Below are 68,874 nucleotides of genomic sequence, written 5' to 3' on the forward strand. Positions count from 1 at the left end.
CACTCTTCCCAAATCCATGGCCAATTCCCTGTGGGACACCAGGGCCATTTCCTACACAGGGTGTGCTTCTCAAGTCTTTCTGTTTGTCTTTTTAGCTTCAGCAGAGTATTTTCTCCTCACTGTCATGTCCTCTGACCGCTACGTTGCCATCCGGAAACCCCTGCACTACGGGACCCTCCTGGGCAGCAGAGCTTGTGTCCACACGGCAGCAGCTGCCTGGGCCACTGGGTTTCTCCATGCTCTGCTGCACACGGACAGTTCATTTTCACCTCCACTGTGCACGGGCAATGCCCTGGGCCAGTTCTTCTGTGAAATCCCCCAGATCCTCAAGCTCTCCTGCTCAGACACCCACCGCAGGGAAGTCTGGCTTCTTGTGATTAGTGCCTTTTTGTTCTTTGGCTGTTTCGTGTGGTGTCCTATGTGCAGATCTTGAGGGCCGTGCTGAGGATCCCCTCTGAGCAGGGACGGCACAAAGCCTTTTCCACGTGCCTCCCTCACTTGGCCGTGGCCTCCCTGGTTTTGATCACTGCCATGTTTGCCAATCTGAAGCCCCCCTCGTTCTCCATCCCATCCCTGCACCTGGGGATGACAGTTCTCTACTCATTGGGGCCTCATCTACAGCATGAGGAACCGGGAGCTCAAGGATGCAGTGACTTTCCGACTGAGTGGCTGTGTAAATGAGGAGCTGGGCTCTATGTGTGTTGAAACAAATGACAAGGTCTTGCAGCAGGTATTTTGTCCTGAGAACCTTCCTCCAAGGCCTGTTGGGAGATGCAGGGACAGTTCCTGTGTGCATGGCTGGAGGGAATAGAGTCCAGCATGGCAGAACTTTCAGGGAACACCAGTTCTTGTTCTTCCAGAGCTGTTCTCATTCCACTCCACACTCTCCTTCTCATCCCCTGTGTTGGTGCAAGGCCTGAGTGCTCTGGCAGCTTGGTCCCCGTCCTGCTGCGTGTCAGTGCTGTGAGTGCAGGCAGGGACGGGCAGTGGGCACTGCTGTGACAGAGCTGGCCTCACAACAGCCTTTCTGTAAAGAAGGTTGGTCTCCTCAGGGCAGTGCTTGGAGGCTTAGGTCTTTTTTCAAATTTTTTCTTAAGAAAATGCCCACTTAAATGGCCCAGAGTTGCAAACAGCAGGGTACAGTTAAGCAGTGCGGGTGTGCAGGCGGGGGCACACAGCAGTGTCCTCTCACAGCCAGGCCTTCTGCAAGAGACCTGCAGGACCAGCAGAGCAGGGTCTGGGCTGTGCACGTGTGTGCTGGACGCCCTGGGAAATCTGCCTCAGGGCATCGTCATGGACCAGTCCCTCACAGACACCATTTTTAACACCAGCCTCTCACCCCAGCTCCGAGAGGTCCCTTGTCCTTCCATGGAGGGACGCTGAATGAGTAGGTCAGAAGTCCGTGTTTGCATTGTGCAGATGAGATGTGAGCATGCACTTCTGTTGTGGTTTAACCCGAGCTGGCGATACCACCGTGGTAGCCGCTCTCTGAGGTTTACATCACTTTGCTTTACATCAGGCTTCTCCACTCAAGTTTGCACCTGACTGGTAGAGCTTCTTTGCAGGAATTCCTACCTATTTTCCTTGAAGAACTCAACGTAAACAGGCACAGACGGTTTTTGGTTTTAATTGGGTGGTTTGACCACAGGGTGTTCCACATCCAGTGGACCAGACCCTATGGCCACAGCAGTGGCCCCAGCCCCCCCGGTGCTGCCAATGTCCAGCCCCAGCCCCCCCGGTGCTGCAGCATCCAAGCTCTCCCTTCCATCCCGTGCGACAGCTCGACCTCGCCTGCCCTGCCCAGCCCTCCTGCCCAGCCCGGACCCTCCTGCCCAGCATCGCAGTTGACAGCACTCCCAGCACCCACCACCCCTGTGCCCCGGCGCATACGGCACTGGGCAGAACCAGGGGCTGTCGGTGATGGGCGCCAGCTCGGGGGTGCCCATGAAAGCCTCCCCCGTCCCAGCACGGCTCCCTCTCCCCTACACAGGGCTGCAGAGAGCACCATGCGGCTGCTGGTTTGACCCCTGGGTGTTCCACATCCAGTGGACCATCCCCTACGGCCACCAGGGCACAGCGGTGGCCCCAGCTCCACCGGTGCTGCCAACGTCCATCCCCGGCTACCCGCACATCCAGGGGCAATGGGCACCGATCAGCGTTGCCAGCACGGCCACCGCCGCGGGGGTACCTGGGGGCAGGAACATCCCCCGGAGCAGCCCCTCTGCTGCCCTGCTCAATGAAGCCCCTGAGAACCCCACCGATGGCTCTGACGTATCTGAGGAGATGCTCCTGCTAGAGGCCCATCGGCTGTTTGGTGTCACACCAGCTACAGTGCGGGTCACTGAGGATGGTCCTGGAAGCAGCCCCACGCCTGGGGACCTGGGTGACAGCGGCACAGAGGGGAGTGCGGTGGCCCCATCACCTCTGGAGCTGCCAATGGCCATCGATGGGCAGCGGGCATCGCTGAACATCCCAGGCACTTCAGCCACCGTGGGGGCATCTCCGGGCAGCACCAGCCCCTCTGTTAGATGTGATCTAGGTAGTGACTATATAAGCAAATCCTATAGGAATAGGACTGAAATAGATTTTCCTGGTCCTTGGGGCATTTCCTTAACGTTATGCAATTCTTCTAATAAACTTCCCAGATTTCCATTTTAAATTATTATAGAGTAAATAGCTTCTATTTTTGACTGAAAGGATATTTGCAGAATATCCGACTCGGTGCAAGTGACGTGTATCAAACTTGCCTTCCAGCTGGAAAACGCCAAACTGTCCTCTGACCAAAACGACAAAGCGGCCGGTGCGGCGCGAGAGGAGCTGAAAGAGGCTCGAATGAGAATAGAAGCTCTCAGCTACCAGCTCTCTGGCCTTCAGAAACAGGTAAAGGCACTACATTTGCTCTCATAGCTAATCCAGATCACTGTGGTGTTTGCATGGATTGACATTTCCGTCCCTTTGTGTTCCCTGAATTTTGCAGAGAGAAATCTTGACATTCATTTGGGAGGGAGATGGATTTTTGAACGTTTTTACTGTACCACATAGATGCCAACTCAGTTTTTCGCAGGCCAGCACCGCGGAAGATCGCATTGGCGAGCTGGAGGACATGATGGCTGGCGAGCGGGAGAAGTTCAGGAAGATGCTGGATGCAAAGGAGAGGGAGATGACAGACATGAGGGACCAGATGCAGCAGCAACCGACCGAGTACCAGGAGCTGCTCGACGTTACATTAGCACTCAGCGCTTATGGAAAACTCCTGAAAGGAGAAGAGGGCGACAGTAGAAGCTGCTGCTCAGCCTTCCAATGCGCACCTCGCCCTGCGTGGGGGACTCAGAACTTGGCAGATTTGCCAGAGCTCGATGCTCCTCTCTGGGAGCTCCCAGCACTGCAAACACACTCCTTCTCCTCCCTTGTTTCAGTGAAGAAGTTGACTTTCCTGCCAGCCTCGCGCAGTAGTGTTGTCGGAAAAAGGACAAGAGTGATGAGTCTTGAAGTGGATCGTGCGGTGTCCAAAAGGCTGGAGCGCCTTCTGGCCTCTTTCTGAGCCCCTGGTGTGGGCAGAGGTGCGCGCTCTGCCGGGGAGGAGCCCCTGCCCCGCGGCTGGTGCCTGGGGAGGCCCCGCAGCCGCAGCTGCGGGAGGTGCCGGGCGGTGCCAGCCCCATTGTTGCGCGGCCCCGCACGGCCCCGTGTCACAAAGGGGGTCCCAGGGCCGGGTGCTCATAAGGGGCGTCCCCCGGCAGCTCCTGCTGTGCTCTCGCACTGAGCTGGCGGCTGTGCTGGCGAGCGTGAGCGCGGGCTGAGCTCGACGGCGGAGCCACTCAGCTCCTCGCTGTCTGCGATTCCTTCTATATTCTTCTTTTCTTCTGGAAATTACGTCCTTTTTTTTCTCCCTCCCCTTCCTGACAATTCCAGTTTGTGGAAAAGGTAATGCTTCGTTTCCCTTGAGACAGGGGATGGCGTAGAGAGAGAGAGGGTAGAAGTGTGGGTTGGCCTGTACCTTCCTCGGTGTCCACTGGGCTCTCCCGTTGGGGTTTGGGTAGATGCAGGCTGTCAGCGTAATTCCTGTTTCCTAGTTATCTTTTCTGTAGCACACCCAAAGAGGGCCAAGTCTAGGCTCACCACTCGAGGGCTTTCCTTATCCAAACAAGGAGATCTCCTTTAAAATCTGATTTCCTTGCAGGCACCGGTGTCAGAATGGCTCTGCCAGAAAGGGACCTGTACCCTCCGCAGAAGATTTGCGCGGCCTGGCAGCAAACACGCAGGGTTGGAGGAGGCCTCTACAACCTGAACAATACCTGCTTCCTCAATTCCGTCCTGCAGTGTTTGACGTACACCCCACCGCTGGCCAACTACTTGCTGTCTCGCCAGCACAGCCAGTCCTGTGAGTCCTTGCTACGCGTTCTTTTACACCTCTTGGGCAGCTCTAAATGATGAAGAAACCAGAGCGACTCTGGGAAAACAGCTCTGAGGACGAGATGTAGAGGATGGAGAAGGGAGAGCGGACTCGTACCTGTAACCTGGGGGGTGGTTTGGTGTTTTTCTTCCTTGAAGATTTTTCCCAGCCGTGCGTATTTCACTTGGACTGCTTCCTTCTTTCCCTCCCCTCTTAGGTGCAAACGAAGGCTTCTGCATGATGTGTACGATGGAAGTGCACGTGGAGAAGGTCCTGTCTTGCTCGGGCAGTGCCGTGGCACCTGTGGATGTTGTCAGCGAGCTGCCACGTGAGTCATTTCAGACGGTTTCATGTGGAGGTATTTTTCATTGCTGAAGAACCCCGTGTGTAACTGTTTTTTCCGGGTTCCAGTTAAGGAGGAGAGCTTTTAGAAGGGTCAGTTTTCTTTCCTTTTTTGGTGAGATTAATGTGAAAACCTTCTTCTTCCTCCTCAGAAATAGGAGATTTCCGGTTTGGCGCCCAGGAAGACGCGCACGAATTCTTCGGCTGTGCCGTGGGCGCCATGCAGACAGCTTGTTTGAGCAGCAGCAACGAGTAAGCCTGAGCACATGACCATGGAAATGTTCTCTCGCCCTCTCGACTCCTTCCTTTAAATCGCCAGTGAAACCCGCTCTCCGGGGCTCTCCTAACAAGGAAAACTCTTGCAAGAGCGAGCTCTCTGCCTTCCACCTTCTGAGCCGCGATTACCGTTGCTTTCCAGCTGGGACACATCTCAAGGCAGCACAGTCATTGACCAGGTCTTTGGAGGACTTCTAAGATCCAGAGGTAATTTTAAAAAACATCCCTGTCCTTAGAACGGTCTGTGGCTCCTCCTCTCTTTGTGTTAAACTGCTTTTTGCAGGCAGCAGCATGTCCAGGCTGCACTGGTCAATTACATGGGCAGAGTCAGTGTCCGTCCCAACCTGAGAACCTTTTCTCCTTGCCTTCCAGTAACATGCTGGAGCTGCAAAGCTGTTTCAGACACCTATGAGGCATTCCTTGATATTCCTTTGGATATCAAGGTAAGATGTTTGGAAATGGTGGTGCAAAATGTTTCAAGGTCCCTGCAGAGGCCTCGTTTATCTCCAGAAAACTCCGTTGCCTTCAAACTGCGGGTTGTTACCACGCAAGATGGTGGTGGATGGGAAGGGAACTGGACTTGTGTGCTCCTTCCGTAGAAGCCCTGTAAATGGTCTCCCTGCGCTGGGTGCCAGCTGGGCAAAGAGCAAGGATGCTGTCGACAGCCATGACGACGCTGTCCTACCGCCCTGCTTTGGACTCCTCAGTACGCACGTGATTGCTGGACGGGTGGCTTTTGTGGCTTTTGCTGGTTTTGACCAGGCAGAGCACAGGACACGCTGGTGCTGCCCAGGAGCAGCTGTTTATTGGGTTGACGCTGGCACCACATGGGGAGCTATTTCTTGGGATTTTGAGTTTCCAGGAGCTCAGTGCTCTCCTTTCTTTCTCATCCAGGCAGCCTCATCTGTCACCGGAGCTCTGGAGGACTTTGTCAGACCCGAGCATCTGGATGGCGAAAACAGCTATAAATGTAGCAAGTAAGATCTTTACTAATGACACCTTCATAGTAGATACTGGGTTACGGTTTTGCACGTCTGGAAGCAGTCGTTAGGTTTGGACATCACTGAGAAACCCAGTCGTGACACAGCTTGGGGCTTTTTCTGTTTGTTTGGTTTTCTTCGCCGTACAACTAAACCTCCTGAATCATCCACAACTTGGAATAAAATGCATTTGTTTCTAAGATGGGTACATTTTTCTTCCCTTCTGCCTGAACTGGGCAAAACAAGCCTTAACTCAACCCTACGTGGATGGGGGGTGGAGTGTGGGCAAGACAGGTTGCAACCGTTGGGTCTGTGTTTTCAAGGTGTGAACAGCGGGTCAGTGCATCCAAGAGGCTTACGATCCATCAGTCCTCCAATGTCCTGACCGTGTGCTTGAAGAGATTCGATCCTCTCTCTGCCAGAAAGATTAGCAAGGTATGTAAGCAACACACGGCCACGTTGTCTGCTTGGAAGGAGTCCTTTCCCAAAGGAGAATGCTTGTTTTGGAAGTTGTTTGTGTCTGCACACGATGGCTATGGAGTGCAGCTGTCTGAGAAAAAGAATTGCAACAGCTCTGCCCTGCTCTTCCCTTGTGGCCAGAGGAAAGTTCCAGGGTGAAGATGAGCACCTGGGCGCTCATAAAGAGCTGGTTTGGCCGAGAACAGTTTTCTGCCACTTTGGTGATGACACGGCAACACCTGTTTCTGATGAAATGAGAAGATCCTTTGACAGGATTTTCTCAGGCTGCTTCCCAAAGACTCTCAGGACAATTTGGGAATCCTCTTGGTCTCTCCTTAGGTCGTGCGGTACCCAGAATATTTGGACCTTGGCAAATACACATCTGAAGCAGATGGAGGACCACTCCTCTACTCCTTGTATGCCGTCCTGGTCCATGAAGGCCGCAGCTGTCAGCAAGGACACTATTACTGCTTTGTAAAGGTAAAAGTGTGGTTTGCATTGGTCTATCGTGTCCTTCAGTGATGTACTGCCTGTGTTTTTGTTTTAAAAAGCCTGCCGTTCATCTGAAGACAGAATTGCTTTGCTTTGCAGGCCAGCGATGGACGGTGGTACAAGATGGACGATGCGTCTGTGGTTCCGTGTGACATCCAGACGGTTCTCGGCCAGCGCGCATATTTACTCTTCTATGTCAGGTAAGAACAAGCGTGAAAGGGTGTTCAGAATACACTCCCTCTCCTGCTACTGATCTTGTCGTTGCTGTTCTTCTCCGGCGGGTTTTGCTTTCTGTCCTAAGAGAGAAAGACTGAGCTGAGTTCTGTCTGCTCTGCAGTTGGCCCCATCCTTTCTTCTTCTTCCTTGTTTGGCACTAATCTGTTGTGCTTGCGTAAATTGCTATCTGTCTGCTCTCTGGGCCTGGCTGGCTGTGAAAAGAGGTGAAACGGGGGTCCGAGCGGGTGGAAAGATGAATTCCTGCTCTGACTGGCAGAGCACCATCTAATTTCCAGCTTCCAGTCCGGGTTCAGTCTTCTGCGTGTCATATCAAGTGCTGCCAGAAGATGCCAGGATGAGAGTGAAGCCACGTGGAGGCTGCCAGAACAACCCTAGACTAAGATCCCTGTTGTTTCTCCAGGCATCACGATTTGACCCCTGGAGCGGGCGCTGAACGCCAAGAGACTCAGAGCACTGGGTTGGCAAAGTCGGTTCAAGAGCCGAAGAGTCCGTTTTCTGAAGGCTTCGTGGCACCGAGAAAGCCGGAAGATGAAGCAAATACGCAGAGGACCCACAGGAACGGAAGCCCACGGGACTGGGCAGCGCCTCGCCCTCAGCGCTGCCCCACGAAGAGAGGGCACTCTGCCACTGAGGAGGGGGAGAAGCTGGACGGGAGCCACCCAGACTGTCCGCCTGCCAAGCGCAGGTGCGCCGGCCCTGTGCAAACGCAGAAGCGCGCTCCCCGTCAGCTGCGGCGTGGCCGTGGGATCCTGCGCCGCTCTTCCCACAGGGACAGGAACAGCTCTGCTTATGGCAGAAGATCCATTTGGGAAAGGCTGTACGGCTCGAGCGGCCGCCGAGCAGACGGGCACCCTGGGTCGCGACGGGAGCAGCAGCCTGGGAAAGACTCCCTTGAAAAACAACGTGTGCTCCCCCCAGTGCCCGTTCGCCCAGAGGCTGCAATCGAAAAACCACCGTGCAGAAAGAGAAAACTCTCCTGCGCAGAGGAGGGTGAAAGTGCGCCCGAGAGAAAGCGGCGAAGGACAGAAATGAGCCCTCTGGTGATCCAGCCTTGAAAGGGAAATGCCAGAAAGGGAAGAAGATCACGAAATCCAAAGAGAGCACTGGAGAGGAGGACTGCAAAGGAGGCTGCGTTTGCAGCCTCACCTGGCAATGTTGCCAGCCCCTCTGCCAGGTGTTCCAGTGCACGGCTTATGGACAGAAGCGTTCAGTACTCGTGACTGAAATTACCATCGAAACTGGCAAGAGACCGTCAGAAGCCACAGACAAACATTCTCAAGAGGATGCTGACCACAATAAAATTGCCATCATAGCCAAACCCGGTCCTAAGTGGCACATCTGATTTCCCTAGAGAGTTTGACGACTCAAGAAAGAATGGAGGAGCTTGATTTGGGTTTTGTTTGGTTGTTTACTTATTTAAGTTTTTTAAATTTCAGACTTCATCGATGCAAGCAGCCTTGTGAGCTAGAAGGGCAGAAGCTTTCTACAGCTGCTGAGCATATTAAGTTAGCATGTAGAGTTCTCAGTGCAAATGTGCCGAAGCACAGAGCATCTCCAGAGCTGCTCGATTAGAGACTCAGGTGCTTGCGTTCTCCTGGCAAACATGGACAGTAGTGCTGGGGAAAAAAGACAACAGTGATGAGTCTTGAGGATGATATTGGAGCGTCCTACAGGTTCAAGCAGCTTCTGGCCCTCTCCTGACTGCTGCAGTCTGTTGTTCTATTTGTTGTTTTCCCCCTTTTCTTAAACACACCATCACAGAGGTGCCACCGCTGATTGGCTCAGCCTTGGCCAGGTCTGTCTTGGAGCCGGCTGCACTGGGCTCTATGGGACACAGTAGAACCACCACACAGAGGCCACCCCTGTCACCCTTTTGTAGCTTTTGTAGCCTTTTCATCACAATTTGTAATTATTATCAATATTTCACTTTGATTATTCAAGGCTTTTGATCTCAACCCACAATTTTTCTCAGTTTTATTCTGATTCTCCTGGGGTCATGGGCACCAAACCCAGCTTGGGTGGGAACCACCGGTTTCCCCTTGTGTTCAGGGCCCAAAGCGCCATCTGTAGCATCTGCCCGTCCTTTTGAGTGCCCAGAGCCTCCTTCGTAGAGCCCAAACCCTCACTTTTAGGGTCCTGGCATGTCTTCCATCACCCACGGCCTTTGCTTAGAGCTCACAGCTTCATTTTTAAGTGGACCTCGTTGCCTGGCAACAACCACCCAGAAGCCGGTGTGGGAGTCAGGACAGCCAATGGCATTTGAGGAGGTGGGGAGAAGGTCCGTGATTGATATGTAACCAACCAATAAACTTTGAGGCTGTAGGGGAGGGGGCAAGGGTTGAAAGGCTGGGCACTGTGAAGGGCAGGCCATGCTGGCTCCACCAATCATACCTGGAAGGAGAGTGGCACATGGATGATTGACAGGCTTTCTGACCAATCTTTTGATGGGAGAAGCAAGGGTTCAGTCCCAGGCAGCCGCCCAGAGGAAAGGCCAAGCAGCCCCGGCCCCAGGCCCAGGGCCTCTGTCCCCCCTCCCTCGCCTCCCCCTCGGCCACCCCCATGTTCTAGAGCCCCCGTCTCCAGGTCTCCACTGCATGTGGAACACCCTGGGACCAAAGCAGCAGCCGCACGGTGCTCTCTGCACTCCCCCTGTGTGGGGGAGCGGGAGCCGTGCTGGGCCGGGGGGACCCTCCATGGGCACCCCCTGCGCCAACCCCCATCGCCAACAGCCCCCGGCTCTGCCCAGGCACATGGGCATCCCCATGGGGTGAGCTGCTGAGCAAGGAACGGGGCTGCAAAGGGTGAGGAGACTCACTTCTGGGAGAGGAAACGGGAGAGATGGCCCCAGGGACGGGGGAAATTCTCTGGAAATGGGATTTTCTGGGCACGCATCAGCCGGGCCAGGGCAGGGGTGGTGGGTGCTGGGAGTGCCCAGGGTTCGGGATGGCGAACGGGCCGAAGGTGCCGGGGTGTCCGAGCAGCCAGGGGTGCCGTACCTGCTGGTGGGGCCTGGGGGGCCGGTGGTGCCCAGGCTGCGGGGAAGGGCTGCTCCTGCCCGGGCAGTGGGCACAGGGGGGCTGAGCCTGCAAGAGAGGCAGGAGCCATGGCCGGCGCTCACCTCCGCTCTTGCCCCCAGGAGCGTCCCGGGCTGCAGGGGTCGGGGTGGGTCCCTACCTGGGGCGCAGAAGCTCTGGGGGACCACAAACGGCTGCAAGAGCTGCAGAACCGGGGGGGCCCGGGGGCCGCGCACTGGGAGCCGCAGTGGTGGCTGCGCCACGGTCCTTCCGGCCATTGGTATCTAAGGACTCTTTGGGGCAGCAGGGAATGTTGGGGCTCCCCGTGTTCCACCCCAGCCCAAGAGCCTCCCCAGCTCCTCCTGGGCAGGGAAAGGGTTCAGGGGGGCTGGGCTTCCCCCGGCCCCCATGGGCGACTCCCAGGGGCTGGGGTGCAAGTGCCTTTGGCTGGAAGCCTTGGGCCGTTCCCAGAGCTGAGACATCCTTGGCATGGGGGGACTTGGTGGGACGAGTCCCACGCCTGCAGTGCTGGGCAGGAGGGGTGGGCAGGGCAGGCGAGGTGGAGCTGTCACAGGGGATGGAAGGGAGAGCTTGGATGCTGCAGCCCTTCCAGTCAGACCTGAGGGGGCTCAGAGCCTCTGGGGGACAGCTTCCTCCCGGAAGGAGCTGGAAGAACATTTTTTAAATAAGTACCAAGGCCTCATATTTGTTCTGAAACTGTTTGTTTTATTTTCAGGGAATACTGTTTAATTTAATTGTCTTAGCTGTCGGGCATCAGAACAGGCTGCCCAGGGCAGTGGTGGAGTCGTATTATTCAGGATCATTCCGTGATCGTTTCTGTGTGCAGTTTGATTTCCCAGCCGGGCTGGGTGTGCAGGATCTTTGGTTCCCACACGAGGGCTCTGTCCGTATTGGCAAAGGCCACACGTCGGGTTTTCCAGCAGAGCCCATCCCGACCCAGCCCGGCCCAGGGAGATCATGGCCAAACTGAGCCCCAGGCCCGGGCAGAGCTCGGTTGGTGCGGGGGTGGTTGGGGGTGACTGGACCCATCGCTGCCCGGGCCGGGGCTGGTGGTGCCGGGGCTGTGGGCGCTGCCGAGGCCGCGGCTCCACTCGGGCCGCAGGGACTGGGGTCAGACCCGTTATTTCTGCTGGTGGGTGGCGATTCTGGTCAATACGCTGCAGCTGGTGGGGCTGTCGCGTCTGGGCCGATGTCAGAGCTTTGGCTCGTTGTCTCCCCAGGCAGCTCCAGCCCTGGGACGTCTCTTTCCATAGATCCCTGCACACAACCCGGGATCCGCGGGTTTGGTTTGTGGGCACCGATGGCAGCAGATCGAGGGATCCACCAGCTGCTCAATGGCCACCAGGCCACCACGTATCCAGGTTCTGATGATCTGCCAGACTTTGGAAGCGCTTGTTCTAAATGAATGATCTCTCGGGGAATCCTCAGATCTTAATTCAGCCCGTTTCTCTGCGAAAGAGCAGAACCCATCTAGAATGTGGCTGCACGCTGCTTTTTCAGGTCAAAGATGAGTAGGGGCAAGTTTTTATAAACTTCTTACTCGCCCTTAAGAGAAATAGGGGAGAAACACCAGCACAGAGCGTTTGATGTGATGCTGAGGGTCCCTGCAATCAGTTGCCTGTGTACACTCAGAAATTGCTTTGGGCTGCACATACAATATATAATCAATTTTGTGGTTTGCGTTGAGGTTTTTTGTTTGTTTTCTTGGGATTTTGTGTTTGTTGTTGTTTTTTTTTTTCAGGTTCCTTTTGCAGAGGCCAGCAAGAACTTGATGACATGAACCCAGACATTTGGACTCAATGGCGCACTTTTGTCCTGTGCTAGAAATACATGGCATGGGAAAGGAAAAGAAAGACAGGAAGAAGAAAGAATGACAAAGCAAGATAAGATGAAAAGAGCAAGGGGGAGACGAGAGGGGGTGATGTATCCCCCTGTAAGCAGCTGAAGCAGGGGATCAACCATGAGATTCAACACTTAATGAGCCAAATCCCACCCTGAAAATAAAATGTATGTTATACCTCTTCCTTTATTTTTGCGCGGGGAACATCTCTGCTTTTTTTTGTCACCTCTTTTTCCAGAGAGGAGTTTTAATGCTGCATTTTGAGCATTTGCAGGAGCATGAAACCATGTGGATTCTCTGCAAATTTGCCCCTAGAAAGACCAAACAAGCCAATTGTCATTTTTATGGCTGGATGCAACAGGTTTGACGTTTCCCGCATCAGCAGCTCTGCTTCTCTCACCTCTGGGAGCAGCGCCAAGACCCAAAGAGCTGCTCAAAATAAAACAAACCCAAAATCAACCAGCACCTTGCAAATTGCAAATGAGTCCCATCCTTGCTCTCTGCTGTTGGTTAGAAGCAAGTAGGAAATAAATAAATAAATATCTCTATATACATATATTTATATTACTATGTGCCAGCACCAGCATGTCTCTGGCACCAGGAGGAGGAACCTGCTTTCCCCAATAGGTAAAGACCTTCAGACACCTCCCTTTCTCCCCCCAGGTCACTTGAACATCTGGAAAGCAGCAGCTGTGCGTTGGGAAGCAGCTCTTGGGGCCGGTGCAGCCAGCGGAAGAGCAGAGCACGAAGCGGGGGCCGTGACAGCCAGGGCACGACAACGGGTGTGGGGTTTGAGCTGTGACTCCAGCCACAGGAACCACCGCTGCTGCAGGTCCCTGAGCTCGCTTTTGCTCCGTGGGGGACAAAAGGAACCTCTAGGTCTCAATCCTGATGGCACGAGGGCAGGGACCGGCCGTGGCGCTGAGCACCGTCTACGCCAGCCCAGAGGTGCCGCCGCGCTCGGCCCCCGGCGCCTGCGCGAAGCTTCCCGGTGAGTGAACGTGTTGGTGCTGTTGCTCCGCTCATCCCGGCCCCGTGGGATTGGTGATGGGTGGGCGCTGGAGGAGCGGGTGTCCCGATGCTGCCAGACCCCTGCCCTGCAGGGAAGCACAGGGACAATGGATTTTCTGGGCCTTTTCCAGCGCTTTCCTGAGCCGACGGTGGCCAAAACCCAATGGGTTCGTTACCCAGCTCCAGCCCAGCACAGAGCGATAGCACATGCAGATTTCTTTCCCATAGCTCAATTTTCTTGAAAAGGCAGCAAAACTACAGCCAACCCCCAAGGACAACCCTACCCCTTCACGCAGGACTTCATGTCCTGGTCCTTTTTAGCAGCTCAGCAAGGCTGAGCAGGACCCACGCAGCGACCTGCACCCTCTCCCCATCTCTTCAAGCATCCCAAGGGCGTTGCTTTGGGTCCTTCCCATCCCCGGAGCCCCCCAGGTGCAGCACAAGGAGGAGAGCAGCCCAGCTCCCAGTCTGAGGCTTTGCAGCTTCGCTCGCTGCAGCCTCCCCGGTCAAGCAAGCAAAGCAGCTTGTGGGTTTTCTCAGCCCCATGGCTCCTACAGACACTCGCAAGGTTTTCTCACTAACTCTCCTGAAACAAAGGGCATCGAGGACAGGGCAAAGAGCCCAGAAAAGCTGCGTCCTCCCTCACTCCCAGTTCTGGTCCCTGTTGCAGGTCCTTGGTACTGGGCGCTGCTGCGCGCCGGATGGGTCGGGACCGCGGTCCTGACGGGCATCGTGCTGTGGCTGCTGCAGCGACAGGGTGAGTGGCAGAGTCTGTCACCCCAGAACGGTGACAATCTCCCCCAAACCATCACAGCCCAGCCCCTGCCCAAGCTGGAGCGGATTCCTCCTGTATTTCTAGCAGGGAGCAGCTCCTGGGCCCCCTCTGCGCAGCGATCCCCACGGGGCAGGAGGGGAAACGCTGCCAGCACGTCCTTCACGGGCTGATCTGTCTGTTTTTGAAGCCTGTCCTGATAGAATTCCCTTTCTCCACCCTGATGGTGGTTGCAGAGACCCCAGGGGTCCCCCCGCAGAGTCCCGTCCCCAGGCAGCACCTTTCTGCGTCCCCAAGAGCTGCTTTGCACAAGGGGTCACCCCAGCGGCTGCGTCCTCCGGTCCCAACACAGCAGCACGATGTGCGGGTCAAACCCGTCCTCATTTCAGGTGGAAACGGCCCCATCCTGAGCCAGGGCATGGAGACCCCGGCCAGCAAATGCTCCTGGGAAACCTGCCTGGTCACCACCAGCCGACAGGACATCCCGGAGTTCAAATGGTCCTTGAGGTGCTTCCAGCTGCAGCTGAAAGAATACTATAATAGCTTGTTTTTCCCTTGCCTCCCCATGACATATGTTCTTCTGTTCTGCTGCAGACCCACACGTCTGCTCATGAAAGCGAAAAATTCCCTGTTAGAGTCTCCACCACCAGAGCTGCCGGGGCCCCCCGGGGGAGGCTTCCCCAGAAGACAGGGCACAAGCTGCTCTTTCTTCGGGTCGCCCTGCATGGGGTCCAGGGGCTGTCAGGGAGCCTGGTCTCGAAAAAAAGCCTTCCCAGCTGGACTTGCGTATTCAGGCTGAAAAGCCACGATTTGGGAAGCTTGCTGCTGACAGAGAGCTGACAGTGCCCAGGAGGAACATGATCTCTGTCCACACTGCTCAACACTGCCGGCAGCGCTTCCCCAGAGGAAGAGCTCCAGGAGCACCTTCCAAAAGAGAAGGAAAACAATCCATAAAGAGCAAATGAAGACACTTGTCAGCAGCCCTGTGGTGTGGACCCCGCTCTGTCTTTGGCTGAGAAAGCAGGTTTGTTCTCGTGTAGAGTCGTAGAATAGTTTGGGCTGAAGGAACATTGAAGGCTCATCCAGTCCCACCCCTGCCATGAGGGGCGAGGGACACCTTCACCCAGAGCAGGTTGCTCAGAGCCCCCTCCAGCCTGGCCTGGGACGGCTCCACCACCTCTCTGGGTACCTGGGCCAGGCTCTCACCACCTGGGCTCTGGGCCCAGGACCATTGTGGGGGTCACAGGCCCCAGTTGGGGGGTGCAGAGGCCTAGGTGTGACCCTCAGTAGTGGAAAACTTTGAATCAGGAAAAACAAAATCTGAGGGCAGTGATAGAAAGTAAAAAGGCTGCTGAATTGTTATTGTCCTTGAAAAGTGAGCAACTGCAGAAAGAGCTACAAGAAGAAAGGCGGGGGGAAAGAAAATTAGAGGAAAAAATTGACATGATACTTATGCAGGCTCCTCATCCCCTTGATATTCTACAGATTAAGAAACTAATTGTGTTCCCTGAAGAACGGAGGGAAATGGTCGGGGTGAACCTGATGACAGTGATCTAAGGGAGGATGATTCCTCGTCTTTTTTGCATTCCCCTGAATATGAAGCCATTCCTGTTGTTAAACAGAAACGTCTGCTGAGTCCAACAGTGGTGCGCAGCGACCTCATGTGCGAGTTACTCCCTGGGATCCGGTGCAACTGGAAAATTTACAGGAAAAGTACAGCAGAAAACCAGGTGAAACTGAGACAGAGTATTTGCGGTGAGTCTGTCTAACTGGCAGTGACCGAATAACTCTTAATGGAGCTGAATCTAACGGCTTCTGGGGCCCGGGAGTTTTCCTGAATATGGGACCTGACCCGCTCAATGGGGGCCGCTCTGTTACCAGCCGAGTAGCTTATTGGGCGGGTGGAACAGATGTTACGGAATGAGGTGAACCCTCTATGATCCTCAGAAAACCTGTTGATGACATGCAGACAGCTATTACAAAAGCTGCCTGCACACAAGCAATGTATGAAGGAGGGTAGGATGGCCACACAGAGGGATCTGGACCAGTTGGATCAATGGGCTGAGGCCAATTGTCTGAGGTTCAACAAGGCCAAGTGCTGGGTCCTGCACTTGGTTCATAACAACCCCAGGTAGTATTGCAGGCTCAGGGAAGAGCAGCTGGAAAGCTGCTTGGCAGAGAGGGATCTCGGGCTGTTGATGGACAGCGGCTGAACATGACCCAGTGTGTGCCCAGGTGGCCAAAAAGGCCACCAGCATCCTGGCTTATATCAGGAACAGTGTGGCCAGCAGGACTGGAGAAGCGATTGTGCCACTGTACTGGGCAGTGGGGAGGCCAAACCTTGAATCCTGTGTTCAGTTTTGGGCCCCTCATCATAAGAAGGACATGGAGGGACTAGAGAGTGAAGAGAAGGGAACGGAGCTGGTGAGGGGCTGGAGCACAAGTGTGATGGGAGCGGCTGAGGGACCTGGGGGGTTCAGCTGGAGAACAGGAGCTGAGGGGAGACCTTCTGATCTCTGAACTGCCTGAAAGGAGCTTGGAGCCAGGGGGGTCGGGCTCTGCTCCCCAGGAACAAGCGTCAGGAGCAGAGGAAACGGCCTCAAGTTGTGCCAGGGGAGGTTGGGGTTGGATCTGGGGAACAATTTCTTCCCCAAAGGGCTGTGGGGCATTGGAACAGGCTGCCCAGGGCAGTGCTGGAGTCACCATCCCTGCAAGGGGTTAAAAGGCGTTCAGACAAGGTTCTTAGGGACATGGGTTAGTGCCAGAGTTAGGTTAGGTTATGGTTGGACTCGATGATCCCGACGGTCTCTTCCAACCAAAATGATTCTATAAATCTATGACTACTTAGCAACAACTAAAATGTGTATTATCAACATTATTCTCATTCTAAATCCAAAACAGAGCACTGTACCAGCAACTAGGAGGAAGATTAACTCTAGCCCAGCCCACTGCTCCTCCTCCTGTTTCCCCCTGTTCTGTTTTTGCCTCCTCTTCCTCCTCCTCCTCCTCCTTCTCCCCCTCTTCTTCCCGCTTCTCCTCCTCCTTTAACCTCCTGTTGCTTGCTCTTGCCTGCTCCTCATCTTTCTCTTGCAGCCCCCTGGCACCCCCTTACCTTCTTCCTCCTCCTGTTCTTCCTTCTCCTCACCGTGTGGCCTCTTTCCTCCTCCTCTGCTCCCTCCTTCTGTTGCATCCTCTGTCCTGTTGTCTCCTCCTCCTGTTTCTTCCTGGTACCAGTTTTTCATCATTCTTTTTCTTCCTGCTGCTGTCTGTTGCCTCCTTCTCTTCCTCTTCCTGAGGGCCACTAAAGCTTTTAGTCCTGGCCACCTGTGTGTCCAAGCCCTATGTGATGGGTGTCCCTTTGGACCTGGACTCTGGCTAGGCTGAGGCTTCAGCGAGGGTGAGGGGTTGGTTGGTAGAGCAAGCACAGAGCCCCAGGCTTGCTGGGACTGTGAAAACGCTGCCAAGGGAAGGTGAGGGCCACCAGCACCTTTCAGTCCTGTGTGGGAGCCCTCGGTGGTGGGTGTCTGGTCTGGAGCTGGGCTCTGTTGAGGCAGAGGGTGAGGGGATGCTGCCACGTGCAGCACGCAGTGCAAAGCCTGCTCCTCCTCTGGCCAATGCCCTGGGGCTCTCTGGAGAGCAGCAGGGCCCTGGCCAGGCCCTAGTAAAGCCCAGCATCCGCCCCAGGTATCTCTCCAGAGGGCAGCAGGGCCTTGCCTGAGCAACTGCAGGCCTGGCAAAGGACTTGGGGAACTCTGCAGACAAGCAGGACCCCTTAAGGCACCTGGCAAAGCCCCTGGGGTCCTCCCGAGGACACCAGGTCCCACTGAGGCTTCCAGCAAGGCTCATTGAAGGCCTTGGGCAATCTGGATGGCAGCAAAGCCTACTGTCTTCAAGGGTCCAACTGCAGCCTAGCAAAGCGCCGTGAGAGCCCCTGGACACCTGGAAGAGAAGCAGGGCCCCACATCGGCCGTGGCAAAGCCCAACAAAAGCCACAGGTTTCTGTTGAGCTTCACAGCTCAGTTCAGACCCCAGTAAAGCCTAGCGCTGCTGGGTTGACCTAGGCTGGCTGCCAGGTCCCCACCAAGCTGCTCTATCACGCCCACTCCTCAACTGGAAAGGGGGAAAAAATATGAAAGGCTTGTGGCTCGAGATAGAGATTTGGGAGATCACTCAGCAGTTCCTCTCATGGGCAAAACAGACCTAACTGGGGGAAATTAATTTATTTTGTTGCAAAGCAAATCAGAGGATAATGAGAAATAAAAAGAAATCTTAAAACACCTTCCCCACCCTTATCTTCTTCCCAGCCTCAACTTCACTACTGGCTTCTCTACCCCTCTCCCCCAAATGCTGCAGGAGGGCAGGGAGTGGAGGCTGCAGCGAATTCAGCACATGTTGTCTCTGCTGCTCCTTCCTCCTCACGCTCTTCCCCTGCTCCAGCACAGTGTTCCTCTCACAGAAGACAGTCCTTCACAAACTCCTCCAGCGTGGATCCTTCCCACAGCTGCAGTTCTTCACAAATTGCACCAGCGTGGGTCTCTTCCACGGGTGCAGTACTTCGGGAATAGGCTGCTCCGGTGTGGCTTCCCCACGGGGCCACAGGTCCTGCCAGGAACCTGCTCCAGTGTGGGCTCTGCATGGGGTCACCCCTGCTCCACCATGGGCCTCCCTGGACTGCAGGTGGATCTCTGTTCCACCGGGGATGCCCGCGGCTGCAAGAGACAGCCAGCCTCACCATGTCTGCACCACAGGCTGCCAGGAAATCTCTGCTCTGGTGCCTGGGCCCCCTCCTCCCCCTCCTTCTTCACTGACCTTGGCGTCTGCAGAGTTGTTTCTCTCACATATTCTCACTCCTCTCTCCCAGCCAGTGTAATGCAGCAGTTTCTACCCCTTACAGCTGTTATCACACTGCTGGGCTCAGCTTTGGCCAGTGGCGGGTCTGTCTTGGAGCCAGCTGGAAGTGGCTCAGTCTGACATGGCACGGTGGGGAGCGGGGGAGCAGCTTCTGCCATCTCACAGAAGCCACCACTGCAGCCTCCCCAGATACCAAACCTTGCCACATGAACCAAATACACCAGCAAAAGCCCGTGTGCACTCTGGAGTGCCAAGCTCTTTGCAGGTCTCGGCAACGCCAGCTGAAATCCCTGGGGCCATCCGGAGCATGGCAGAACACGGCCCAGGCCCTGGAGAAGATGGGGAACAGCTCTGGGGCAGTGCCAGGAGGGCCCATGTGGGCACCAGTGAGGCCTGGGGAAAGGTCAAGGGCTCTCTGGAGGGCAGTGGGGCCCTGACCAGGCATAAGAAGACAAAATATTCAAAAACTCCCCATTAAAACAAAGGGGACCCCATTAGAACATAAAAGGACCCCCTGACCCATAGGAGCTGACCCAGAATGGAGATGTTTATGGGGCCTCCTGGGAGAACAGGATTCGTGACAGGCCAGCTCAACAGGCTCCCCATACCCCCCTTACAGAAATGATGGGATAATCGGGAAAGGGATTGCACTAATGGCCTGGATGCTAAGAAGGCGTTGGATAAAATTGTCCCACCTGCTCCTCCAACCCCACTATCAGGAAACCGACGGGGGAACTGAAACCCCCAAGGAGTTCCCGTGACCCCCCCCAGGGAGCCAAAGCTTTTGGAATTAAATATTAGCAATAGCCTTTGTATACCATTAGCAGTAAATTATTATATTCTCTCTCTTTTCCCATGGTCACAGGAGTTCCAATAGTGATGATTAAAGCCTGGGACAGTGCTGCATTAACCTCAAGAAAGTGATCCAGCAGGGATCACTGGGAAAGGACAAGAACTCCCAGTAGCCAGGGTGGGGTTGGACTCTATGATCTTTAACGGTTACTTCCAACCCAAACCATTCTACGATTCCAGCAAAGCCCAGCAGCGGCCCTGGGGCTCTCTGGAGGGGAGCAAGACCCAGCCCAGGCCCTGGCAAAGGCCCCGGGTGTCTCTGTTGGGGCACCAGCGCCCCACATTCATCAACTCGGTCCCACTACAATTTAGTAGCAAGAATGTTGTGGGGAACTCCATCAAAAGCCCTACAGGAGTGCAGGTAGATTATGTCTGTAGCTCTCCCTTGTCTGTGGAGGCAGCTGCTCCATTGTGGAAGGCCACTGGCTGAGCGAGGTGTGGGTCTGCCCTTGGCGAGGCCATGATGGCAGTTTCTAATCTCTGCCATGCCTGGGAGTTTGCAGCACAGTGGTTGAGAACACAATGTCACTTCTCAGGGCAGGTCTGTCCCAGTTCCATTTAACCCCGTCCCGAAGCCCCTGGTTCAGCAAAGGGTGGGTGCAGCCCTCGGGGAGGCTGAGTGGGGCAAAGTCACTGCAGCACCCCAGGGCTATTTAGCCTTGGTGTTAACCTGAAAAGTGCAAGTGCTGCACTGGGGTCGAGTGGGGATGACGAGCCCCTGGGTGTCTGCCCTCTCACACTGCCACAGTAGCCACAACGAAGGGTGTGCTTTTTAATGTCAGTTATAATAAAATATTTTTACAGAGCCCAAAAAAATTCAAAATAGTGCAAAACATCTCACTGTCATGCATCCATGGTAGCCACCACCGGCAGTGCCGCACGGGGGTTGTACAGACACACAGGCATCGGTGACACATGTGCTACAGGAGCAGAATTGGTCAGTTCAATCACATGCCAAACAGGACAGTTTGGGGAAGGGGCACAGGGGCAGGGGCACCACGGTCGGCTGAGCCCCAGCCTGGCCGCGCAGGAACAGTGGTTAGAAAAGGGGTGTAAACATTGAACAGAAAGGAGAGGAAAGTAAACGCTTTGGTCCCAGGCAAACCCTATGCAGAAAGGACCATGGGGGCCTGTCAGGGTACCCTGCTTTGGGATGGGGAGGGGGCTGAGAGAGGTATATTGATTTGTGGGGTCATCAGGCCTTTGTCTTCCACGGTTCTTGGGCATGCTGGCCAGCTGGGGTGGTCATCCCCGACACCGCACACCCTGGCCTCCCGGACACTCGCACAAGACGCGCACACCACTGATCACGCAGAAATGGTAGTTAATGGGAAATCGGGGTGGGGGGCCTCTGGGTTGGGGGGTGGGAAGGGTCTTGCTTGTGCCAAGGAGGTCCCATGAGCGCTGCTGCACTGCACAGGGATAGCTGGTCCCCACTGGCCAGAACAAAGGGAGACAGGTCCCTCTGCTCTAGTGCCGCCAGCCCTCGCCCCCAAGTCCTGGCACCCTGGGGACAGCAGTGGGGCAGCCCATTGTGGCAGCAAGGCAGGGAAGACAGGATATGGGCCGGGGGCTGCTCCCTGCCACTCCCGGCCCCAGTGATGCTGTTGCCAGCCAGGGAGGAGACCCTGTGTGGGGCATGTAGAGGCTGTGCCCCCCAAGCCAGCAGCCCCAATAGCCCTTCCAGGTGCAGGACACAGCCGCATGGTCCAGCTGCCCCATGTATGTACAGCTATTTACATATGTACAGGGTGTTCAGCAGGTGGGAGCCTCCCTGTCCCTCAGGGTGCCAGGTGACACTCAAGGGATGGGGACAAAGGGCCATCATGCTGTGCCAGCCACTCACCAACACCCCCGGGTTGAAACACCACTCTCCCCGCCCCCCGCCCTTTCCTTGTGTCGCTCAATGAAGCTTGGGACTGGGTAGGACAGGGTAGGGTCAGGGATGGGCCACTGGGGTTCCTCCATCTCAGACAGGTTGCGAAGATCTGTCCCATCACTCAGTCTGGGGTCCAGCCCTTCCCTGCAGCCCCACCAGCCCCAGCACCTTCTCGTTGGGGTGGGATGGCTGTGCTCTGCACTGCTGTCAGTCAGCCAGTCTGGCCAAGGGAGGGACAGCAGTGGGTCTGTCACTGCAGCCACATTGCCCCCTCACCCACACCAGGGCCAGGAAGGAGACTCCTCTTGTGGCTGCTCTTATGGCTTGTACGTGGCTGGAGCCTGCTGTAGAAAAGGGGCCAAGAGCAGGGGGACAGGGCTGGGGGAGTGGAGGGGTTTAATTACTGCCCTCCTCAGCCGAGCGTGTGTCCGACTTGAGCTTGACGAACTCCTTGGCCACCTCATCATTGTTGCGTTGCGAAAGGATGCGGAGGACGGTGAGGCCGGTGTCATCCATGTGGATTCGGCGGCCCAGGGGCAGCCAGCAGGCGCAGCCGGGTCGCTGCAGGATATCACGGAGCTGCAGGACAGCAATGCCCACTGTCCGGTCCTCCCGGGCGAAGCAGTAATCCTTCACACACACCTGCAGCTCGTAGCACTCGGGGCCCGTCTCCGTCCCCAGCGTGCTGTGGGGACCCAAGGGACAGGCAGTGTTGGACAAGGAGGGTCACACTCCAGGGCCCTGGCTCTGTGTCAGCACCCTGTATGACTGCCACCTCCCCAGTGCCCCTGAAACACTTTAAAAAAGCATCTTTGGGTTTGGGGCAGGGGGGAGGGTCAGTGTGTGGTTTGTTTCATCAACCCCTGCTTTTACCAATGAAAAAAACATCTAAAACATCCCCTGGGGGACACGGAAACTCACTGGCTGACACCGGGAGGAGAGGGTCCCCACATTGTGGGGACACATCTCCAGTCCAGCCCCACATCCCCATCCCCATGGTGCTACTCACAACTGGAAACTCTCATTGTACTTGGGGGCCCAGCTGTTGTTTTTGGATTTAGTGGCAAATTTCCTCTTCTTGTCACTGAGGTGGGGCCCAATGATGTTGACCTCAATGAAGGGCCGGAAGATGCCCGATGTCTGCCACTTGAGATCATTTGCAGCCACCACTGCAAGGAGGGGGCAAGTGAGGTTCATGGGGCATTGCCAGCTGCCCAACCATGGCATCCCAGCTGCAGAACCCACCTTTGACAGTGACTTTGTGTTCTCCAGTGCCGGGGTGGGTGAAGAGCTCCACGTGGATGGACACCTCCCCAACAGGGTCATCCACACCAGAGCCTGTGTGGGCAAATGCAGGAGACATCAGAGCCTGTTCCCCCTGTGTCCCTGATGTCCTCTGCCCACCACCAACCCCACTGGAGGAGGCAGGTCACCCACCACGGGGTGGGAGGGGGGGGGCAGTAGGATTTGGCCCAGTGAGTCCTCTGCCAAAGAGTTCTGGGGACAGCAGCATGGGTGCAGCAACTGCCAAAGATGGCTGAGGCTGGCACCAGGCTGGGCTGGGCTATGGCAGGACATCCCCAGCACCAGGCTGGCTCTTTGTCGTCCCACCCCAGCGAGCCTCCCTCGCCCAGGCAGGGGCTGAAGTGCCTGGGTGGGACGAGGCAGGGGCACAGGGGCCCAATTGCCTCTACTGTGGGCACAGGGAGGGGGGTGTCAGTACCCGGTGTGTGGCAAAGGGCACTGACACAGCGCTGGGCAGGAGGGACCTGCTCTGGTCCTCGTGCCACAGGGCAGCCATGGCCCTGCCAGGGGCTTGGGGCTCACCTGCCCCCTCTTGAATTCCTTCCAGCGCAGGGACCACATCACACCCTGGGGTCCTTGAGTCTGGGGAGCTCAGGTGACCAACAACCAACAGCCCAGCCCACCACCTCCCCCCATCCCCGGAAAAGCTGTGCATGCACCCATAGGTGAAGGAAGGGGTGCAAGGCAGAGAGACAGGCTCTGTGGGTCAGAGAGGGCCAAGGAGATCAAACCAAGCTCAGCAGAAAGCTCCCAAAGTAGAAACAGTGCAAAGGAGGACACGTGCCCCTGTGTCACTGTACGGGCCCAGCACGATGGCGCCGGGCTGGGGGGAGGCTGGTGATGCCACAGCTCCCCTCTCCTCTTCATCCACCTTCATCCTCCATCCCACCCCCGGAACCCCATTCCCCCACCCGGGCAGCGCCGCATGCTGAGCCGAAATGGAGGTGATGGCGGGTGAGGGGTTGGGTCTGGGTACAGGGCGCCAAGCACGGAGTGCAGTCCTGGCCCCTCTGGCGGGGTGCAATGGAGGCCAAGCAGGGACCTTGGAGCTGGGCTCATCCCTCACACCCCTCGGCAGGTGGACGGAGCTCGCCGGAGCAAGGCTAGTAATGGTCCTTCTGGCAGCAGGGTGGATGATAGGGGGACACGGCCATGGCCTCCCCTGGGGCCACATGTGCCAAAAGGAAAGCTCCCCAGCTTGTAAGGAGGTTGTGGGAGGTGCCCACACCCAGGAAGCAGCACTGGGGACAATGTGGGGTGCCCAGAGCTTGCAAGGGAAGGCAGGCACCCCTATTTCCATGGGGCACGGACCCCTGCCCCAGTCTCAGGGGCGATATGGCTGAGCACAGTTCCTCCCAGTTCAGCCCAAAGCAGCCCTGGGAGTGTGAGTCCGTGGGCAGAGAGCTCCAGCTCTGCCCACACCAGGGGTCCCCAAGGCCAGGAGTGCTGGGACAGGGCTCCTGGCCACCCTGGCCCGCAGTGCCGGGACTGTTACTAGCCCAGGCTGGCGGCAGCAGGCAGGTGCGGGGCGGGCGAGCAGCACACGTACCCTTCTCAGGATAAATTTCTTCACTAAGGGTAAACCTAATACCTTTCCCACCATGAACTAGTGGGAAGGAGAGAGAAAGAGACAGAGACACAGCACAGAGTAGACGAAGAGAGGAGGAAGGAGACAACAGGGAATAGGAACAGTGAAAGGGGGGAAAAACAAAGAGAGAGAAAGAAAGATCAGATCTCGCAGACAGATGGATGACCGAGCATCCGGACAACACTGCAGCAACACGGGAGTGCCAGGCACCACCCAGCTCTGAGCCCAGGAGTCCTGGGGCCAGGACGGAGAGACCCAGGGGTGCTGGCACCCACCACACCCAACCCCACACCCCCAACATGGCTGGCACAGGAGGCACAGACAGGACATACGTCCCTTGCAGGAGATGCACAGACAGCGAAAGCACATCCCACTCCCCAAGGACACAGACAAGCCTGGCGGGGGCACTATGGGATGGCCCATGACCGTCACACTCTTCTTGCTGGTGGGGGAGTTGGGGGTGCCAGGTGCCGCTGAGCACCCATGGCCCCTCTTCACCTGCAAACCATGGGAGCAAAACGCCCTTCCCTTCCGACCCACCCCTCCCACCCCTCTGTGACCCCGGCTGGGATCCCCAACCCCACCGGGATGGAGGCAGGGTGGGGCCCTGGCCATGGGGCAGATGAGCCCATGTGTGGGGACAGGGGTCCAGGTGGGGGTCCAGGGCAGCACATCCTACCCTGTGAAGCCTGGGTCTGCACAAATGTTTTGATGAGGAGGTCAGTGGCCTGGGTGTAGAGGGACAGAGCATAGCGCAGCGACTGCAGGTCAGGGCTCTTCTCCAGGAACGTCTTCTTTAGCCCCACGCCGCCGGCATGAAAGTATTGCTGGAGGGAGGAGAGAGCCACTGCATTCTCAGCAGCTCTATTGGAGCTCAGTGCCCTCCCATGTCTGTGCCTTGGGGACAGAGCCCTCAGGGGCACCACTTTGTACCCCAGGGTGCCCTTACCTTGATGGTGTCCAGCGCCAGCTCCACCACTGCACATTGCTTTGGGGTCAGGCTCTTGGCTTCCTCCCGCACCATGTGGTCCTGCACAGCACAAATTCTGCTCTCAGCGTGGGACTGCGCCCCACTTCCCTCACCCAGCTGTGCCAGCAAACAAACACTGGTGAGGTCACTGCCACAGCGCCAATGCCAGTGTGCAAAGTGCCCCCCAAGCTTGCACAGAGAGGAGTTCAGATCACCTTCCTCCCCCAGCCCCCCCATCCTCAGCCTCCCAGCCCTCACCTTCAGCTTGGAGAGCTGCCCCAGCTCCTTGGCTGCATTGAAAATCATCTGCGTGCCCTGCGGAGACCAAAGAGACAGGAACAGCCCTGGTGAGCGGCCAGGCTGGGTTTGCCGTGGTCAGGCTGGACACAGGGTGCCAGGAGTTTTCTGTGGCTCCATGGGCTCCCCCAGCACCCCCATGCTCCAGGGGGCAGAGGGGTCCTCCTCAGAGACCCCCAGGGACCACCAGCCATGCCAGGCACGGTGATGTAGGTGCAGGGGGCTGCTGCAGCCCCTATCCAGCCTCCAAGTTCTCAGCACAGGTGTGTGGCTGGGGGCTTGGGCACCCCAGCATAGGACATCACCCTGGCATCAGGGACCTCACACCCTGCTCAGCACAAGCAGCTTGACATAAGGATCCCATCCTCTTCCCTGTGGTGCCCAAGCATCTGCTTCTGCATCCAGCAGAGCCCAAAATGGCACATCACTCGCACCACATGGACAACCATATGACATTGGGCAGGGGGAGCAGAGAGCAAGTACAGGGGGACAGTGGGCATGGGAAGGATGTGGCATGGTCCCCCTTGTACCCCACAGCGCTGGCAGCCAAGTTAAACACCCCCCTGCCACACAGACTCCTGCCCAGATCCAGGGAGGTTCCCGGTCCCTTCCAGCCCCAAGGAACACAGCAGGGAGACCCTGACCACCCTCACCTGCTCTGTGCCCTGCCACCCCCATGGGCAGGGGCCATGAAGTCATCCTACAGCTCCTGGGGATGCAGCCCCATGGCACGGGCAGATCCTGCTCACCTCCCTGGTCTGGCATCCGCTTACCAGTCTGAGTGCAAGTTTCCCTTCTCAAGCCCTCCAGGGTGCGACATGCAACTGGGTAAACTGGGGCCCAGTGGGGCAGAGCCAGCGATTTCCACCTCCTTCCCTCTCCCAGTACCAGTAGCTTCAGTCCTTCCTGACAATGAGAAACCCCAGCATCTATCCCACTGACCATTACCTTCCGCAGGGACCTTTCCCCACCATGCCCTCATTTTTGTACCCCCCATTTATCCGTTGTGCTCCCCCCGAGTTCTGTCCCATTAATCCTTCACTTGCTGCCCCTGTCTACCCCACCAGTGAGTAGGCTGGGAGATGGGGACACTAGTGTCACCCAGATAGAGCACGATGGGGCACTGTACTAAGCTGGGACCACCCCACAGCACACGGGATGAGGAGGGTGCGAGAGAGGGAACCAGAGCCAAATGGGGAGCAGAAGAACCATGTTCTTACTTCAGTGTGACTGGGCAGCTTCACCCTGCTCTGGAAGAGAACAGCAAGGGACAATTACTGGTGGTCCCAGCAGCAGCCAGCAGCGGGCCCAGGACCCCCACATCCCCCAGCCATGGGGGCTCTGGCCCTGTACTCTCCTCTGGCTGTGTCCAGTTCTCTGCTGGTGCCACTGGTTTGGCACCAGTTCACACCTGCAAAGGCTCAGCCCTGTGCGCTTGCTGGTGAACCTGTGATGATTGTGCCAGGCCTCTTCCCAAACGAGGGCAGGCTTGCTCCCCTCCTTGTTTGGGGCTGGGAAAGTAGCAGCAGATGGAGGAAAGCAGCTCGCCCAGCATTGTCAGGTAAATGGAGCAGGACCCTGTGTCCCCTGCGAGAGGAGCGGAGAGCCAGGGAAGCCGCAGGCATTGCCCAGTCGATGCTGGCGTGTCCTTTCCTGAAAGCTGGGGTTTGATAGTGGGCAGCCTGGAAGGCTCTGCTGGACCTGGCAGTGGGGAGCACCCAGAACCCGTATGCCTGGAGAAAGCCCTTTTGGCAAGTTTTGGGGCTCAGTGAGCCTTGCTGAGGCCCCCCAAGAATCAGGGGGAAGCAGGCTCAGAGTTCCAGAGGATCTCAGCAGCCCCATGGCCCCCAGTGTGCCCCACACAGCCCCAGTATGGCTCAGCATCCCAGGGGTCACCTCTTCCTGAGCCCCCAACGGTGGGACAGGTCTGTGCCCGGGATCTCCCATGCTTGGGTGCCCTGTCCCCACACTGTCCCAGCCAGGCACCTGGAGGGGTGCTGAGCACCGTGGGGCAGCATCCCCCATATCTGCCTGGAGATGGGTAACACCCCACATACACACCCATGGGAACCAAACATGACACGACACCTGCTCCCTACCCCGGGCGACACACAGGAACCGGTCCCTGCCCCCATCCTGCACACAGGCAGCACGTCCTGGACAACACGGCACACCTAACACAACAACACGCCACGCAGGCAACGGCACATCCAGACAGCACGACAGAGGAAGCACAGACAAGCCTGGACCTTCACAGTAGGCAGGTGTGGGGCCATAAGTGTGGCCACGGGGTGATGACACACACGGAACCCACAGCTATTTACCTTCTCTGTCCCCTTGCCATGTTTTCTCAAGAGCGTGCCCTGTAGAAGCAATGTCAGAGGTTGAGTGAGGTGGGGGGGGGGGGCAGCATTGGGTGGGACACGGGGGGATGCAAGGACAAGTCTGGGCCCGTGGGGTGGCTGCAGGCTGGCGGCAAGGACATCACTGAACTCCTAAAGTACAGCCAGAGCCAATAAGGAACCGGTCCCTGTTGGGCTGCGGGCCTATAGGGGACTGGTCCCCACTGGGATCCTGGGTTAGTGGGGAACTGGATCCCAGAGGGTTGCTGGGTCAGTGAGGAACTGGTGTCTTTGGAGTGCTGGGCCAGCTGGTCTCCACTGGAATGCAGGATATTGCACTGATGGGGAACTGGTCCCCTCACTGGGATTCCGGGCTTATGGGTAGCTGGTCCCTGCTGGGCTACAGGGATGCTGACCCCATGGGGGCCTCTTTCCCACTGGGATACAGGAGCCAGCGGGCACTGTGTGGGCAGCCTTGGGTGTCTCCACATTCTCCTCCAGCTCTGGAAGATGCTCACAGCCCTGGGTTGGGAGGGGGGAAGGGGCAGCTGTACTTGTGGTTTGCACGCAGAGTTCTGGTCCACACAGTGCTGGGCTCAGTGACAATCCCACACTGACACAGGCCTCAGCAGTGGCGAAAGAAACGGTGTAAAATGGGGCAGCAGTGCCACATGGGGGGTTCTTAACCAGTGGGGCTCAGGCACATCTGAATCAGGAGGGGTTAGCAGGGGGGTCAGCTGGCAGAGAAGCCTGCAGAACGGACAAGCAGCACAGTGAGGGCCAAGCAGGCTGCCAGGAGGGTTTCTTGCCCTGGAAGAAACTGAGGCACAGGGTGATGGGTGAACAAAAGGACCTTGTATCCCACAGGGCCCCCCAGCAGCCTCAGCAAGGCTGGGACATAGGGTCCCTATGAGGTCTGAAGGGAGGCTCAGCCCAGTGTTGACCCCAGGGTTTTTCCAAATGCTGCTGTTGGAAACAAAAGGTGTTGGGGGACATGGGATGGGCATTTGTCCCTGCAGGGACTGGCATCCAGCACCCAGCCACCAGTGCCCACAACACTGTTCCTCCTCACAAAGGTGCCCATGGTCAAAGCAGGGGTGGGGGCAGGATTGGGGGTGAATGTGACCCTTCTCTTGCCCCATGGAATGTAAACCCATGGCCACCAACTGAGCAGAAGATGACAAAAGGAAACTGCTCAGTCAAAGCCATGCAAGGACCCAGCAGCGATGCTGAGAAGGGAACTCAGGAGTTTGGGCTCCCAGGGCCATATCCTAACCAGGGAAAAAAGTCTCACAACTTGTGCTGGCAACCTGCCCCATTGCTGAGCCAGGGACCCCCGTGTCCCAGCAAGATGCTCCTCTCTACAGAGCCCCACCTAAGCCAGGCTCTCAAGGGGAAACTGAGGCACAAGGGGTCGGGAAGAGCAGCCCTGACCGTCCGGCACACGCCATTCCCTCTGCTCCTGTCTCCAGTGGCCTCTCTCACCCTCAGCGCAGAGCAAGAAGATGGGATCAGCCTGGGTTTGGCTGTCCCTGAATACATGGCACTGCCCCATCACTGTCCCCTCCCACCTCATCACTGACCCTTGCATCTCCCCACATCCAGGCACTGTGAACCTGTCCAGGACCTTTCCACGCCCCCCCCTCCAAAACCCAGCTGGGGCTGTGAGCAAGTGCCCACCAAGCAGGCAGCACAAGGATGTCCCCACAGAGATGGACCAAGTTGGGAGCTGGAGGAGGGTGTGGGCAGGGCGCGGGCAGCCACACAAGACAAAAACTGGCGAGGCCAGGACCGACACACAGCGGACAGACAGACAGACAGGGAGCTGCCGTACTTACAATCATCTGCCATTGAGAGGGTGAGCAGAGCAATTGGAGAGAACAACCATGACATGAGTGTCGGTCCCATCCTCCATCCTCCCCAGCCCCAGCTGCCCCATGGCTGAGTATCACCCATTCACCAGCCAGGAGAGACAGCAGAGTTGTCCCCCATCTGATGGGCCACAGTACTCAGTGTCAACGCCCTGCCACCAGCCCCACAGGTCACTACAGCCCTGAAGTGGCCCCATCTTTCCGTACTGTAACGGGGGGCTCTGCCCCAGGGGGACTGGGCTCCAGGGAGCTGGCAGACCCCACTCGACGTTCGGCTCTGACACACAGCTCCCACGTCATCAGTGTGCCCAGCCACCCCCCGGCTGCAGCCCAGAGCCACCAGGGGACTGTCCCAGGTACCAGCCCCAGCACAGCCCCCTCCAGGGCTGCCTCCCCTCAGGAAAATCACCTGACAGATCCAACATGTCCACACCACCTCCTCTGCCCTCAGCACAGGGCCTGCTGCCTCCAGAACATGGCATAGCCACACGTGGCCGCGAAGGGACAGAGATAGGGACTGGGGTGGCAACTGGGACCCAGTGGCGCCAGCAGTCCTGCTGGATTTGGCCACCTTTGGCCAAGGGTGTATGAGCTTGGCTGGGAACAAGGCAGGGCTGTGACAAGGTCCCAGTGAGGTAGCACCACTGAGGTCTGATGAGTCACCAATGCGCTGTCCCTTACTGCCACAGTACAAGAAGCCCCACAGCCCCAGAAAAGGGACACAGCAGCCGATGGCTCCAGGGACTCCAAGCAAGAGCCTGAGATCAGCTTTGTGACAGTGACTAAAGCCACTGAGAGTGACAGAGACAGGTGTGTGGCTGGCTCAGAGCCCTTGGTGTCACTCTTCCCTGCCCAACCCCAAGGGATCAGCTGCCCTGGAAAGTTTTGGGGTGCATGGCTCTGTGCAGGGAGGACAGACACACAGCACTGCGATACAGAGCCTCAAAGCCTGTAGGCAAACTCCTCCTGAGAGGGGACCACGCCCTGGGCTTTGTTCTGCTCCCTTAGAGCCTGTTCAGCCTGTTAGCGAGGAAGAGTTCAGCCCTGCTACAGGGACATGCCCCCCCAACCCCACATCACCCCAGTCCCTGCTCCTCAAGGAACCCCAGCCCCACACCAGAGCTGACGTGGGGTGGCCTCCTGCACTCCGAGAGCCTCCTGATTCACCTCTCGGCACAGGGACCAGGCTGCATTTGGCACCTGAGTCAAGAATGACCTTTCTGTTCTCCATCCCAGCCCTGGCCATGAGCTGGGGGCAGGTCTGGGGTGGCCTGCTGAAGTCCACACCCCCTCAGCAGCCAGTGAAGGCACCTGGCCAACGATGTCCCACACTGGCCCAAATCAGCCACCTGCATCTCAGCTCCAGGGCCCCCTGTCACTCACCGTCTGATCAGTGAGCGGGGGCAGGACAATGGTCTTCTCCATTGTGTTCATCACCAGCTTCCAGAGCTCCTTCAGCACCCGCTTCAGCACCGTCTTCTCACAGATCTTGGCAAAGAGCGTCAGGCTGCAGAGAGGGAACAGGGCTGAAGGTCCTGGCACAGCACCCCAATGCCATCTCTTGCCCTGCCACCCTGACCCTGCAGGTCCCCCACACTCCCAGGGCAGGTCAAGGGCATTGGGGAGTGTGGGTGTCCCCGTTGCCTCCCACACTCACTTGCTGTCCAGGAGGTCCATGATTGGCTGCAGGACGTTGTCAGCATCCTGTGCAACGCTACTGCAGGTGCTGGCAGGGACATTGCCGGTGCCCTTCACCTGGCCCAGGATATCACCCATCTGCTTCACGCACTCCTCAATGTGTGGTTGAAAACTGTGGACCACAACACCCAGGCAGCTCAGCATTCCCCACAGCCGCGACCAGGACCCGCTTGGCTAAGCAAAGCCCCCAGCCTGGCCCCAGCTGCAGCTCCTGGGCCCCCAAACGTCTCCTTGGCCCCCCACCTGTGCTCTCTTGCCCAGGTGTACCTGGTGGCAAAAACTCGGCTCAGCTCATCTAGGACATTGTTGAGCTTCACCTGCAGTTCCTTGAGGATATCACTGGCTTCTGTGTCCAGCTGGAGAGACAGGAGAAGCCATCAGGTGCCTGGTCCAGCCCTTGGGGAGGCCTCTGCACCCCAAATGCAGCACTGGGCAGGGTGAAGCACCCCTGTCATCTGACATGATAGGAGAGCAGGGTGCCATGGGGTGGGACAGGACAAGCCCATACAGGAGTGAGAAACCAGGGTCTACTCCCAGCACTGCAGAGCCAGGGAAGGTGTTGCCTCTGGGGAGAAGGGACTGATCCAGCCCATCCACAGGACTCCCTCCTGGAGAACCCCAATACGAACCTCCTTCCCACCCATGGCTTCAAACATCTTCTCAAGCTGGACGCGGAGCTGCTGGATGTTGTTCATAAGGATGCAGGGCTGGAGGGGTGGGATGGAGAGGTGGGTCAGCACCAACAGATGTGGCTGGAACGGCTACCCACCGCCCCAGGTCCCCCCCACCCTGCGCTGGGGGACACAATAACAGCGTGGCACAGGGGCCTCCTTGGCAGCATTTCAGGGGCTGTCATCATAGACCAAGGACACGATCTGCATCATGAGGACCAGCTCTGGAGCTGAGGTGATGGCTGAGGTCACCACATGGGAACAGTACTGCCTGGCAGCCCCAGGCAGGTGACAAGCAGGGGGGAGATACATCACCACTTTCTCCTTCTCCTTGGAGCAGTATGAGGCAAAATCCTTGGAGATGATCTCAGCATACTGGAGTAACACATTGCTGATGGTCTGCATCCAGATGAGAGATGGGACCCACCCAGAGAGCAGTAAAGAGGAGGAAGGAGACCATGAGTCCCATAGCAGTGAAACAACCCAATGCATGAGTACACCCTGGGACCTCTAAACCCTCTGGCCCCACAGATGCAACAGGAGCTGCATGGGCACAGCAGCCAGATCCAGATCGAGATCCAGCACACCTGATCTCCACAGGCAGCAACACTGAAAAAACATCAGCCATCAAGCCTGCATACAACCCCTTCCACACTGCAGCAAGCCAGTGGCATTTAATTAATCAAGATTAATTAACCAATTAACTCATTAATTAGCTAATCTTCTGTGCTAGCAAAGCTGGGAGAGCTATAGGGTCTTTTGGCAGCATGTTCACTTGAGTATTGCTGTTAGAGGTGGTGCAATCTGTGCCCTATGCCACTGCCTGTAGCTGGATGGGAGGTGGCAGAGAGCCCAGGAGTCCCAGGGCTGGGACTGGGTTCCCAGGGGTGCTGCTGGCCCAGTGGCCCCTGCCCTGGCAGCTGCCCACCTTAGCAAACCTTCGCATGTAGTGCCCAACAATCTGGGGGTCAGGGCACTCAAGCTTCTTAATGATCTCAAAGCTCTGGTTGAGCTGGGAGAAGACATCCACCACGGAGCAGGAGAAGAGAGCGTGCTCTGACGTCTGCTGGAACTGTGGGGCGAGGGAGATACAGTGTCAGCAGGAGGCAGGGGAGGGAGGTTTTGGTCCCAATGGGGACACACTGGGCATCAAGGAACAAACCCCAAGCCAACTCCTGGCTGTGGCTCCTGTGCACACTGACAGCCCTGTTCATACCCCGTCCTTTTTGTCCCGCTCCAGTGCTCCATGCAGGAAATCCCGTGACACCTCTTCGTTCTCATCCAGCCACTGGATAACAAAGGGCTCAAACCAGCTGGAAGAGAGGCCAGTCCCCGGTGAGGCCAGCCAGCCCCCAGGGCACAAGCACCCCCTCCATGGCCCCCTCAAGGGCTGCACTCACGCAGGGTACTCGGGCACACGGCTCTTGAAGGAGGGCAGCTCCGTGACATACTCGTTGTACAGCCACTTCACCTTGAAGTGCAGGTTCATGTAGTCCGCGCTCTTGCACAGCCGGTGCTTGTCGTGCTCTGCACAGGGAAGGTGAGTGCACCAGGGGGTTGCTTCAAGCCCCAAACTTCGGGGGCAGCTGCCCCAAGGGCAGCTCTGGGGATGCCAGGGTAATGGGGTGAAGACGGAAGTGCTTCTTGTGTGGGATTTAAGCCAGGCATTGTGTTGATGGGGGGATGAAATGGGTTTGCCCAGGGAACAGGCGAGGTGGGAGCGGAGTGCGGGTCCTGCCTGCTTCCCCACTCAGCTTGGGCGGTGGGGGTGGACTCACCCTCCATCGCGTACTTCATGTCCTGAGCAAAGAGGTTCCACATCACCTCAGCGCTGATCTTCCCTACATTCAGTTCCTGGGGGAACCTGGGAAGGGAGGAGAGCACAGAAACGGGGTGGAGCAGCCGTCCACTTGGAGATATGTGCCCCCAACACCTCCCACCTGCCTCAGTTTTCCCATCTGTAGAATGGATGTTACAGCCCACTTCCAAAGGACTAAAGCATCCCCCTATGTGCAAAGCAGGGTTCCCTTCCCCAGCACCTACTCACTGGTTCAGGCAGGGTGTGTAGGAATTCTTGTCCTCCTCGATAATGGAGACTATCAGGGTGATGAGCTTGGACCAGAAGTCCAGGTTTTTGATGCTGGGACCCTGCTCCTCGGGGGGCACCTCGCCTTTCTTAGTCTGGAGTGATGGGGACACAGTGGAGGCTCCAGTCATCCCACCCATGGGGCTTGATTTTGTGGTGGGGCTAACGAGGAGGCAGGAGGGCTCTGGGAACACCCTGGAGGCCCCTACACAGCCCCCCTTGTCTGGCCCCAGTCTCAACCCCACAGCAGCAGAGCTTTAACCCTGCTCAAGTCTTGGGGTTCATTCTGCATGGGGCTGAGTGCTCTGGAGAGGGACCAGGAGCATTGCACGAAGGAGAAGGGCAAGGGATGGGGAAGCTCAGCCAGGGGCAGCAAGTTCCCTCCGCAGCACCTGGCAACCCAGTGCCTCCCAGTTCCCAACGCACCGGGTCTGTCTGGTACTCGCGACTGTACAGCTCGTGACAGTTGTTGAAGATATACTCATAGGTAGAGTTGAGGCAGGCTTTCACACAGTCCTTCACCACCTGGCTGGCTCGTGGGGGGCTCTGCAGCTCCTGGACCTGGGTGTGCAGGCAGGGAGCAGCGCTGGAGGCAGCCCCGCAGCCCCAGCCAGCGGCCTGGAGCTACCGCAGCGCCAGCACCACCCCAACCTCACAAAGAATCGGGGCCAGCAAGGGTCAGGCTCTCCACTGGAGGGACAGGGAGAATGGGGCCCCAGCAATACCTTCATCCGAAAGAAGGTGATGCTGGTCAGCAAATCCACCGTGGACTTGAGATCCTGCAGCCTCTCGGGACTGCTGGCAGGGAAGTTGTTCTGCCAAAGAGGAAGAGACAAGCAGAGTTGCGCACAAAAATCTCACAGGGACAAGTGGAGGGGGAGAAAACAGCCACTTGTTGTTTCAGACCATACTAGACAGCTAGGGAAACTGAGGTGCAGCAGTAAGCTTACTCGGTACATGGAGAGGTCGATCCGCAGCGAGTTGTGCAGCTGGTCAAGGAGCTTGACGAACCGCTCCTTCTGCAGAGAAATGCCCCAGAGCCAGGTAAATGGGGGAGAGGCGGCAGGGACCACCCCCCTCCCCGCTGCCCCGTCTCTCTCTGCCCACAGCCTGGCTCACACACTGCACCCAGCTCATCCCTCTCCTTCCTGCTGTCCTTTCCCTCCTTCCTCCATCAGCGCCCCGTGGGCGGGTATGGGATGCCTGCGGCGAAGAGCGTGTCCTCGCTGCTGGCTGGGACTCTCTGGGAGCCATCAACAGCTACCAGGGCACAGAAGTCATGCCAGGCATAGTACAGGATCGAGAGGGACCACCGTGTATTCACTGGCAGTCAGTGCTTCAGTGGGGATGGGCTGCTCTATCTGCCCTGTCCACTTAAACACCTCCGAGCCAGGACTCAGGGCAGGAGCAGGGAGAGGGTGTGAAGGATTGTGCCCTGGGCTGCATGGCCCTTAGATTGAACCTTCTGATGAGCTCAGGAAAAAGGGCAGGGAAAGGGCAGCTGGGCTCTTGCAGTGGTCGCCCATCTTCAGGGCCAAGCTGCTTCAAGACAAGGCCAGGATGGCCCCAGGAGTTGGATCCCTCCATGGGCTCCTCGCTTGCCCAACTGGTTTGCATCGAGGGATATAGGCAGAGAACTGCTCTAGGTTTATGGTCTCCACTGGGGCCAAGTGCCTTTAATTCAGTTCAGTTCAGCTCAGCTCACGGGCAGGAGAATGCAAATCCCACACTGGGCTGTGGATCAGGTGTCCAAGATGAGGGCAAAGCAACCAGGCTGCCCCAAAACTCTGTCAGGAAGCATTTCACTCTGCATCTCTGCCAGGGGGGAGCATTGGACAACCTCGTGGGCCTCCCATGAGAAACCTGGGTTCCGTCCACAGCATCAGGGCTGCCCCACAGGGCTTCAGAGAGCCCAGAGCAGCTTCCCAAGTCCTGGGTGGGGAGGACAAGGGGATGGGAGGGGGCAGCGAGTCCCGCACCCGCCTGGCCACTGCTCGGCCAAGGCCACAGCCTGCACTGGCAACCGCAAACCTTCGGCGCGCTCGCCCGCCAGAGATGGCAAAGCCAGGCTCTGGGCCGAGACCGTGCGTCCCCGCCACCGAACGGCTGCAGCGCTTTAAAACTGGACACGACGGGGTTAAAGCGACACGGCCGGGCACTTTAGGACCCAACCTTAGGCTCTCTAAAAAAAGAGAAAGAAAGAAGTTTTTAAAACCCTCCATGTTACAGAAAGGTGTTGGTTTTTTTCTTGTACAGTTTCCTCCTCCTACATGACAGGATGCACAGCTCGCTTGGCTCTAGCTGCCCCCTGCAACAGGACCTGGGAGTTGAGCCAAAGCAGCCACTGCTCGAAGCTACACTCGGCCTTGGCTGCATCCCTGGCTACCCAGCACTTGGCCTGACCCCGAGCTGGGCACTGATCCTGGCTCAACCCATGTGCATCCAGAGCAATAACCAGCTGCCTCCGGGATAACACGGGGAGACGGGATGAGAGCTCAGTCCCACTTCGCCCACGTCCCCAAGGGCGCACCCAGACCCGGCACAAACTCGCCCCACTTGCTGCATGCAAGGCACCCAGCAGGCCCCCATGGGTGCTGGCACAGCCAGGCGAGTTTGCAGCGGTCCCAGAGTGCACCCAAAGCACTCAGGGCTGTGCAAAACTCCTGGTGAGCTGCAGGGATGGCTCCTCGCCACCTGCTTGTGATTTTGCCAGCAAGGATTCCCCCTCCTGCCACGCTGCCACCAAGCATCCCAGCCCGCTTGGGCTCCAGTCACGGTTCTACCCGCATAATCTGGGTAGCAATTTTAGACCCTCTCCCAGGAAGGTGGTGGCTCTTTTCCTTCTGCAAAACAGGAGCAGGATGAATTTCGGGGCAAGCAGGGCCTGACCCACCTGCCGCCTGCTTTGGTTTGGAGCGGAGCGTTTTGCACGGCCCTTTTTGTGCCCCAAGCCCCCCACCCCCTCCCAAGAGAAGAGAGAGAAGAAGGAAGGAGTGTTTACGCACCATCGGACTTACCCCGAAATTGGAAGCAGCAAAGCGGTCAGAGGCCGAGACATTGGCAGAAGCCGTGGTGTGGGCATAGTAGGCGTTGATGTTGGCTAGCAGGGTACTCATCACTGCCGGCACGCCTGGGCACATGTATTTGGAGGAAAGGCAGGCAAAATGCCTGCAGAAGGAGGTGGAAGGTGAGGGCGTGGGGCCACAGAAGGGGTTGACTGTAGGAAGGGGCACGGGGTTTGGGATGCACACATAGAGAGGGGGAGAGAGGGATGCGTGGGTGCTGACGAGCTAAGGGAGATGTCTGCACCCATGGCGGGGAGATGGGTGCGAACAGTGGCAGGGGAGAAAGATGCCAACAGTGATCCCCACAACCCAGGGCTGGCACAGCCCCTTTGAGCAGGGTGGAACACGAGGGACTCACGTCATGGCCTGGTAGATGGACTCTACCCCGTAGCGCATGGCAAACTCATCCACAATCTCCTGTGCTGTCTCGTCAAAGTACACCTTCCAGGCATCATCCCCCTTGGCGTCGGGGATCTTCACCACCCCATTGTTTTGCAAATCCGTCACAAAGTGGAACAGGTTCTGGAGGTACAAATAAGTCGCATCAGGTCCCCAGGGCCAGCAGTGGCACAGTGGCATCGCTGGGGTTGGAGCCATGCCCCTCGCACCTGCCTGGGCTGCTCACCTCGTGCAGGCAGGTGTACTGTACGTGGTAGGGAGCCACCTTCTCCTCGCCTTTGATCTCCACACTGATGTGCAGCCGGATGGCTCCCGACACGGCTGACTTGTCTGTCCGCTTGTCTGTAGGGGCACAAGGAGGGGGACAAGGTGTGAGGCTTCCCCGGAGGAACTCTGCTCACTCCTGGCTCCAAAGAGGGGCAGAGCGCTCCAGCAGGGCAGTGCTCTTGGGGCCAGGGCCAGGGGACGCCCAGAGCTGAGTGCAGCCAGGCCAGGGTACAACGCACTGCAGAGAGCGATTTGGCCATATCTCCAGACACTACAGAGATGTGGCTTCTCTGTGCCTCAGTTTCACCTCTGCAGAGGGCTGGTGCTCCCGACCTCCTGGGCAAAGGGTTTTGAGAACGACCCTGGGAAAACACTCGATCCCAATGGCTTTCAGGATTCAATGTTTTTAACAGCACACCCTGTACTAATATGCTGAAATAGCCTTCATGCCACGTCTAGCAGCACATCCCCCCAGAGAGCAGGGCCGGGATTCCCAGCCCAAGCAGGTCGTGCTGGGGCAGCCAGTTACCGAGGTTGTACCAGACGTCCATCTCCCCACTCAGGGTCCGGACCTCGATGATCGTCTGGCCCAGGAAATCGTCGGACTCTCTCTTGAAGCGCTGCTTGACACGGGACTTGATGTCATCATCTTCGTCCCAGACACGGACCTTGATGCGGTCGGAGGAGTTGTGGCACTCGCTGGGGAGACGAGAAGGGACAAGCCCCAGGATGAGCAGGAAAAGGTTTCTGGCCTCTCTTGTTTCCCTAAACAAGAGGGACCACCCCAGCACTGGGCAGAAACTGGAGAAGAGATTGGATGTGGGGCACCAACCCTTCCCCATGGGCTCTGCAGGGCTCTGCACCAGCCCCAGGCAGCCCCAACACAGCCTGGATCAGCCTTCATTGCCGGGAGCCAAGCCCTCCATGGCACAAAACCAGCACCCCCCGCAGCCGCCCTCCACCCTCGGCTGCGGCAGGATGAAGCCCCACTGACTGCCCACCACCCCTCAGGGGTGTTCTAACAGCCAGCACAGCCCAGCATGACTGTGAGTGGCCAGGTAGGGGGACAGGGGTGAACTTACAAATGGAAATTCTCCTCCCAGACCGGGTTGAGATTGCCATAGATAGTTTTAGTCCTTTTCTTTGTTTTCCCAACCTGGACAGTGACATATGGGTCACTGGAACCCGTCTTATCCTTTGCTTGCAGGCCCTGGGCACAAACGACTGCAGCACAGCACAAACGCCCATCCACACGAGACGTGTGTGGCACACAGTGGAGAGAACAGAGAGAGGAGTCAGTGCCACGGCCACACCAAGATCCCCACAACAGGCACCTTGTGTCCCCAGGGGTTGAAGCCACTTTGCAGGATGAGGGGCAGGAGGGGGTTGGAGCACACAGCATCTCTGTGCAAGGGGACAGCCCCGTGGGCCCACACGGCACATGGTGCCAGCTGCAACCGGTGCCTACCAGTGATGCTGATCTTGGCTGACCATTTGGAGGTGCCATCCAGGACACTCTGCTTCACTGCCTTCATTTGCTGTGTGTGCGTGGTCTTGGTGACCCCAAACACCTCCTGGATCAGCTCGAATATCTCCGGCTTGTTGCGCTCCCGGATCTTCATGCGGTCCTTGAGCACCATGATGATATTCTGGGTACGGTCCTCCGCTCCGTGCTTGGAGCTCTTCTCTGCCGCCCCTGGGAGAGGACAACCATGGGTGAGACAAGGGAGGCAAGTGGCATCCAGGAGAGAGCTGAGAGCGCTCCATGTCCACCATGTGTGAATGAATTCAAACCTGGTAGAATCTACACCCTGCCCAGGACAGATCTTCCTGCTCACCATGTCCCTATGCACAAGGCGACAGTCCAGCTCTCCCTGGGCTGCTCCCTCCTACCTCCCCAAAGGGAGAAGGGATGAGGATGCAGGCAACAGCCCCTTACTCTGCAGGCAGTCAGCGTTGAGCAGGTCCTGGCACTTCTCGTGACACTTGACACCACACTCGGCGCAGCGCATGCCCTGCCGGGCGATGCCCCAAAGCAGCCCCTCGCACTCGTAGCAGTAGGTGGGAGTGGTGGCCGTCCACACCTCAAAGTTGTGGGGCGTTGTGCAGGAGATGGGATACACTAAGGCTTGCAGGGTCTTCTTGTAAACATGGTTTTTCTGTGCAAGGACAGAAGAGAGAGGGGGAGAAAAGCCCAGGCACCATATGGCAGCTGAACTGTGCAGCAGGGTGCGGGGACCCCGGCCACAGGTGTTGGGCCACATGCGATGTCACCACTGGGTGCAGACAAGCAGGGAAGAGGACAAATGCCATCCCCAGGTGCAGCCGTGAATGTCCTGGCTGCTTTGGCCTTGCCAGAGGAGGATGCTGGGGTGGCACAGACCCCACAACTCTGTTGCTGGCCTAGCCGCTGGGGCTCAGGCCTCCAAGCATGACAGCCCCGCACCCCAGACAACCCCAGCACCTACCAGCTCCTCATTGTTCAAGGTGCTTGAGGCCAGTGCAGACGTGATTCCCGCTTTCCTGGACTGGACCAGGGACTGTGGGTAAGAAACACAATTCACAGATCTAGCAGAGCACAGGGTGTCCCTCCCACACTCCTTTGGGGTCCCAGTGGCCATAAACACCTGAGATGGACCCCACCCCAGGCAGAGGTGGGTGCTGGCTGCATGGGCTGGCAGCGGGGACAGCAAAGTGCCAGCAGCATTGCAAAGTGCCACCCCCCTGTGCAGTGGGACTGGAACCAGTTCAGTAGCCCGTGGCATTCCCAGTTCAGTAGCCCGTGGCATTCCCAGTTCAGTCCCAACAGGGCAGAGCCTCCCAGCGTGTGTCTGACACCATGGGGAAACCAGGGTGGGGTCACTTACCATTGCCTGTGGGCAGCCAGGACCAGCAAAGGGGGGAATAAAAGGCTGTTAGTGCAAGCCACCTCATGGCAGAGCAAGTCCTGGACCCTTCCCTGTCAGAATGAGTGGGAATCGGGGCAACACGAACCCCTCACTCACCACCAGGGGGTTTCCCACCCCAAGCCACAGCACTGGCTGCAGCCTGCCAAACCCAGCAGTGACGGACCCCGCACCCTGCCCACCCCGTCACCCCCACCACCCAAAACCCCAACACCAACTCAGCACAGTGCGGAAGCATCAGCGGCTGCCCGAGAGGACTAGGGGGTAGAGGACATTGGGGTGAGGGCAGCAATGGGGGGCAGGGGGACTCAGGAACCCTGGGGAGGGAAAATCGGAGGTGGCAAGGGGTAAAGTGAGGGGATGGAGGAGAAGGGCACATAATTCTGGGTTCAAAGGGTGTCTGGTTTCCAAAATTGCTGTCTCTTTGTCACTAGGGACGTGACAACAGATTAGCCCCATATATTAGAACCCGGGGGCTGGATTGGACCCCAGCATGGGGTAGTGGCTGTAGTGACACAGCATGACAATGGTGGGGACAGGGGCACGGGCTCTGTGCAGCTCAGAAAAGCCAGCGCTACCCCCCTCCATCTGCCCAGCAACAGAGCTGCAGGGAGCCTGTGGCAGGTGGGACAGGGAGGGACCAGGGATGCAGCACTGGTAAGAAAATGGGAAATCAGATGCAGCCCTGGGAAGCCTTGAGCTGATGCTTGGTGTAGGGACAGGGCCCTGGAACTCCGTTAAACAGAAGCACTCTTGGGTGCTGAGAGCCCAGCTGTGCCATCCTCACAGCTCCACACTGCAAGCTCAAGGGCCAAGGGAACCCCAAAACAGCCTGGGACACCCCCACCCCATGCCAGCAGAGCTGGAGGAAGCTGGGCAGCAGCACCCAAGGGTGCTCTCTCTTTAACCCCTCGTACCACGCTCACCAGATCGCTGACTAGAGGGAGAGATTTGCGTCCAGGCTTAATGTCGGGCATGCTGTTAATGCAGCGCAGAAACCTTACTGCCGCCCCCCTGGAGCCAGGGATGGCCAAGCCAGGCCAGAGAAAAGAGAACACAAAACACAAGCCATGTTAGAGGCAGTTGGGGAGCAGGGCGCAGGCAACCGGCAAGCGCCAGCCAGGGCGGGCGGGTGGCACAGTCCAGGGCGCAGCGGGAGCGAAGCCAGCAGCTGCATGGCACAAGGCGTTAGGAGAAACCTCACCAAATCACTAACTAGGGGGATGGGTTTTCGCTTGCGTATGTCCGGCATGCTGTCTATAATAATCAGCCCACCACCAGGCCTGCAAGAGAGACGAGAGTCAGCGGGGAAGAGGTTCACTCCTATTGCCCCTATTGCCCTTGTGTTCACTCAGGACCTGGCAGCCAGGACTGCACAGCAACACCCAGATGGCCTGGGACCCACCCATGGGACCCACATCCCCACCACCACCCTGGCCAGGGCAGAGATCACTGGACTGAAAACTAGGGGGGAAGAGAATTCTGGTTGAAAACCGTGGTTTTCCCCACATGAAGATGTTTGGCTTCAGTGCTGTGACAGTGAAACACAGGAAAAAAATAGCCCGTTTGGCTTAGTTAGCTTTGGCTTTGCAGCATGGAACAGCAGAGCTGAGGTTTCCCTCTGGGCCACCAAAGGTGAGCACTGAGCCATTCTGCTGCGAAAGAAACTGAGGCAGCACAGCTCAGGCAGAAATGCTGCTTTGCAGCCTCCAGCCCTGCACACAAGGAAACCTGGGGTGAGCTGGTGGGCTCTCAAGGAAACCCGCCAGGTTCTGCCTGGGTCAGAGGAAGAGCGAGATCCCCAGCCCGCCCGGGTGAGAGGTTCGAGGTTCCCCGTGGCACCATTCCAGCCACAGATGGCAGGAGAGAAGTGGGAGCTGCCACCCCTGCTCAGTCCCATCCCAGCCCACTCACCTCCTCAATCTCCCCCTTTGGCTCTCGGGGACATGGAGTGGTGGCACCTCTGCTGGCTCCTCCAAAAGCACTGAGCAACCAGCATTCCACCCCAAAATCTGGCCCCCACGTTTCCACATCTCAGCAACACTTCCCCACATCAGACCCCCTCCCATAATGTCATTATTCACATCCTGATGGGAAGCGGGGAGCAACCTGTGAGATCCCAGGGAGGCAGAAAGTACCAGCTTCCCAACATACTCACCCGCCTTTGAACCACAGCGATTTAGCTTCTCCGTCACCTTCCCCACGGGCCTACAAGACACAGGGCAGTGGTTACGGGGGCAGCGCTGAGTCCCTGGCACATGCGGCAGCCATCCCCAGGGCTCGGTGCTGCTGGCAGCTGAGCACCCAGCCAGCACCCACAGCACTGAGGAAGGATGTAAAGAGTTTACAGAGTGGGTGGAGAAAAGCACGTTCCTAAAATGATGGGGTTCTTTGCAGCAAAGGGCTTGCACTGGGAAGGAAGTGTTTTCAAGAGGCTGAGATGGGCAAGCAGTGAGGAGGCTTCAGCAGAGGGGCCCGGGCTGGTGTAGCGTTGGGGATGGATGCACTGCGCAAAAATTCAGGGTTTGAGGGACTGGAGAAGCATCATTTGAAAGGCTCATCAGGTCCACATGGACCCACATCCAGTCGGAGAGAAGCGCAGGGAAAAGCCAGAGCACACTGGGGACGGGGAGTGTGCAGGGACCACCCCGCAGTGCCACCTCCTTTGCAGGGAGGAGATCATTTTGGGGGAGAGGGAGGAAAGATGCTTCCCTCGTGGGTCAGTCCCTGCACACACCCCCACAGGGAAGGCACACACGTTGCGGGGTCGTTCCGTTGGACATGCTTACCTGCGGGCAGGCTACACCCCTTTCCTGGAGGAAGGGGAGACGCAGGCACAAGTGCCATGGTGGTGGACAACTGAAAAGAAGCAGTGGGGCGGGGGATCAAAGCCCCAGGGGGTGAATCCAGAGCCAAAACAAAAAGAAAATATGGAGGATGGAGTCTAAAAACAGAACAAAAAATTGTCAGCTCAGTACAGGGAGAGGGGGGAGAGGCAGCACCAGCACACCGCATGCAGCACACACAGGGGGAAGGTCCTCAGCACTCCCTCCCCCTTGTGGGGGTCCCACCTGACATAAATGGGGTTGCAGGGCCACCACTGTTGGGGCCCCCCAGGTCTCCACTCCCGTCAGGGAGTGGGATGTCTGTGGGACTGGGGAGCAGACGTGTCTGGAAGCTGCCAGGGCGTGGGAAGGGGCCGTGCCCCCCACTCAGCAGCCCTGGGACAGGCACAGGGTTGCTCACCTCCTGCAGCTGCATGCAGACCTTGTTGAAGACTCTCAGCCAGTTGGCTTTGGCTCGTGCTTTGGGGTCCTGCACCTCCGCCTCTGCCTGCTCCCTGCAAACACACACGCTTTGCTCACCTCCCAGCACGGCACTGGGGAGGGGGGAGCCAGCCCCCACACACCTGGCAGGACTGAGGCTGCAATTTAGGGATCCTGATGGGCCTTGAACCAGTGTGGCCATGGCAAAAAGCCCCTCTTCCCAGGAAGGACTCTATAAAGGCAGTGAGTCCTGCTACAAAGGGCAGCACGGTTAAGGCAGAGCAATGGGGACAAGCTAGAAGTTCACCCCACTTTGTGAGGCTCTGCCCTGGGCACCCAAGCAATACAGAGGGATCCCTTCAGGACCAAAGGGTCAGGGGACTGCTGGTGACACAAGCACGTGGATGAAACGTCTGTCACCCCTCATCTCCCCAGCATGTCCTCCAGCCACTGTCCACCACACTGGGACCTCCTGGGCTTAAGAGCTCCCAGCACCCCAGTGGCTCCAAGCCCAGGGGGACCTGTCAACCTGGACAGGATGGTTGTTGTGGGTTTTCTTCTCTCTTGCAAAATCGAGACACAAAGGAAAAGAAAAAACGTCATCCAAACATCACAGCCTCCTGGAGAGCCTGGTGTGATGTGACTCTGGAGACGGGTGCCCAGAACCGGGCTGGAATGAGCCTGTGGGGAACTTAGGTTACAGACCTCCCCAAAACAGCCCTGTGGGGCCTTGCCTGTGCTACTACGTGGTCCTCAGTGCTAATCTGGGGTTCTCAGGGCTAATCTGGGGGTCCTCAGCCTTAACCTGCGGTCCGCAGTGCTAATCCGTGGTCCCCAGTGCCCAGCACGGGACCCCCAAGCCCCCTGCGCAGAGAACAGGCGCTGCGGGCAGACATGAAACCCTTGGGCCTAAATACGTATTTTTAAAAAAAAGTTCATTACACATTCTTTTAAATTAGAAATTCCCCAGCTCTGCTGTATAATTTAAACTAAACAAAAGACCAAAAAAGCCCATCACACTTCTCTCTGCGCAGAGTGGTGGTGCTCACCAAACCACGGAATAAATTGACGTGTGCAATAATTAAAGGCAGAGACTGATACATGAATTATTCACAGGCTGTACCAGGGACCTGGCCACCAAATCATTCATCTGTACAGCACAGGAGGCCACGGATGAGCTTTTACCAGTGGCCTAGAGAGAGGATGGACTCTTGTGACGGGAATTTCCTCCTCTGACCACACCAAGCTCTGGGCTACCCCCTCCATCCAGGGAGCCAACAGAGGGGTCAGAGGAGAGGAATTGCAGTCCTAGGCCCCCACATCCCCCATTTCCAGGTCTGTCACAGGTTATAAACCTGTACTCCCTGTAGCCCTGTCAGGATCTTGAACCCCTTGAGCTCTGCCCCTGCTCAGCCGGGCGCTGGTGGCTGCGCCATGGCCGTGTGCCGGAGGGCGCTCACCCTCGCCTGGGTGGCACCAAGTGGGCTTCCCCCACACAGATGCCTCAGGCACTTGGAAAGGCCCCAGACACCACAGAAGGTCCCTGGCACTGCCCCTTGGCACCAGCAGCACCAGCACCAGCCCTGGGCCACCTCCAGAGCACCCGCAGTGTCACCAGGCACAGTGCCATCCCAAGGACGCTACAGGTCAACATCTCCCTCCTACCTCTCAGCCGGTATCGGGGCCTCAGGTGCGGGGGCTGCCTCTGGCACGGGAGCTTCGCCTGCTCCCCGCTGGTCCTGGAGGGTCTCTGGAGTTTCCAGGGGGGCAGAGGTGTCCTTTTCCTCCTTTCTCTCCTCCTTCCTCTCCTCCTTCCTCTCCTGCTGCTGTGGCTTCAGCTGTGGGACCAGCTGAGGTTGCTGCAGTTGCTGCTGTGGGATCTGTTGCTGCTGCTGCCCAGGGGGTTTCTGCGGTGGGGGGTAGGCATCGTGCTCAGGGGTTTCGTAGGTGTCCTGCTCCTGTAGGTCCTCCTCCTCCTCCTTGGGGTAGCCTTCCTCATTCTCGCTGTAGTCCTCATTGAATTCTTCCTCCTCCTCTTCCTCCTCCTCCAGATAAAGATCATCATCCTCCTCCTCCCAGCGAGGCGAGTCCTTGTGGTAGCTGACCGAGCTGTGGCAGGAGTGGTAGGAGTCGCCGTCCCGCTCATCCAGCTCCGAGTCCCGCAGGCTCTCGTTCTCGAAGTCCTCGCTCAGCTGGGAGCTGCCCTGGCTCAGCTCGGCCGATGAGGCGTAGCGGCTGCTCCCTGCGGGGCTGCAGGGCCAAGGGGAGACAAGGACAGGGCTCCCATGGGTCCATGCCACAGCCTTGCCTGCCCCATGGCACCCCAGCTAGAGCCCCAGGGTCCCTGCACTACAGGCAGGCGAACGTGCTGCTCCCCGTGGGGCACAGCCCTGGGTGAGCACCGCACTCCTCGTCCCGGGAGTCAAAGGCACAGACCCAGGAGAGTGCGTGGGCTGGGACTGGCCCCCAAGGCTGGGGCAATCTCAGGGGTCTGACCTTCCTGCCTGTGCCTGGGCTGAGCTTGGGGACATGGGGATGTCCCCTCAGCTTGGGGACAAGGGGTCTCTGTCCCCTCAGCTCACCCCTGCCAACGGTGGGGGCAGAGCAGAGCCAGGGAGCACCCCCAGCCAGATCGTGCCTGCTGCTTCTTTCAGACACCCCATCCTGTCCATAACCTGCAGATCTGTCACCCAACCCCTACCCTGACATCCCAGCACTCCCTGTAGATGTCCTGGGCACCCACTCTCCAAGGACAACACCTCAACCCCATCACTCCCCTTAACCACGTCATCCCTATCTGGGGGTCCCCTCTCCACTCTTCCTGCTAGACCCCTTCCCACTGCCCAATCTGCGCAACTGGCCTCCAGCCCTTCCAGCATCCCCCTCTCACAGCTGCCTACACCTGAGGGAGCAGCAGCACAAAGCGCTCCCTGCGTCCCAGAATGCTGCCATGGGCAGGGCTGCTGCAGGGCTCCATGGGGAGAGGCTCACATAAGCAAACATGCAGACAGGACAGGGACATGCCTAGGAAGAGGCCGACACCACGTCTCCAGCACCAGCAGCCAGGGCTCAGGGGTTGGCAAGGAGAAGGGGACAAGGGGATGGGATGGGCAGAGCCCTGGGCCCAGAGTGGCTGGGCCAGGCGGTGGGAGCCCGGGAGCACTGTAGAGAGAAGGGTGCTGGGGGATGCCCAGGCTGGTCCCAGCAGGGAGGAGTACTGGCATTATCCAGGTACCTTGGGAAGCGGGACTTGGGGCACAGGGGTGCAGGAGACGCAACTCATGCCTGGAAACCCCTCACCTCCCTGGCCTGAGCTGGGAGAGGGGCCCTTGGCACATCACGAGGATCCCAAATCACTGCACGAGGCTGTTGCCTGGCCAGGAGCTCCCTGGGAGGCGACCAGAAACAGAGGGTGGCATTTGAGTCCCTAAGGCCCCAGCTCCCATACCTGCTGGCATGATGTGGAACAGGCAACAGTGCTGCCAACCAGTCACTGTACCAGTGAGCAGGGCCAGAATGCTGGGGCATTGCCCCCATGAGCTGGGGTGCAGCAGCAAGGAGGGATGCCACGGGGCCAAGAGATGCCTGGAGCATCCCAACGCTGCTCCTCAGCAAGACAGTCCAGGGCAGGAAGAGGGGGACCCCATGGCAGCACGAGGCCGCCCTTGCCAGGACTGGTGTTGGCCTCACCACGGCTGCAAGGACTGACCATAACACTCTGCGACGGCACAGGCACACGACGAGGTAGCGACCCACCTATCCGATAGGTCTAGGGACCGCCTGCTCTCAAGGGAAGGCTGGCGGCTGGTCCGCCTGCTCGACTCAGAAGCGGACTCAGCGTCACTGCGTCCGTTTGTGGCAGAGTCTATGCTACCATAGCGTCTGCCGGGGAGGAGAGGAAGATGGTCAGCGAGGTTCCAGGCGCCGCGCCGCCACCACCCACCACGCCCCGGCATCCCCTGCTGCCTTGGGGATGCCGGCAGGGAGGTTCTATCCTGGTAGACAGGGCTGGCACCTTGGGCTGTATGTTGGCAAGGAACTTGGCCATGCTGCGACCACGGGGACAAAGCACTGGGCAGACGTCCCTGCCCACAGCTTTGCCTACAGGCACGTCTGTATCCCCAGCCAGGCCACTAGCTCAGCTCCCAGCAAGGGCAGCTAGGGCTAGGGGGTCCCGAAGCCCAGTGAGGACAGAGGGCAGTGACCCAAAAGAGCTTGAAAACTTTCCAGTGAGAAGGAAAGACTTGAGGCCAGCACCATCCCCCTCATCCTCAGCATCCTTCCCACTGTCACCCACTGCCCTGGGAGCACCATCCCTGGCATCACCCTAGGGACCCTCTGGACTCTGTCACATGCGGCACGGGGTGACTGGGAGAGCGGGTCCCAGGGAGGAGCTGGCTGTGCCGGCACTACCTGATGGGACGCTGGTCTGAGTAATCCATCTCATAGCTCTGCATGGAGTCGGTGTAGGAGTCACGGGAGCTCTGCTGCTGGTGCCTCATGGGGTACTGGTGGACAGAGGCGTTGGGCTGGGAGGTGGTGTAGTATGGCGGTGGGATGCTGTTGCTAGTCTCGCTGCGGTAATCGCTGTCCCGGTCATCCACCGTGCTGTCAGGGTCATCATCTGCAACGGATCACAGTGAGTGGGACAGGGGACAGCCCCGCGGCTCTTGTGGCCAGGGATGCCGCAGATGTGCCCCGCACATGGCACAGCCCCACTACTTGTCACCACCATGTCCCCACTGCTGTGGGACCATGCTGGGGAGACAGGCCCAGGAAGGGCTGAGGGGAAAGCTGCACGTGTTCTCTGCAGAAAGGGCTTTTGGGGGATGAGGGGAGAGCAAATGGGAGAAATGAGATATACAGAAGCAAGGAAGAAGAGTTCAGGGTGTGGGGACCCACCCTCTGCACCACCGATGTCCCACCACAGAGGTAAAGCCCAAACTGTTCATTGCCATCAGGGCACCTTGAGGGCACAGAGCCTCATGGTGCTTTGTCCCCACCAGCCTGTGGGGACAACCCTGCCCAGGACAGGGCACTCGATGCCTCTGTCCTCACCCAGCAGAGAGCCACCTGAACCCGAGCTCCAGGTCCCCTGAGCCCCAGGCCAGGCTACAGCATGGCAAAGGGGGCTGCAGTGGGGACTGCCAGGCTGGCAGGAGGGGACGGGACAGGATACTTACTCTGCTGTTCTCCCCAGCCAAAATAATTCCAGTTGCCTACAAAAAAAGGGACAGACACAATAAGGATAGAAGCAGTTACGGGGCAGCAGCAGGAGCTCACTGGGAGGAACCAACATGTCACAGGCATGGTGGCACCAAGCTGGGTTGGGGACAGTGCCCAGAATGGGGCACGTTGGAACTGAGCCATGCTGAGGAGAGGTACTGGAGCGGGGCAGTGCAGTACTGGGGTGGGGATGGGGTCTGAGGATAGGCATGGTGGCACTGAAGTGCACCAGTGACAGTGCACAGGCCTGGGCCAAGGACAGTGCCTGGGGCTGGGCACAGTGACACCTACCCAGGCTGGGGACGGCATTATGGCTGGGCACAGTGGCACTGAAGTGCACAGGGGACAGGGCCTGGGGCTGAGCACAGAGGTACTGAGCTGTGCTTAGAACAGTACTGAGCTGTGCAGGGCCATGGCATGATTACAGAAGGGGAAACTGAGGCACGGGTTGGGACAAACCAAGCTGCCACCCCAAATCCCCCAGACCCCTCTGCCAGTGCCCCTACTGAGCAGCCCCCTCAATCAGGCTCCCCAGGGGACTGTCCTTACCCCATTGCCATGTTTACCCTTTTCCCCTATGGCTCAGCCCCACAGGAGGGCTCATGCACCGTAGGGCAGGGAGACAGCAAAGGAACAACGGCAGACATGGGAGGGAGGATGGGGGAATTAGGACGGGGACAGGGTGTGGAGTGAGGTTGAGCCCCACTTGTGTTGGGGTCCAGCTGCCCAAGGCAGGCACAGACCCCACTCCTGTGCATCCCCAGTGCAGAGAGCTGAGGGGATAGGGCAGCGGGGGGGTCCTGCAGCAGGGCAGTGACAGGGCAGCACTTACAGCACTGGGAGCTGTGAACAGGCAGGGGCTTTTCCTGCTCCTCTTGGAACGCATACTGTGGAGAGAAAGGGCAGTGAGGGCTGCCTGCCCCGGCATCGCTGCTCCTGCCCAGCGCTTGCCCAGGCCTGACTCTGCACTGACTTACATCATCCTGGTCCCGCATGGCATTGAGCTGCTCTAGCTTCTTGGCCCAGTATCTGGCCTCCTCCTCAGGGATATCTGCAAGGGCAAAGACCCTGATTGGTGCACCCCCCTCCCCAAAACAGCCCCCCAGCTTTTGGGGTTAGAGGATCAGACCCCCAGTCCCAACCTCCAGCCCCAGGAGCATCCCTGGGCTTGGGGGCAAGGAAGGATGCACCGGGGACAGCACCCACCCAGCGGCAGCTCGAAGCGGGTGTCAAGGAGGATACGGTGGAAAGTAGGGTCCTTGGTGCCCGAAATCTCATTGTCGGTCATAATGACCTGGGAGTCCAGTGTGAGCCATTCCCCAGGGCCCTCCTGCGGGGCAGAAATGGCATGAGAAGAGCTGCCAGGGATCCCCCCTCCCCCAGCCCCACAACTCCACCCACGCAGGGTCCAGCCCGAGCAGAGTCCTCTCCAAGCAGGGATGGGGAAAGCTCTGTCCCCTCTGAAGGACAGCTTGGGGGGTGGCTACATGTCCCTTAGGGTCTGGTGGGGGGATGGGTGTGCCTGGCTCCCTACCTCATTGGACTGACGGATGGTCCGGAGGGGGATCCACACCGTTCCCACCATGGTGTCCCAGATGAGACCCTTGTTCCACACCTCCACCGTCAGGCCCAGGTCGAGCCGGTTGATCTCACTGGGGAGGGGTAGAGGCGCCGGGTCAAGCCCCTCCCCAGCAGCCCCTTGGGGTCACCCCAGCCTCTGCCTGTGCCCTCGACCCCGAGACTCAGGTGAGTCCCCCAGGGCTGGGGTCAGGGGGGGCACGGGCAGTGGGGAACCTGCCCCTGGTGGGGGGACAGGGCAGAGCAGCAGGGGTGGGGGACCCTGGGATGGCCCCTGGGCACTCACAACATGAAGTCCTGCTCCCAGGAGGGCAGGTTGCCCCGCACGGCGATGGTTGTGCTCTTGACATTTTGCACCTTCAGTGTCACGTAGGTGTTAAACTTCTCTGTGGCAGCAAACAGGGTGAAGTGACCCCAGTGCTCCCCCATCTCAGCAATGCACCCAACCCCCAGACACCGCCTACTGCCACTCACCCATGGGGTCCCCCCACACTGCCCTCAGCACCCCAGTGACCATGTGCCAGGCAGAACAGACCCCCCTGCTGCCAGGGGTGGCTTGGCTGTGATCCCCCAATACTGTCCAGGGCAACCCTGTTTCTCTGTGTGCTCCTCCCCTACTTGCCAAATGATGGCACCAGAGCTGACGCTGAGCCTGAGGTCCCCTCACCACCCCCCAGCCCTTCCTCTGACCCTGCCACATCCAACCAGCCCTAGAGCTGAGCTCCAAGCCATGGCCCCCCAGGGTGCACAGGCAAGTGGGGGCCACTTACCTTGGGGTCCGTCGAACTTGGCCTTTTTAACTGTGGGACAGAGAGGGAGGGAAGAGATTCAGCCTGAGAGCCCCATGTGAGGGGGCTGGGGACCCTCCCAAGGTGGGGTGGGAGGATCCCAGGCCTGGATGCCCCCCCATCCCAGCTGGAAGGCGGCGGGATCCCCCTTGCTGCTGTAAATCAGGAATCCCCAATGCCAGGCACAAGGAGGGGATCAGGCATGATCTAGAGATGAACACCAGAGGGGTGCAAAGGCCTCCCCCCAGAAAGCTGCCATTTTGCAACAACTTGAAACATCTCATTGCAACCTCAAATGACCAGCCTTCATCTGCTGAAAGGGTGTTTAACCCCCTCAGCTCCCCACTTTTGAACTTGCATCCATTTGGGGAAACGGATGATGTTACCATATAGATCTCGGCAGCAAAAGGGGCGTTTGGGGGAAGGACCCCCCCAGCTGCAATCGCTGCCATGAGGAACTGGCCCAGCAGCACCAGGGTTAAGGCTCCTGCTGTCTCCCAAACCGTTGGCCCAGATTTCATACAGGAACCCTGGGGAGCGCAGGCTGTACCCACCCCGCGCCCCCCGGCAGCCCCAGGGGTGCTGCAGATGCAGCCCCACTCTGCTGCAGCTGGGAGCCCCAAAACATCCCCCACTGCACCCCAGCCCTGTCCCTATCCCAGGGGGGCACTGAGGGGCTGATTCAATCCCACCCATTGGGAACCCCTCCCAGCCAGTTAATAGCATGCAGGGCGGGGGGAGGGTGTTTGCGTCTGGGCCAGATCCTGCTCAGCACCACACGAACTAAAGCTCTTGATTCTGGCCGATCCCCCCTAGCTTTTCATCAGTGCTGCAAGCAGGAGGGGCAGGGACTGTTGGTACCCAGGTTTTGCTTGCAATGGAGGGGCAAACAGGCAGCTGGGCAGAGCCAGGTACCAACACTGCTGATGGCAGTGAGTGGCAGGGGCCAGGGGTGTCCTCAGGGCTCAAAGGAGGGGAGCAGGCAGGGAGGGAATGACACAGCACCCAGAGAACGGTTAAATGACGTGGGTGCCAGCGGGTGGAGGGCCAACGTGACCGAGGAGGGATGAAAATAGCCTTGGCGATATCAAAGGTAATTTGATTTCCGAGACGTGCCACTCACCAGCCGCTTATCACCCTCCGCCAGCGCTGGAGGGGACGCGGGGCTGCTGCCGGCTCCACGTGCCGAGCGGGGGCAATGTGGCACAAGCAGCCCCCGCCTGCCCTCAGCTGCCTCTGAGGAAACTGCATTGGCTCAGCCTCAGGAAATACAGAGTGTTTTGCAAAGATGGACCCAAAATGCCTTGTGCTGTGGGGTCACATTGGGTCCATCTTTTTGAAACACCCTGTTATTGGGGTCCTTCAGCTCGGCCGACTGCCCTGTGCCACCCAGAGGGTCACGCAGCGGGCAGCTCTTGGCAGTGACTTTGCCCAAAGGAAGGTCGCCAGCGTGTCACTGGCAGCCATGTTTCCAGGGAATCACAGGACTCCGGGAGCTGCGGCTTCACTCAGGGATGGGGGCGGTTTGTGCATGGGGGCTTGGTTTGAGGCCAGGCATGAGGCTCTGGAATCTCAAAGATCCCCTGGTGTCACTGGGCTGGGAGCCTGAGGGACCGTGAGGGCATGGCCAGCATCACTGCATGTTATATTATACATATATTATATATATAATGTATTATTGTATATAAAATTTATCATTATTATTACTATACAGTATGTGGTACCAGGACGTGCCCATGGCACGTGCTCGGAGCTGCACAGGGACCCCTGTCACGGGAGCTCGTCCCTGCCCAGGCCCCGGCGCGCTTGCCTGGGCTGACCGCTCTCCACCAGCCGCTGCCTCCGAAACGGGAGAGCAGAGGAAGGAAAAGCTCCAAAAATACCCAAGCTGACAGGAACAAACAATTACCCAGGGAACACGTGGCTCTCCTGGCTGTCATCTACTGCCAGGGAGAAGTCCTGCTGCCACCATCTGCGTCTGACGGCCCCCAGCAGGCTGTGCCACCGTCTCACCCACCACCGGGCCCCAAGAGATGGCGCAGTGGTGGTGGGTCCCAGAGTTAAATTCAACCTGAACCCGCAGACAAGGAGCTGGGGACAGTGGGACCCCACGGGAGCTGAGTGGCACCACAACAGGCTGGAAGACCCAAGGTGCTTCCCAATTAGCAATCAGCCTCCTCTCCGGGGGGCGTTGGCCAGTTGGGGAAACTGAGGCAGGAGGCGGCTGGTAGAGGTTAGACTGGCAATGGCGTAAAAACCAGGCTGGACCATAGGCATCCTGTAGCAGGCCTCTCTGTCAGTCCATCCCTCTGTCCATCCACCCCTGTCTTTGTCCATCCATCCATCCATCCATCCATCCATCCATCCATCCATCCATCCTTTGACCTGTCTCTCCATCCACCCCTCCCCTCCGTCCATCCATCCACCCACCCCTCTGTCTACCTGCTCACGTCTCCCCACCCCTCCATCCATCTGTCCATCTGTCTCCCCATCTGTCTTTCTGGACGCCCGTCCGCCCGCCCGTCCACCTGTCTGTCTGCCTCGCACCACTTCAGCCCCCTTCTCCCAGCCACACGCCCCTGTTCCCACTCACCCCACACCTCCCAGGGCCACTTCAGCCCCCATCACCCAGGTGTGTCCCCCCAACAGGAAGCCCTTGAGGGCTGCACATGGCCCCAGCCCCCCGGGAGGAGCAGGGGAAGGCTGGGGGAGGCTCTGGGGTGGCGCATCCACCCCTGGGATCCCCAAAATAGGGTGACAAAAATAGCTGCCCCCAGCGAGCAGTGACAGGGGGTGCGGGAAGCCCAAACCCACTGCGAGCTCTTTCTCACCATCCGCCCCCGGCTTCACTGAGGGTGTCACTGCGTGTGACAAGTCCCTTAAATGGGAGGAAAGATGCAGCCCTCCCCCTATCAGAGGGGGGACCCAAAATCTGGGACTGGCTGGTGTCCAGCAGAGGGGACACGTTTGGCCATGGCCCCCGCCCTCCCAGAGAGCAGTTCCCTGTGTCCACGGGAGAGGGGGCTGTGACAGCTCCTAAGGGACAAGGACACAGCAGGGGGTGGTAGGGGGCACAGCCCCCCCAATCCCACTGAGCTCAGGCAGCAGTGGGGGAGCCCCCATTTTCTTCCTTATTTCTGCCAGGGAGGGGACACTGGTGGGGGAATCCCAGGCATCGTGTGCCCCAGACTGTCCCCAGCTGCCACACTCTGTCCCACCACCGCAGGACCCCCAGGTGCCACCCCCTCCCCATCATGGTGCTGCAGGGCCTGAGGAGGGGGGAAAAGACCCCCCCAGATTTCTCATGCCCCCCCCCCCAGACTGAGCACTCGATCCGGAGTAAATGCCAGCCAGGCAGAGCCCGAGGCTGCAGGTCTCAGCATGCCGGGGTGCAGGGACTCCCCCCCGTGCGCTGGCCCCAGGTCCTCCCAGTATGGGGTGACCAGCACGGCTAACGGGGCCCCTGCCAGCACCAGAGCTCCTCGCTCCTACCCCTCCCCTCTGGGCTGCCCACAGCCCCCCAGCATCACCAACACTTGCGGGGGCACAGGCTGCTGGGGGCAGGGGCGTGTTTGGGGCTGGGGGTGTAATTGGGGGGGGGGGAAGGTATTAATGGGTTTGGAGGGGTGGGGAAAGATAAGGGGATTTGAGGGTGTCTGGGGTTTCTTTCAGGGGGTGGGAATGTGGAGGTGCTTGGGGACAGATGATGTTTGCGAGTGGGGGGTGTCTGGGGAGGGGCGCTCTTGGAAGACTGGGAAGCGGGGAGCTTGGGGGTAGATGTGGGGCGTGGGAGGGGATTTGGGGGCGTTTTTAAGCTGGGGGGTGTTCGGGAATGCGGAGGGGCTGTGTCTGCGGGGTAGGGGCGCTTGGGGTGGGGAGGTATTGGGGGAGAGATGAGAGGTTGAGGGTGGGCAGGGGGGCGTTTGGGGGGTGGGGACGTTCGAGGGGAGGGTGGGGAGAGGTGCGAGGTGGGAAGGGGGTAAGTAGGGGGCTCCGAGGGGGCGGGAGGCGGAGGCGGTGGACGGGAGAGTCTGGGGGGACGGTGGGGGCGCAGGACCCTCGGTGGGCGGGGTGCGCCCAGCCCCCCCTCGCTTCTCCACCCCCACTCCCGGGTTCGGCCCCGCGCGCCTCCGCCGGTTCATTCATAAATCCACGCGCCGGTTTTTGTGAATGAAGCCGTCCTCGCGCCCCCTCCCCCCACCATCACCGGGGCCCGCCGCGGGGTGGGGGGTCGGTTGTGCCGGTACCGGAGCGGGGAGCCCCCCCATCCCCCGGCGGGCAGCGGGGCGCCCGGGGCTGTCCCACCGCCCCCCCGCCTCGCGCCCGTGCTCCCCGGTACCTCTGACGCAGAGCAGCGACATGGTCCCGGTGGCGGCGCCGGGGGCGCGGGGGGCGCTCGCCGCCGCCGCTCCCGCCACCGCCCCGGTGACTAGCGGGCGGCCATCTTGCTTCAGCACCGGGGACAGCTCCTGACGTCACACCCCGGCCCCCGCCTTAAAGGAGCCGCCGGGCACCGCCCCCCAGCCCCCGCGCCTCCCGGCTGAGGGCGCCGGTCGGGTTTAGCGGGGAGAGGCCGGTCCCGTGCGGCCCCGAGGGGGCCTGTCCGGAACGTATAGACCCCGAGGGGGTTCTGCCCGTGCGGCCCCGGGATGGTCTGTCACATTGCCCGGGATAAGGGGGCGAAGGTCCTGCCCCGATGTGGGGGAGGGTGGTGCTGTTCTACCTACGTTGCTCCGGGGGGGGAAATTGTCCTGCTCACATTGCGCCGGGGGGTCTGTCGTGTCCTCGTTGTCCCTGGGGCAGACGGTGTCGTTTGGCTTGTGCGGCCCTGGGGGGCTCTGTCCTGCCTGCACAGCCCCACAAAGGGCGACGATTTTGGGGTGCGGTGTTTACCCCATCCCAGGGGCTCGCAGCAGCAGTGTGCCATGTTGTGCCTGCGCAGAGATCGATCTATGTAGCGGGGGGGTTAATTGTCATCACCCCTTCTTCCCAAGAGGGTCCCCTCTCTCCTCTGCACCCTCAAACGTCACATCCCAAAGAGATACTCAGATCTGGGTCACGGTGATCTTGGCTGGAGAAGCTGCCATGTTCCCAGGGATGGACCAGTATCCCGGCTTCACTGACCCTCATGGGAGTGGTCCCACATAGGGACTAAAGCAGAGCCCCCGACTCCACCAACCAGGAACATCAACTCAGTCAGGGTTTCGTTCTGAGCCTGTTGCTGTCTGCCTCCCTTCTTGCTGTGGAGCCAGCTGATCAACTCAGGCTTCCATTCTAATGCTCCCAGTGCCTCTGTAGCGTGAGCAAGAGTGGCACCGTGCCACTCGCACGGGATCATGGCGTCTTGCAAGGACCAGCAGAAGGTGGGGTCAGAGACACTAGGGGACAAAAATATGCCAAGGGCAACTGAGGCACAGGGTAGCAAGGGAACATGTACAAGGCCCTGTGGGACCTGAGTGACCTGATCTGATCTCACATACTGGCTCCAACCGCTAATACATGGTTGCAGCAGGGCCTGACCCCCCAAGAAGGAGCCATGAACCTGAAGCAGATCAGCCCTCTGCCAGCAGAGGACTGGGGTGAGTGGTGGCACCAGCAAGAGGCACGAAGGACGGACAACCGTGTGTGCCAGCACACACGTGCACAGCCACCTCGGTATGTGCATGGAGCCCCAGCACACACAGGCATGCCCACGCACAACCACATGTGCACACACACACCTGCAGCAGCACGTGTGCACAACCACACAGACGCACCCTCACACATGTGCCCTCGGACACCTCCTCATGGCGACAGTGCTGGCAGGGCCACCCACAACGGGCAGCGGGGAGGCTCACAGAGCCAGGCTGGGAGCAGCATGGCTGCAGCTCCCTCCTTCCCTCCCCTCCAGGGACAAGACCCCAGGCATGGGCAGGGGGTGGCAGGGGGACTCACAGGGAGGTGATGCAGGGGGCTGCAGAGGGAGGCAGAGCCCTGCCTGCCAGGGAAGTGAAGGCACAGAGAGCTGGGCCTTGCACCGATGGATCCATGATGAAGTAGAGGAGACAGGACGGCTCTGGGCAGCGCGGGGTTGTCAAGGAAGTCCTGCCACCGGAGAGGCCCAACTGCAGCGGCTGCCTCAGCCCCATCCCCTTCCCCACCACACCCGTGCCCACAGTGCTCTGCTTCATGGCAGCTCTGCCACAGAACAGCAGGGCTGGCCCACACCAGGGCAGGTGCCAATGCCTGGCGTGGCAGCCAGCACTCCGGCTACCTGTCCCTGCCTCTTCTGTGGGGGCTCACCCCCCTTCTGTCTCCTATTGGCATGTAAAAAGCACTTCCAAACTCCCATGAAACCAGGGGATGCCCATGACGATGCACCAGCTGTGCTAAACCATCCCGACTGCATGGAACCCCCTCGGCCCCAGCAGCATCCCATTCCTTGTGGTGCCCACCCCCACGGCCCCCACGCGGGCAGGGCCGCAGTGCCATGCAGGAGGTGCAAGGACCCCCAGATCCTGCCAGGGGCCTCCCCCACAGCCAGGGACATGCCAAGCCCTTCCTACCACCATCAACACTTTTCCAGACCGCAATGTATTTTTAGGTGCTGTCTTGTGGCATCTCCTCCCTGCTTCTGCCAGCGTGACAGCCCCAGGGCAGGAGAGCCCTGCTTCAAGCAGGACCTGTCTCCTCCACTCACAGTGGGTGCATTGCGTGCAAGTACCAACATATGCATGTGCCGCACCACACAAACGCACACAAACGTGTGCTTGTGCACGCACACACATTGGCAGATGCACAGGCCTGCACACATTATTAGATGCATGCAAGCACACGCTGGTTTAAAACCATCCTTTTCGAGGGCTATGGCAGCACCCCAAATGTAGACAGTATGCCAAGTATGTCAATTTAAATGTCACAGAGACACTCCAAAGGTTAATTTAGGCAGGCAATAAGCTCCAAACAGACTTTATTCTAACCAGAACTGTTCAGTGGAGAACCAAATAGAAACAGGGTTTATCCAAAATTATTCAGCACCCCGACAACATTATAAAACACAGATTCAGATACCGGTTAAGAGTTCAGTGACCACACAAGTGATTCAGACTCAAGGGATCCCAAAGCTCCGGAGTGATGGTTCAAATGCACATCTTCCCATTCACACACAGTGAGGCCTCCCTCGGGACCACGCTCGTGATGACCACAGCCAGTCCGACAGGGCTGTAAAATGAGGCCCCCACCAAAGGCCACCTTGGAGTGGTCTTCTGGGACCAGTGGGACTGTGAGCAGAGCCCTCCCCTGAGATCATAGAATCGCAGAATAGTTCGGGTTGGAAGGGACCTTCCCAGCTCCTCCAGTGCCACCCCTGCCATGGGCAGGGACACCTTCACCAGCTCAGGTTCCTCAGAGCCCCGTCCAGCCTGGCCTGGGATGTCTCCAGGGATGGTTCATCCACCAGAGTGGAGCAGAGGGGCAGAATCACCTCCCTGACATGCTGGCCATGCTACTTCTGATGCAGCGCAAGATACAATTGACCTTCTGCGCTGCAAGGGCACCTGGCGGCTCATGGCCGATCTCTCACCCACCAGCACCCCCAAGTCCTTCTCCACGAGGCTGCTCCCCATCCCTCCATCCCCAGGCTGGATTGATACTGGGGGTTGCCCTGACCCAGGTGCAGGACCTTGCACTTGGCCTTGTTGAACCTCATGATGTTCACGTGGCCTGACTTCTCGAGCTTGTCCAGGTCCCTCTGGATGGATCCCGTCCCTCAGTTGTGTCACCTGCACCTCTCAGCTTGGTGTCATCTGCAAACTTGCTGAGGGCGCCCTTGATCCCACTGTCTGTGTGACTGATGAAGATATTAAACAGTACTGGTCCCAGTACGGACACCACTTGTCACCGGTGTCTATCCAGATTTTGAGCCATTGCCCACTACCCTGTGTATGCGACTCATCCACCAAACCGTCCACCCATCAAATCCATCTCTCTCCAGTTTAGAGAGAAGGATGCTGTGGGAGGCCCTGTCAAGGACTCGCACAAGTCCAGATAGATGACATGTGTAGCCCGCCCTTTGTCCACTGATGTAGTTACTCCATCGTAGAAGGCCACTGGGGTGGTCAGGCTGGACTTGCCCTTGGTGAAGCCGTGCTGGCCGTCCCGAATCACCTCTCTGTCCTCCCTGGGCTCAGCACAGCTCCCAGGAGGGTCTGTTCCATGATCTCCCCAGGCAGAGGTGAGGCTGACAGGTCGGTAGATCTCAGGATCCTCCTCTCTACCCTTTTCAAAAATGGATGCAATGTTTCCCCTTTTCCCATCACCAGGGGCTTCTGCTGACTGTCAGGACTTCTCAAATGTCATGGATAGTGGCTTGGAAACTACATTAGCCAATTCCTTCAGGACTCTGGGATGCACCTCATCAGGTCCCATAGATTTATGTATGTTCAGGTTCCTCAAGTGGTCATAAACTCGATCCTCACAGTAGCAAGGACTTTGTTCTCCCAGTCCCTGTCTTGCAGTTAATTTTCCACTCAAGAAGTGTCTGAAGAGAGCTTGCCCGTGAAGACTGAAGCAAAGAAGTTGTGGAGTACCTCAGTCTTCTCCTTGTCCATTGTTACCAGCTTGCCAGTCTTGCTCATCAGGGGCCTACACTTTCTTTGACCTTCCTTTTCTGGCTGACATAGCTGTAGAAGCCCTCCATGTAATTCTTTGTGTCCCTTGCCAAGTTCAGCTCCAGCTGCACCTTGGCCTTCCCGACCCCATCTCTGCACAAGTGGGCAGTGTCCCTTTGCTCTTCCCAGATCCCTGTCCCTGCTTCCGCCACCTGTGCATTTCCTTCTTGCTCTTTAGCTGGACCAGCAGGTCTTGACTCAGCCATGCCAGTCTCTTGTCCTCCTTACCAAATTTCTTACACTTGGGATTGCAAGCTCTTGTGTGCAATGGAAAGTGTCCCTAAAGATCTGCCAGGTCTGTTCTGCTCCCTTGTCCCTGAGGGCAGTCTCCAAGGGGACCCTGTTGACTAACTCCTTGAAGAGCTGGAAGTTGGCTTTCCTAAAATTCAGGGTCCTGACTTTACTCTTTGCCTGTCCCACGTCCCTCAGGACTATGAACTCCACGAGCACACGGTCGCTGCAGCCCAGGCTGCCTCTGGTCTTAATGTCACCATTTAGCTCACTTGCATTGGTGAACATCAGGTCCAGTGTCACATCCCTCCTGGCAGGACTGTCTGTTACCTGGTTGAGGAAGTTATCCTCAAAGCACTCCAGGAGTCTCCTGGATTGCCTACATCTCACCATGCTAATTTCCAGCAGATGTCTGGGTGGTTGAAGTTCCCCAGCGGGACAAGCGCCTGCGAGTGCGACGCCTCCTGTAGCTGGAGTAAGAGGCTTAATCAACAGTGTCCCCCGATTGGGTGGCCTGTAGTAGACACCAGCCACGAGGTTCCCTTTGTTGCCTTGGTTTCTGGTTCTTACCCATAAGCTTTCAACCTGCTCATGGCTGTTCTTCAGAGACAGCTCTTCACACTCTATCCATCTCTTAATGGGCAACCTCTCCACCCTTCCGTCCTTGCCTGTCCCTTCTGAGCAGCCTGGAGCCATTGATCGCCACACTCCAGTCATGGGTTCTGTCCCACCAAGTTTCAATAATGGCCACTAGGTCATAGCATTCCAGCAGTGTGATGGCTTCCATCTCCTCCTGTTTGGTGCCAACCACGCCTACATCGATGTAAAGGCACTTCAGCTGGGCTGCTGGCCACATCACCCTCTCAGAGGAACACCCCTTAATTCCTTCGAGATATTTCACTGGTGTTTCCTTGTTGGCCTCTATTACCTCAGGAGCACCCGGCTCATCACCATAAGACCTCAGGTGTGCTCCAGTGAGGCCAGTATGTCTCAGGGTGTCAGCTGAGGGTCCTCACTAGCACCTCACCCCTCTGTCCTTGGGGTCTCATTCCACAGCTTGTCACAGGTGAGCCTGATATCATCCCCCTCCTCCATCATGTCTAGTTTGAAGCTCTGTCAATGAGCTCCACTAGCTCATGTGCAAAGACTCTCTTCCCCCTTTGAGAAAGGTGATCTCCATCCAACACCAGCAAACCTGGTGCCGTGTAGGCCATCCCATTATCAAAAAACCCAAAATTGTGGTGGTGACACCAGCCGTGGAACCATGCATTAATAGACTGTATCCGTCGTTTCTTCTAATGTCACTGCCCTTAACTGGAAGGAGAGAGGAGAAAATAACCTGGACTCCCAACTCCCTCACCAGCCATCCCAAAGCCCTGAAGTGTCTTTTGATTGCGCTTGGACTACTGGTCACAACTTCATCGCCACCCACATGGAAGCCCAGTAACAGGTGTAGTCTGAGCACCATACCAGATCAGGGATGTTGCCTGAGGAGACTTCCCAGGACTGAGATCCCTCACCTTCTCTTCCGTGAGTGATTATTTCTTTGGGATATATCCTTGAGTGAGGCCTTGCCCACCCCGGGCAAGCGATTATTCCTTCTGGGTACCCTTGAGTGAAAGAGACCTCTTGTTTTGTGAGGGCCTGTGTGCTGTGGATCATCATTCTCGTGTGGTCTTACAGTAATAACATCCCCAACCGGCACATCAAACCTGCCGTTTATTAAATGTTGCCAGAGTGCTGAATAGTTTTTGATAAACCGCGTTTCTAGATGGTTCTCTGCTAAACAGTTCTGGTTGAGATAAAGTCTCTTTGGGGCTCATTGCTTGCCTCAGTTGATTTCTGGTGTGTGGCCGTGACAGCCATGACCCAACTGGTCTCCCTGGAGTGGGTGCAGCCACCTCCTGCCTCCAAAGTTAAAAGTGAGTGCAATTTCGGTGGGTCTTACTGCACACTGTGAACCACCATTCTCAGTTATCTTCCAACTGTTACAAACACCATCAGTAATCAATAATACAATATCAATCAATAGTTAATCAACAATAGAATTATAACAGCAATCGACAACAGCGATGGGTGGTTAGGCAAGCACTATCCTGAGGTAGGCTGGTTAGCCCTCCTGACAGAGAAAAACAAAACATGTCTAAATTTTTCCCAACCAATTAGGCCCCAGCACAGCAACGATTGTCTCTGAGTCCTTTGATGTTTTCTTCATTGTGGTGATTTGGTCCTGAGGTGCCATCGATACATTGGAGATGTGGATGCAGCACCCGCCCACTAGGTGTGCAAGACTTCACATACTCACACACCTGGCTTCTACTGGTTCTTCTACCACTTTTATGCTGTTGTTCTGCATTATCTCTTGCAACATACTAAACAGCTCCCCTGCACAGGTACATTTAAAGGCAAAGATTTCTTGTCCAGTTTGGTGCATTAGTCACCTTCAAAAGAAAGAATATTTGAGTCACAGCCACAGCGAAAGAGACAGAGGCAGTGTGATTTTACAGAATCCCCTTCATGGGTGTATAAAATTAGTTCCATATCTGTAAGTTCCATCAACCAGAACCCAGTTCATTACCATCACCATGCTCGTTAATAACCTTAAACTTGTTTTGAGGGTTATCAGAGGCAGTTTCTTCATCTGGACAGCTACAATAGCTATTCATGACTTCTTTAGAACAGCAGGCATTCTCTAGATTTAGCCATTAATTTTTCCAGCCTCTGCTGCTGCATCAGGGCTTCTGTTGTATTTCGAAGGGCGTGTTGGCCGCTGTCACCACCACTAGAAGGAGTGGGAGGGTCATCCCTTTCCTGTTATCCTGTAAGAAAACACGAACCTCGCATCAGGCTTTGAAGCTGGGCTTTCAGTCCAGGATCATCCCCCAGACGCTGATGTGATGGTTTTCCCACTGCCATCCAGCGCTGCCCCGGCGCGGCGGCCTCTGGGTTTTGCCAGGGCAATGGGCACAGTGCCAGCAGAGGACAGCGTCGCCATGACAGGTTACTCCACAGGTATTTTTAGTGGAGGCCGGTCTTTTTCATTGTTTGGTACAGAATTGTCATTTATTGGTGGCCTCTTGGGGCAAAATGCCCTGATTTTGGGACTTCTCTAACTCCCCCAGTGGTTATTAACAATGAGGAGTGCTTGTGTCAGCCATGTGTCCCAATTGGGCTGTGAGACATCAGTATGCTTTTTAATCAGACTGTTAGTCTGCTCAACGATCCCACTGGCTTGGGGTAATATGAAACACCCACTTAATACCTTTCCCTCGAGACCAGTCTTGAACCACTGTGGCCACACAGTCTGTTCCGTTGTCACCCTGGATACTCTCAGGGGTGGGCAGAACACTGAACTACTCACACAATACTCACAGTCTGCTAAAACAACAACGGTCCCTTTTGAGACCTCTAGGACGTTAATGGTCTCCATATGCCGCAGGGTCCAATCCCATCTCCTGTTTTTCCGAAGCAGAGGGCGTGCAATCACAGAAAAGGCTGCTGTGTGTTTGCTCCGGTAGCCCAGCGTGCCCCACAGCTGTTGTAACTCCCCTCTGGTCAGGGTCTGCTCCTTCCGAGTAGCGGATGGGGAATCACCAGGTACTGCAACGCCCCTGCTACCCAGCAAGCCTCTTGGGATTTGACTTTCTGCCCGGGACCCTGGAGCGTGGAACGGTCACATTTTGTCAATAAGTTCTAGATAGTCTCAGCTACCTGCCTAAACTGTCCATTATTGTCTCAGTCCACCACGTTGTCACCTGTGTGTTGATCTACGTGAACGCCTGAGGGCACTTTCACAGCGTCAAGGAACACAGCCAGGGCACTGTGAGCAGGAGCAGCTGAGTGTTTGCGCCGTTGTGGAAGCCAACTGGGTGTGCATTATCTCCCTTCCCAGGTAACTAAATTGGGGTCTGTCCTCCTCCCTCCGGGGAATCATGAAAAACAATTCCTTGACATCTAAGGGCCACGGATGGGCTGCTGCTCGTATCACTGAAGTCATGTTTGGGATGGTGGCTGTTGGGGGTGGGGTGTTACCGTTCAGTTTTCTATAATCAGTAGTTAAGCACGAGCACCCATCGGGTTTGCAAACTAACCAAACCAGAGAATTATGGGGAGAATGAGTGCGGCCGATTATCTGTATTTTTTCAAGATTGCCAATGGCCTCCACATTTCCCCGTTTGGTGGAGTTTCGTAGGTATCGTGGCGTGCGGGTTGTTTCGCACAGCGGCAATGCGGGAGCAAAGCGCAAAATCCCAACGGGAGCAGCTCCCTCAGGCTGCAGCGGCGCAAGCGGCTTCCACCCACAACTCCCGCGTTACAAAAACCATGAGTGGGCCACCAGCAAGAACTCCCCACGTGGGGTGCGCGGACCACGTCCCAGCCCGCCACTTAGTTTTTTGACTCATTTTGCTCCCCTCACAGAGGTACAAAGGGTCAGGTTTCCCCTTCTGAAGTGGTGCATGTGTGCAGTTGCCTAACAGGTTTTCCCCTCCAACAAATCCTTCCCTCCTGGATCAGAAATTTGACCCAGTCTACCCTGCGGAGGGAGTTCAGGCTCCCAAGGTTGGGGGGCAATCGCTGGCCCTGGGAGGGGTGGCCCATCCATGCAGCAGTGCTCGGGTACCCCTAAGGCTGATGCCCCGTGCCACAGGTCACCCAGCTCAGGGCCACCGGTCTGGTCCCAGCGGCTGCAGACGGGTTCGGGTTCCTGGGAGGTGGGAACCATCCAGTGCAGGGCTCATGACTGGCCTTCCAAATTCCTCTACCCCTATCTGCCCATCCCTTCACATGCCCATCAATAACTATATTAAGCAAAGTCTCTGCCCATGCAAACCTGTGCACAAGTGGATTTTGTATTCCCTCTGCTAACTCCAACAATCCTTTTCTTAGAACGACCCAGCATCCTCCTGTCTCATCCTCATTTGACAGTGCTGCTGTCTCCCTTTCTCCCAGTCAATGCAAAAACCCAGTTTGCAATTCACGCCAGAGTGGGGCTGCACAGACAATGGCTCAGGGTTTCCCAGCTTATGGATCCATGTCCCTCTGTTTTTAATAAGAGGTCACACACCTTTTCCTTCCAATTTCTCCATTTTGTTACAACTACTTTCATCAGGGTCCCCAGACTTCTTCATCCTGATCCTCGGAATCTGCACCGAAACCAAACTTTCAGCTTTGGGCAAGGTGGGGGTGCTCCCCAGCTTATGCCAGCGCATTCTCAAGCCTTTGTCCCAGTGCACGTGTCTGCCCTCTTTCTCTTTGCAATTCTACCTTTACATCATTCACCTCTGATCCCCTCTTAGAATTAACCTGTTCCAATTGCTTATTTAGGTGGGTCCCGTGCCTGTTTTAAACAGACACCCAAGGCGGCTGTCGTGGCTCATCCTGAGCTGGCAATACAGCCACGATGGCCATTCACCCACCGCCTCCCCCAACAGGGGAGAGAACCAAAGGGGAAGGGAGAAGCTTGGACCGAGATAAACACAGCTTAATAAAATAACAAAATACTAACACACTACTAGGAAATATATAGAGAAAATAGAAATAAAAGATACTCAAGGCAACTCCTCACGAACACGCTGAGCAGCCAGTCCCAGAGAACAGCACCTGCTCCAAAAGAGAAGAAAGAGGATAAAGGCAGAAATGCTCAGAGGCCTCTGCAAAACGGCAAAGGGGCGAATGAAACATCCTGAACCAAAATCCCCTGTCTGCGCCCAGAGCAAGCGAGAGAGAGCAAGAGGAAGAACCCAGAAGGTCCCACCTCCTTAAATAATAAGCATGACGCCAATGAGATGGAACAGTCTCATTGATCAGTCTGGATGTCAGTCCCGCTCTGTCCGTCCATCCCCTCCCTTGCTGCCTCACACCTGTGGGCAGACCTCAGCGTGTCCTTGTCTCTCAGACCAGAGCAATTAAAAGCATTAGCTCTGTGCTGGGTGTTATCTTCTGTTTCTCAGAGTCCAAATAATGAGCACGCCTGCTATGAAGAAGAAAGGCTTGTAACTGCATGGAGAAAACTACCCATGTTCAGTCAAACCAGCACAACGACACGTGCAATAGCACCAGAAGAGCATGCGTGGTTACAACCACACTGGGATAAAACCATCTCTCTTCTGCCCGTTCTCGACAAGGCGAGGAAGGATCACAGCTGTGCCTCCATAATTTCTCCATTTTTGATATCCTGCCAAGTATGTCAATTTAAATGTCACAGAGACACCCCAAAGGTTAATTTAGGCAGGTAATAAGCTCCAAACAGACTTTATTCTAACCAAGACTGGTTGGTGGAGAACCAAATAGAAACAGGGTTTATCCAAAATTATTCAGCACGCCAACAACATTATAAAACACAGATTCAGATACCGGTTAAGAGTTCAGTGACCACACAGACGATTCAAACTCAAGGGATCCCAAAGCTCCAGAGTGATGGTTCAAATACACATCTTCCCATTCACACACAGTGAGGCCTCTCCAGGGTCCGCAACAGGGAAGGGGCCTCAGGTCTTCAGGAACCTTCCTGAGTCTGAGGAGGGGACTCTGGGACCACAGACCCGCTGCTCCGAGAAGACCAACTGCATGGGGGGCTCGGTGGCTCCACTGATACCCCAGTTCATCTGGGCCGTGGCCATTTCTGGGGCTGGTCCGGGAAGGTCTCTCAGCGAGGTGTTCCACTGCTCGGGGCGCTCTCTGTCCGCCGAGGGGTGGCTGCTGACCGGAGTGGCCCCTCACGGAGAGGTTTCTGGTGCTTCCAGGGCAGGGGGGACAGGAACTGCATCTGCCACATCAAGCCATGCAGCAGTTCTTAAACAGGAAGGTTTTCCTTGTTCAGCACAGTCCGTCCAGCACGCTCTGCCCGGAGCGTCTCCCCCAGCCCAGCACTGAGCTGCTCCATGGCTCACCTTTGGGTTTACTTTCTGTTCCAAGCCCTCACCTGGATGAAAACAAACCTTGTCGGAAGGAGAAGCATTCATGAAAAGCTCCTGAGGTCTTCCCCAGAGAAAGCCTGGCTCTCGATCAAAAATAACCATAAAAAACTGTATTCAGAAAAAAAAAAATCTACAGGCCTTGAAATAAATTATTTCCAGGAGCTGAACTCCTGCAACCTGCCTCTCACACTGTTTTCCTCCCTACACAGTCGTTTTTCGCATCCCCGAATTATTCGGTGTCCCACCAGCAGCAGTGCACAACCCTCCAGCACGGGCCGTGCCGAGCGCTGGCAGCCCCAGCCGGCAGGACGCTGCCCTCCCCGACAGCTCCTTGTCTAAACACCCCCAAATGTCATCAGATCCCTAGGACACCATAAAACCAGCTTCTCCTGTGACCCCTGGGCCTTCACACCCAAAAAATCCAAACCTCCTCCAACCCCCACCCTCCCAGCAAACCCCTGGGTCCCACCTGCTGCTGCCAGCACCACCGATGGGTCTCGGGCGCCAGGGGTGCCCTGGGGAGCTGCTGCGTGTCCTGGCAGAGCTGTGGAGGGGAGTCTGGAAGAGCCGGGCTCTTGGGCAATTAGGCCGGGCTGAAAAAGTCGCAGGCAGCGGGCGGGAGGGCAGACGGGGGCAGGTGGGACGGACGGACACCCAGCAGGGACTGGTGTTCCCGTGAACAGTGCCTGGAAGGACCTGGCTGCAGCTGGGGATGATGGAGCCGTAACCAGCAGTTCAACCATACACAGAGGAGGTGATCAGCTCGTGATCCCCAAAAGCCGAATCAAATTGTAATTGCTGGGAGGATGGATACTAAATCATCTAAATTGATTATGACATGGGCAACGGACAGCTGTGACCGCTCACTGGAGGTCGGAATTTTCTCACAGCAGAGCCCAAATTTCAGTCCTTGGGTGGGGAGCTGGGGAAGAGGGCAGGCGTGACACTGGGATCCCTGCAGTGTGCATGGCACCAGTGGGGCCCGAAAAACATCACCCCCCAGGAGCCTCCATCATCCTCAGGGCTGGGTCAAACAAACCAAGCCAGGGCAACAGGGCCAGGGCCCCCGGCCGGGCCCCGCGGTTGCTTTTCCTCAATGACCAGATCTTGCCACCACAGTGTGAGCAGAGATCGGCTCCCACAGCCCCCTGTTCCCCACACACCCACCCCATCCCCGAGTTTCTAGAGGTGTGAGAGCCAGAGGGGAGCAGGGCCCCCAGCCAAGCACGTGGCGTTCAGTGCATGTTCTGGGAGGACGCAGGTGGGCAGCACTGGCAGGGGTGGCGTGGGAGTCCATCAGCCGTGCGGGGACGTGTCTGTGTGTCTGGCTGGTTTCGAG

The 68,874-nt window shown here is 57.6% G+C and overlaps 2 protein-coding genes and 2 long non-coding RNA genes across 4 annotated transcripts; 3 read left to right on the top strand and 1 right to left on the bottom strand.

Annotated features, from left to right (window-relative positions):
- The first annotated feature begins 5,091 nt into the window (after window positions 1-5,091).
- Window positions 5,092-6,393, top strand: LOC139825714 (uncharacterized). Its single transcript, XR_011735943.1, has 4 exons — window positions 5,092-5,215; window positions 5,381-5,451; window positions 5,903-5,985; window positions 6,312-6,393. It is a non-coding gene; the product is annotated as an uncharacterized lncRNA (long non-coding RNA).
- Window positions 6,394-6,517: 124 nt separating this feature from the next.
- On the top strand, window positions 6,518-8,231 carry LOC139825671 (uncharacterized). The gene is made up of 4 exons (XM_071799479.1): window positions 6,518-6,637; window positions 6,787-6,927; window positions 7,039-7,139; window positions 7,577-8,231. The coding sequence occupies exons 1-4, from the start codon at window positions 6,518-6,520 to the stop codon at window positions 8,229-8,231; spliced, it is 1,017 nt and encodes a 338-aa protein (XP_071655580.1).
- Window positions 8,232-11,436: 3,205 nt separating this feature from the next.
- On the top strand, window positions 11,437-15,658 carry LOC136113180 (uncharacterized). The gene is made up of 5 exons (XR_011735942.1): window positions 11,437-12,218; window positions 12,715-13,042; window positions 13,733-13,819; window positions 14,429-14,858; window positions 15,320-15,658. It is a non-coding gene; the product is annotated as an uncharacterized lncRNA (long non-coding RNA).
- A 4,637-nt stretch (window positions 15,659-20,295) lies between these two features.
- Window positions 20,296-56,219, bottom strand: UNC13A (unc-13 homolog A). Its single transcript, XM_065858106.2, has 42 exons — window positions 56,079-56,219; window positions 51,722-51,751; window positions 51,238-51,337; window positions 50,908-51,025; window positions 50,580-50,703; window positions 50,351-50,424; window positions 50,206-50,260; window positions 49,331-49,366; window positions 48,561-48,771; window positions 47,904-48,029; window positions 45,813-46,397; window positions 44,128-44,221; window positions 43,040-43,089; window positions 42,086-42,164; window positions 40,444-40,515; window positions 39,915-40,134; window positions 39,444-39,671; window positions 39,058-39,199; window positions 38,505-38,674; window positions 37,935-38,050; window positions 37,668-37,831; window positions 37,262-37,412; window positions 35,195-35,263; window positions 34,970-35,059; window positions 34,671-34,805; window positions 34,206-34,339; window positions 33,937-34,022; window positions 33,559-33,685; window positions 33,375-33,471; window positions 33,087-33,230; window positions 32,474-32,557; window positions 32,117-32,194; window positions 31,755-31,843; window positions 31,447-31,599; window positions 31,173-31,296; window positions 25,538-25,594; window positions 25,259-25,339; window positions 24,989-25,136; window positions 24,271-24,327; window positions 22,662-22,754; window positions 22,426-22,585; window positions 20,296-22,101 (listed from the first exon to the last, which is right to left on the bottom strand). The coding sequence occupies exons 1-42, from the start codon at window positions 56,098-56,100 to the stop codon at window positions 21,813-21,815; spliced, it is 5,262 nt and encodes a 1,753-aa protein (XP_065714178.2). The 5' UTR covers window positions 56,101-56,219; the 3' UTR covers window positions 20,296-21,812.
- Window positions 56,220-68,874: the final 12,655 nt, after the last annotated feature.

Source organism: Patagioenas fasciata, chromosome 27, assembly GCF_037038585.1.
Source record: "Patagioenas fasciata isolate bPatFas1 chromosome 27, bPatFas1.hap1, whole genome shotgun sequence".
NCBI lineage: Eukaryota > Metazoa > Chordata > Aves > Columbiformes > Columbidae > Patagioenas > Patagioenas fasciata.

Excerpts from the sequence above, each read along its gene's own strand:
- LOC139825671 (XM_071799479.1), top strand. The coding sequence starts at position 6,518 with ATGGCTATGGAGTGCAGCTGTCTGAGAAAAAGAATTGCAACAGCTCTG. Across the intron at positions 6,638-6,786 it reads TGGGCGCTCATAAAGAGCTG|GTCGTGCGGTACCCAGAATA; the intron begins GTTTGGCCGAGA and ends GTCTCTCCTTAG. Across the intron at positions 6,928-7,038 it reads ACTATTACTGCTTTGTAAAG|GCCAGCGATGGACGGTGGTA; the intron begins GTAAAAGTGTGG and ends TTTGCTTTGCAG.
- UNC13A (XM_065858106.2), bottom strand. The coding sequence starts at position 56,100 with ATGTCGCTGCTCTGCGTCAGAG. Across the intron at positions 37,413-37,667 it reads TCCATCTACCAGGCCATGAC|GCATTTTGCCTGCCTTTCCT; the intron begins GTGAGTCCCTCG and ends CTCCTTCTGCAG. Across the intron at positions 34,340-34,670 it reads GCGAGTACCAGACAGACCCG|ACTAAGAAAGGCGAGGTGCC; the intron begins GTGCGTTGGGAA and ends CCATCACTCCAG.